This window comes from Zea mays, chromosome 3, assembly GCF_902167145.1.
Source record: "Zea mays cultivar B73 chromosome 3, Zm-B73-REFERENCE-NAM-5.0, whole genome shotgun sequence".
In the NCBI taxonomy this organism is placed as follows: domain Eukaryota; kingdom Viridiplantae; phylum Streptophyta; class Magnoliopsida; order Poales; family Poaceae; genus Zea; species Zea mays.
The window spans coordinates 170545185-170617273 of record NC_050098.1 but is presented as its reverse complement, the minus strand read 5'-3'; the positions used below and the strand labels follow the sequence as shown (position 1 = coordinate 170617273).

The window sequence follows — 72089 nt, the reverse complement described above, 5'->3', positions numbered from 1 at the left end:
TGCTGCTTATTTAAACATTTCTGTTTATATGACCATGACCTTCCTGTCTTCTGAGATCCTTTCATGTTCCGTTGATAAGTCACTATCTTTCGGTATTTTATATTTTCTTAGTCTTGGTATGTAGCAGTCGACTGTTGGATGTGACCATTACCCAGACAGTCCGGTGCATACCAGACAGTCTGATGCTACAGCCCCGAGAGCCCCTGGTTGAGGGCTCTCTGCGCAGACTGCCCGGTGTCACACTGGACAAGTACTATTCACTGTGCGGTGTGCCACCAGAGCGTTGGCTGACTGCCATCTTCGTGGATTTCTTCATTGTTTCCTTGATCTTCTTTCGTTCTTGAATCTTGGACTTCTACACATCTTTTAAGTCTTCTTTTGAGGTGTTGCATCCTCATTGCCTTAGTCCTATCCTTTTCACATCCTGTGAACTATAAACACAAACACTAGCAAAAACATTAGTCCACATGTTATGTTGATCATCAAACACCAAAATCACTTAGCCAAATGACCCGGGGTCCATTTCCTTACAATCTCCCCTTTTTTGGTGATTGATGACAACACAACCAAAGCAAGCAAATATATTAAACATTTTAATTAAAATATGCAGTCTACTTGCTAGGATGAATGAATGTCCTCACAATGTAAGATTATGGACTTAAGCCTACCCCTAACTCCATAATCCGCGTACTTCCTATTTTAGACCAAAGATACTTGTAGAACCAAAACCACTTGTAAGATCATGATTGTATTTTTTAAAAAAAATTGAACGATGTTTGATGTTTGATATATTTTGAGTTGCTTTGGTCCCTAAAACTTCTCCCCTTTGGAATCAAACACTGAAAAGGAAGACAATAAAAGCATATAGGAAGCAAATAAGACTTTCCCTCTAAAGAATTTACCACTTTTAGCTCTAAAATATTACTTCCCCTAAAAGAGTGTTCTCCCCCTTTGAAAGAATATTATCCTAGATATACTCCTCCTGTCAGAGATCCTCGATTTAGGAAAGCATATGAGACAAAGAGGTGCAAGATATGCTTGATTAGACTAACTCCCCCTATGCATAGGTAAAAGATATATTTTGACAACATATGAATTTATAGCAACACGAGAAGCATAAGATGTGAAATGTAGTCTAATCAAAGTCTGGAGAAGTCATGTAAATGATACTAGTTATGGAGTGAAACCACGTGTGGAATCAATTGAAATTCTTGTATATTTACAGTGGAAGCTTATTGTCTTTATCCCGGGACTCCATTTTCCTTCAATGAGACTACTACACATAATAGACTTGAAAACAAGTATTAGTCTAAAAAACTTAGATTATAGAGTAACCTCCCCCTGAAAGTGTGCATACAAGTTTTGAATACTTGTAGGAGACTTGCACTTTGATTTTGATATCAAGAGGGGCAAATTATATATAATCTGATCATTGACACATATAAGTCAAAATGACACCATTTGGAGAATACCACTAGTAGGATATAAACTTTGAAGCATTAGTGTCATTTACTTAGGAATGTTAAATAAGCTATGTGCCATGCTTAACTAAACATTTTAAATCATGTATGTTTGCTCAAGAATATGAATTGAAACAAGCATTCCTACCATATGATTGACCTAGTATGCTTGCAATTATAATCAAAGGTAAATACCACATGTAAAAACTAGGCATGTAAGGTAAAAACTAGATATAAGAAAATAGATACTCATATCTAAAAACAAAGAAATGCAATAAATCTAGTTACCTTAGTCATGGGTGGAGAATTTGGGTCCAAAGTATTTACTAACCCACATGGCAATATACTTGATCCAGTATGATGCATCACATGATATACATCCCAATTTTGCCAAGTCTCCACATTCCCCGAAGTTCTTCGGACTTCTCACTTCCCTCTTGGGACCCAAACCTTCTTGGTGCTTTTAATGGTTGAAATAATCTACTTTGGCACCCAGATGCGTTCGACCCCCTTTTATTTGTTGGCTTGCTTGTTAGCCTTGATCGCTATCACCTTTCCATTCTTTTTCTTCATGGTCAAATATGGTGTAAAAACATTTTTGTCCACCTTGTTGATGTAGGTGTTGAAGATATTTTTATTGGCTTGAGCTCTTGCTTTTGCTTATCCCCGGTTTTCGCCTTGCATTGGTAAGACTTGTGGTCTTCCTTGCGGCATAGCCTACAAATCACAGTTTCTCCCTCCACAGGCTTGTTCACTCCCGCAGTGGTGTTATCCTGAGGAGGTTGGATTTGTTTGGCTTTACCTTTCTTGTCATACAAGGCCTTGCCAAGGAAAGCCACCTCTTGCTTTAATTGCTCATTCGACTTTTGAGGCCCGAGATTTAATTCTACATTTTGAGCCTTGGTACAAACATAAGGTAAAGTTTTGAATTTGTACCAATTGAATGTACTACTCGTGATCAAAGATATAAGAAATAAGCATTGCATGCAACATTTCAATCCATGTTTCGAAAATCAAGAATATTTATCTCATTCCTAAGTTCACAAAATCATTTCTCATCTAGCGACTTTGCGAAGATATTGGCTAATTATTTATTGGAACTCACATGGTTTATAACGATATCTCCCTTTTGTGAATGATCTTTCAAAAAGTGACGTCAGATGTCTATCTATTTTGTGCGTCCGTGATCAATAGGGTTATTGGTCATTCGGATTGCACTATCATTATCACATAGAAGGGGAAGTTTGCTTATATTGTAGTCAAAGTCTTTTATGGTTTGCCTCTTCTAAAGTAATTGCACACAACAATGTCCTGCAACAATGTACTTGGGCTTGGTGGTGGATAGAGCAATTAAATTTTGTTTATTTGAAACCTATGAAACCAAGTATCTTCCCAAAAATTTGGTAAGTCTCAGAAGCGCTATTCCTATCTACCTTACATCCAACATAATCTGCACTGGAATATCCATTGAGATCAAATTTAGAACCTTTTGGATACCAAAACTCGAAATTAAATGTATGAAGTAAATATTTCAAAATTCTCTCAATGATCCTAAGATGACATTCTTTAGGATTGGCTTGAAATCTTGCACACATGCATACACTAAGCAGGTTTAGATGGGCATAAGTAAAGAACATATTATAGAACGATATACTTTTTGATCTACAGATTTACCTCCCATGTTGAGGTCAAGACGATCATTTGTCTCCATAGGCGTCTTGATGGGTTTTGCGTCCTTCATGCCAAACTTCTTGAAGATGTCTTGAGTGTACTTGGTTTGATTAATGAAGGTGCCTTCCTTAAGTTGTTTGATTTGAAATCCTAGGAAGAACTTCAACTACCCCATCATAGACACCTTAAATTTCTTGACCATTATCTTACAAAAATCTTCATAAGTTGAGCAGTTAGTAGAACCAAATCTAATGTCTTCAACATAAATCAGGCATATAAATAATTCATTCTCCACTCTCTTGGTGAAAAGTGTAGGATCGACTTTTATAACTTTAAATGAATTCTCAATAAGAAAATTTATAAGACATTCATATCATGCTCTAGTGATGGTTAACAGGCTTAAAACCCGCGGGTAGAGGCCGCACATGCGGGTTTAATGTCAAACTCGCACCCGTACCCGTTACTCGCGATGGGCACAATATGTTACTCATACCCGCTACCCGTGGGTACCACAAACCCGTGGGCATATAATTATACACATATATTTACATATATATATATATATATTCATCTATATATACATATATCTATACACATATAAATATACATATACAAAAATGTATACACACACACACATATATACTACTCTATTAAGATGATAACGAGGGCGTCCACACCTGCGACACCATGCCCCCGCCCCACCCCCGTCATGCCTGTCCCGCAATGCGTACCCTGCCCCCGACTGCACCCCGTCCTCAGGCCTCGGTGCCCCTCCCCTTCACCACCTCGTCCTCGGCGTAGGCACGCAGCCCCACCCCGCTGCCTCTTGGTGTCTCTGCAGCCGTCGGCGCACCCGCAGACCAGTCGCCTCCAGTCGCAGTGGCGCAGGCACCCCACCCCGTCGCGGAGGAAGAACAAGAAGGCATCATCGGCAACCCCAGGGCGCTCTAGCGGCTGGGGACCGCCTGTGAGAGGGCCAAAAGAACACTCTCCTCCACCGCCTAGACCACCGGGCACCGGCGCACGCGCAGGCGCGTCTTTGGCGCCGCCGCCAAGAATCAGATCGCCATGAATCCCATCAACACTGTCTTTGGTAAGTACAACAACATCAATCTTTCGTGATACATAATACGAACGCCACCTACTTGATCCCGCCCACATATTCCTCTCCAGATCTTCTATCCATCGCTGTCGCCCTGCCCAGATTCATGACCTCCTCGCTCATATCCGACCATGGATTGATTTCTCAAGCTATAGATCCTATCAGAAGGTTCTGGAGGCTTCCCGCAGGCACATCCTCCTTGCTCTTCAATGGGCTTGAGGAGGGGTGTTTCTAGACGTTCTTCAACTGAGGCTTGATCGCGACGAGGCGAGAGCCGTCGACGGCGACGATGACCCAACGGCCTTGCCCGAGAGTGCACTGTTCGACATCGTGTCCGCCACACAGACCATCATACCAGACTCCGAGGGTGTCATCACCATGCACCTTACCAAGGGCGAATGCCACCACCACCAATAGTCCAACAATAGACCGATTCATCCTTAGTTGGTTGTTAAGTTTAAAGTTCACCTTTGTAACTTATTGCTGCTCTGCTCGATTTCGCACATGTTCTCGTCTTGGATTGTACACTGACATTGTGCTCTGCTCACAAGAAAATCGATGAAAGTTGAAACCCTATTCCAGATTTCCAACTATACATTTAGTACGACTTGGGGCCACACACTGTAATTTGGCCAACAAGTTATTAGCCAATTACAAATTGCATTGCACATTCGTCATGTATTTCTTATCAAGTAGAGAAGTTTAAATTTGAGCTATGATCATAAGGAAGGCCTTTATTTGCATACACCAGCAAACCTCAATGTTGGTATGTCTTTACACTGGTCTTCTTATTTCAGGATCTCGCACAAGCTATTCATTTCCATCTCAAGATTCCTGGGCTTTGGATCTATGCAGCAACATGGGAATTCGATCAGAATCCAAATGACTTGGCACATTCTAATGAGTTAAAACTAGAGGTCCTGGATGACCTAAGAGAGATTTCTCTTATAATGAGGACTAGCTACTGGGATTGCATTGGTTTGCTAGGCTTCTGCTTAGCAACTTGAACAGTTTTAGTAATTCCAATATAAAGGATGCTATATCAAGTAAGTTGAATAGATCAATTTAGGTATAGGAATTAAATCACCACTCCACTATAAATATAAACCTCTAGCATGGTTGTTGACGAAATCTCAAACTTGCTTCTTATTTAGCAAAAGAAAATAAAAAGATAGCGAATGTAGTTGAATGCACTGTGGCTGGTTGTGTTGCAGGAATATTTTTCAATGTCAAGGCACTACTCATATCATATGTACGATATTTTAATTGTGATTTTGTGTACTCACATGCAAAGTGGATGTTAGTTGATAGGTTTATGCACTAGATTGTTACCTTATTATGTAAGATTTCTTAATGCTGTTCGTAATTAATGCTATTCGTTGGTAGGTTGAAGTCTTGTGCTCACATGGGCTGCTTCGTGATCCATATCTACATTTTTAGGTGTTGCATATTGGTGACATAGATCAAAATCTGCAAAGATGATACGTCTGAAATTGATGTCAAACCTGATGGTTCCCGGAGTTAAGGACAGAGCAGAACTAAAGGACCTTACACAGTGGCATCTACCAGATGGTACTCTCTCAGTGTCCAGTAGTGTTCACCATTTCGCTCGGGAAACACCGGTTTTAGGTGAAATTTCTCGTTCCTGCTACTGAGTGAGAGACAAATTTCGGTCTGGTTTTGACTGGATTTCGGTTCTAAATTCAAAAATAAAAGTCAAACTTTGGTCAAAAAACGAAAATCGCTACAGTGCAAACGAAATGGTGAACCCCGATGTCCACTGATACATCAGCCAAACCTAGAATGAGTATACGCAAGGCTGTAAGCTATTTCAGAGATGTTATCTGTATGTCCACTATTTTTTGGTTTGAACAATACTCCTCATTGGCAATATGGAGCTAATGAATTTGTAAAGCAACTCCCTGACTACGTAATCATGCACTATAAAGTAGTTGCATTTTGTACTGTCCATTACCATGTTTAATTTCTTTTACATTTTTCTTTGCTTCATTTTCTTATTTCTATGAATACAATCTTTGTTTGTTTTATCTGGAAACAAATTTTACTATGAAAACAACAAATAAAATAATGTTGTGTTATGCAAATGAAAAAGTTTCTTCTAGCTTTGCTAATTTATACTAAAACTTACTGAATTAGAGTAACAATTAACGACGACGATGACGACGAAGACTCCGATGATGGTGTTCTCCTTGCGCCGATGTTGTAAGGGGTACAGATTCTGAAGAGATCAGCAGCGATGATGGTGATGAAGGTGGAGCAATGATAGTGATGAAGATGGTGGTGACGATGACATACCTAGATCGGATGGCATTGAAGATGACCCAGAGTTCATTGTTGATGGTGGCAGCTTTGAAGGGGGTGAGGCTTGATGGATATTTTTGGTAACGATGAAGGGGAGGCGATGAGAGTTATATAGTGGAATCCTCTAGCATTGGCGACGAGGTAGTTGGACCTTGTAGGTTTGTTGGCGGTGCCCTGTTGTAGAACATAGAGCATGGCCCTATATAGTTCAATGTTTATATACTCACATCACATTATGACTGGAATTATTTTCTTGTGTTCTCTAGGAGGGTAGCACAACTCATGCTTGCTAGGGAATGTGGAACATAATGAAGTGTTGAGGCATTAGATGATGTAAGCAAAGGGGTTGGGTAAAGATTGTGGGTTCTTTTTGTCGAATACAGATCACCTATATATCGATTGATGGGTTAAAATTTGTTCATTTGTAACTGATAAAGTTGCTAAATTTATTCAAAGTGCAATGCTATTGTTGATTTTGGAGGGGGCTTTTGCTGAGTTCTTGATTCTTATCGTTTATGCATGATTCAATACTCTGCTTTATTTATGTCTCATCAGGTAAAAGCTTTAGCTTCAAGGTTTATGTACCATTTTATCGAATAATTTGTGTCGTCGCAATGCACGGGTTGTTGCTTGGCTTGGCCTTTTTCTTTTCCCATTCTTATTCTCAAGTGCTTTGTAAGCGAAGCAAGAGACACCAAGTGTGTGGTGGTCCTTGCGGGGTCTTAGTGACCCCTGAGATTAAGAAAGAAGGCTCACTCGGTCTAAGTGACTGTTTGAGAGAGGGAAAGGGTTGAAATAGAACCGGTCTTTGTGACCTCCTCAATGGGGACTAGGTTCTTTGGAACCGAACCTCGGTAAAACAAATCATCGTGTCACTTGATTTGATTCTTGTTTGATTTGTTTTTCCCTCTCTTCGGACTTGAATTTAATTCTAAACGCTAACCCCCGACCTTAGTGTGTGTTTAAAGTCATAAATTTCAGGTTTCTCCTATTCACCCCCTCTAGGCGACTTTCACTTCTTTTCTTGATTTTATTCATTTTCCCTTTGATTTGTGTCATCATGAGTTGAGGGTTCGGCTTGTGTAGAGGATGGTTGACCTTTTTCTTGTGTTGACTCCTTTGGATACACACCACCGAGTGACATGTTGTTTAATGTTATGTAAGGAGCCTCTTAATCATCTAAATCATCACGATCAACTTACTCTGCTTGAGAGCCATTAGTTTCATCAAACACAACATAACAAGATACTTCAACACATTTGATGGATTTTGTTGATGACTCTATAAGCTTTTGTGTTTGAGTCATAACCAACTAAGAAACCTTCTACGGCTTTAGGAGCAAAATTTGAATTTCTACCTCTCTTTACTAGAATGAAGCATTTGCTCTGAAAAAACTATAAACAAGAAACATATGGTTTTGTTACTGGTTAGGAGTTCATATGTGCTTTTATTGAGAAGTGAGTGAAGGTAGAGCCTGAAAGGGAAATAGGGTTTAACCTTTTTCTATAAATAATTTTGGTGGTTGAATGCCCAACACAAATATTGGACTAACTAGTTTGCTCTAGATTATATATTCTACAGGTGCATAAAGGTTCAACACAAACCAATAAAAGATTAAAGAAAGGGTTCAAAATCAAAGGAGCAAAGAAACCAAGAGTGCCCTGGTCTGGCGCACCGGACTGTCCGGTGTGCCATCGGATAGTGTCCGTGCACCAGGACCGTACAACGTCCAACTCTCAACTCTCGGGTTTCTCAGGGCGCGCTCCGCTATAATTCACCGAACTGTCCGGTGCACCAGCGGAGCAATGGCTACTTCACGCAACGGTTGCCTACAAAAGCTGAAGATTTAGATGAATAGTGCGCAACAGTGCGTGACAGAGCAGAGTCGCTCGTTAGAGGTGCACCGGACACTACACAGTGTCTGTCCGGTGCGGCACCGGACTGTCCGGTGCCACTAGAAGACAAAGCATCCAACGGTCAGAAGCTCCTAAACCCTAACGGTTGGGTGATGTGGCTGGCGCACCGGACAGTGTCCGGTGGCGCACCGGACTGTTCGGTGCGCCCATCGACAACAACCATCCCCAACGGCTATGTGGTGGTTGAGGGCTATAAATACCCCCCAACCACCACCACTCCAAGCATCCAAGTTTCCAGCACTTCACATTCAATACAAGAGCTAGTGAATTCACTCCTAGACACAATTCAAAAGAATCAAAGCCTCTCCAAGTCTCAAATTCACTCCAAACACCTAGTGACTAGAGAGAGAGAGAGAGTTTGTTCGTGTTCTTTGAGCTCTTGTTTCTTGGATCGCTTTCTTCTTCCTCATTCTTGTTCTCTAAGTGACTTGTAATCAAAGCAAGAGACACCAAGTGTGTGGTGGTCCTTCCGGGGTCTAAGTGACCCGTTTGATTGAGGAGAAAGCTCACTCGGTCTAGGTGACCGTTTGAGAGAGGGAAAGGGTTGAAAGAGACCCAGTCTTTGTGACCACCTCAACAGGGACTAGGTTCTTTAGAACCGAACCTCGGTAAAACAAATCACCGTGTTCATTCACTTTATTTCTTGGTTGATTTGTTTCCCCTCTCTCTCTCGGACTCGAATTCATTTCTAACGTTAATCCCGGCTTGTAGTGTGTGCTTAAGTTATAATTTTCAGATTCCGCCTATCCACCCCCTCTAGGCGACTTTAAATTGGTATCAGAGCCTGGTGCTTCATTTAGAGTCTAACCACTCGAAGTGATGTCGGGAGGATTCGTCAAGAGGGAGATGGAAACTGGCGAGAAGGCCACAAGCCACGGGAAGGCTCCATCAAGGGAGTTTGGCGCTAAAGGAAAGGAGGAATCCCCTCCTCGCGTCAAGTCGCATCGGAGTGGTGACAAGAAGATGAAGATGAAGAAAGTGGTCTACTACGAGACCGACTCTTCGTCGCCCTCCACATCCGGCTCCGACGAGGCATCCATCACTTCTAAGCGCCATGAGCGCAAGAAGTATAGTAAGATGCCACTTCGTTATTCCCGTATTTCTAAAGGCACTCCATTACTTTCCGTTCCATTAGGCAAGCCACCTTGTTTTGATGGTGAAGATTATTCTATGTGGAGTGATAAAATGAGGCATCACCTAACCTCACTCCACGCAAGCATATGAGACATTGTTGAGTTTGGAGCGCAGGTACCAAATGTGGGGGACGAAGATTATGATTCGGACGAGGTCGCCCAAATATGACACATTGACTCCCAAGCAACTACTATACTCCTCGCCTCCTTGTGTCGAGAGGAGTATAATAAGGTGCAAGGATTAAAGAGCGCCAAAGAAATTTGGGACGTCCTAAAGACCACGCACGAAGGAGATGAGGTGACCAAGATCACCAAGCGAGAGATGATCGAGGGGGAGCTCGGTCGATTCATCCTCAACTAAGGAGGGGAGCCACAAGCAATGTACAACCGGCTCAAGACCTTGGTCAATCAAGTGCGCAACCTCGGGAGTACCAAATGGGATGACCATGAAATGGTCAAGGTTATTCTAAGATCCCTTATTTTTCGCAATCCTACTCAAGTTCAATTAATACGTGGGAATCCTAGATATAAATTGATGACTCCCGAGGAAGTAATAGGAAAGTTTGTGAGCTTTGAACTAATGATCAAAGGCTCCAAACACATCGTCAACTTGGAGCAAGGCGGCACCTCCACACCCGAGGTGCAACTCATCGCATTCAAAGCGACGGAAGAAAAGAAAGAAGAGTCTACATCAAGTAGGCTCCCCATCGACGCCTCCAAGCTCGACAATGAGGAGATGGTTCTCATCATCAAGAGCTTCTGTCAAATCCTCAAGCAAAGGAGGGGGAAAGACTACAAACCCCGCTCCAAGAGGGTGTGTTACAAATGTGGTAAGCCCGGTCATTTCATTGCTAAATGTCCTATGTCTAGTGATAGTGACAGGGGCGACGACAAGAGGGGGAAGAAGAAGGAGAAGAAGAGGTACTACAAGAAGAAGGGCGGTGATGCCCACGTGTGTCGGGAATGGGACTCCGATCAGAGCTCCACCGACTCCTCCTCCGACGAGGATGCCGCCAACATCATCGTCAACAAGGGACTCCTCTTCCCCAACGTTGGCCACAAGTGCTTCATGGCAAAGGACGGCAAAAAGAAGAAGGTACAAACTAGAACCGCCCCAAGTATACTACATCATGTGATGAGGGTAGTTCTAGTGAAGATGAAGATGATCTACTTACCCTTTTTGCCAACCTTAACATGCAACAAAAGGAAAAATGAATGAATTGATAGGAGCTATTCATGAGAAGGATGAACTTTTGGATAGCCAAGAGAAATTCTTTATTAAAGAAAACAAAAATCATGTTAAAGTAAAAAATGCTTATGCCCAGGAAGTAGGAAAATGTGAAAACTTGACTAAGGAGCTTAGCATTTGCCATGACTCAATTAACAATCTTAGAAATGAAAATGCTAGTTTAAATGCTAAGATTGATAAATTGAATGAATGAATTTCTAGCCTTAGAACTGACAATGCTAGTTTAATTTCCAAGGCTAAAGATTTGAATGTCTGCAATGATTCTATTTCCTGTCTTAGAGATGAAAATGCCATGCTAAAATCTAAGATAGATGAATTAAATGTTTGCAAACCCTCTACATCTACTGGTGATCATGTTTCTATTTGTACTAGATGTAGAGATATTAATGTTAATGCTATAAATGATCACCTTGCTTTAATTAAACAACAAAATGATCATATAGCTCAATTAACTGCTAAAATTAATGAGCATGAAATTGAAAATGAAAAGTTTAAATTTGCTAGAAGCATGCTCTATAGTGGAAGACGCCCGGGCATTAAGGATGGCATTGGTTTCCAACAGGGAAACAATGTCAAGCTTAATGCCCCTAAGAAACTATCTAACTTTGTTAAGGGCAAAGCTCCCATGGTTCAGGATAATGAGGGTTACATTTTATATCCTGCTAATTATCCTGAGCACAAAATCAGGAGAATTCATGCTAAGAAATCTCATTTTGTTTCTCACCATGCATTTATGTATAAAAATGAGGCTTGTAGCTCTAGGCAATCAACCCATGTTAAATTGCCTAAAAAGAAAACTCCTACTGTATCAAATGATCATATAACATTTCATTCAAAACTTTAGATGCTTCTTATGTGCTCACTAGCAAATCAGGCAAAATAGTTGCCAAATATGTTGGGGGCAAACAAAAGGGGTCAAAGACTTGTGTTTGGGTACCCAAGGTGCTTGTTTCTAACGTGAAAGGACCCAAGAATGTTTGGGTACCTAAGAACAAGGCCTAAATTGTTTTGCAGGTTTATGCATCTAGGGGCACAAGTTGGATAATTGATAGCGGATGCACAAACCACATGACAAGGGAGAAAAGAATGTTCTCCTCCTACTAGAAAAACGATGATCCCCAAAGAGCTATCACATTCGGGGATGGAAATCAAGGTTTGGTCAAAGGACTTGGTAAAATTGCTATATCACCTGACCATTCTATTTCCAGTGTTTTTCTTGTAGATTCTTTAGATTACAATTTGCTTTCTGTATCTCAATTATGCAAAAATGGGTTACAACTGTCTTTTTACAGATATATGTGTTATTGTCTTTAGAAGAAGTGATGATTCAGTAGCATTTAAGGGAGTATTAGAGGGTCAGCTATACTTAGTTGATTTTAACAAAGCTGAACTCGATTCTTGCTTAATTGCTAAGACTAATATGGGTTGGCTCTGGCATCGCCGACTAGCCCATATTGGAATGAAGAATCTTCACAAGCTTCTAAAGGCAGAACACAATTTAGGACTAATAAATGTTCATTTTGAGAAAGACAGGGTTTGTAGCGCATGTCAAGCAGGAAAGCAAGTTGGTACCCAATATCCACACAAGAACATAATGACAACAGACATGCCACTGGAACTACTCCACATGGATCTATTCGGCCCGATAGCTTACATAAGCATCGGCGGGAGTAAGTACTGTCTAGTTATTATGGATGATTATTCTCGCTTCACTTGGGTATTCTTTTTGCAGGAAAAATCACAAACCCAAGAGATTTTGAAATGATTCTTGAGACGGGCTCAAAATGAGTTCGGATTAAGAATAAAAAAGATAAGAAGCGACAATGGGATGGAGTTCAAGAACTCACAAATCGAAGGTTTTCTTGAGGACGAGGGCATCAAGCATGAGTTCTCTTCTCCCTACACACCTCAACAAAATTGTGTAGTGGAGAAGAAGAATAGAACTCAATTATACATGGCGAGGACCATGCTTGATGAGTACAAGACTCCAGACCGGTTTTGGGCTAAGGCGATTAACACCGCCTGCTACTCCATCAACCGGCTCTACCTTCACCGAATCCTCAAGAAGACATCATATGAACTCCTCACCGGTAAAAAGCCTAATGTTTCATATTTTAGAGTCTTTGGTAGCAAATGTTTTATTCTTGTTTAAAGAGGTAGAAAATCTAAATTTGCTCCTAAGGCTGTAGAAGGCTTTTTACTTGGTTATGACTCAAACACAAGGGCATATAGAGTCTTCAACAAATTCACTAGATTAGTTGAGGTTTCTTGTGACATTGTGTTTGATGAGACTAATGGCTCCCAAGTGGAGCAAGTTGATCTTGATGAACTAGATGATGAAGAGGCTTCGTGCGTCGCGCTAAGAAACATGTCCATTGGGGATGTGTGTCCTAAGGAATCCGAAGAGCCTACACAAGCGCAAGATCATTCGTCATCTTCCATACAAGTATCTCCACCAACTCAAGATGAGGATCAGGCTCAAGATGATGAAGATCAAGAGGATGATCAAGGGGGAGATCAAGTCAATAAAGACAAGGAAGATGAACAAGAGATTCAGGGCCAAAGGCCACCACACCCAAGAGTCCACCAAGCAATTCAAAGAGATCACCCCGTGAACTCCATTCTTGGTGACATTCATAAGGGGGTAACTACTAGATCTCGAGTTGCACATTTCTGTGAACACTACTCTTTTATGTCCTCTATTGAGCCATACATGGTGGAGGATGCACTAAGAGATTCGGATTGGGTGCTGGCTATGCAAGAGGAGCTCAAAAACTTCACGAGAAATGAGGTATGGTATTTAGTTCCACGTCCTAATCAAAATGTTGTAGGTACCAAGTGGGTATTCCGCAACAAGCAAGATGAGCATGGTGTGGTGACAAGGAACAAAGCCCGACTTATGGCCAAAGGTTATTCACAAGTCGAAGGTTTGGACTTTGGTGAAACCTATGCACCCATAGCTAGGCTTGAGTCAATTCGTATATTACTTGCCTATGCTACTTACCATGGCTTTAAGCTTTATCAAATGGACGTGAAAAGTGCCTTCCTTAATGGACCAATCAAGGAAGATGTCTATGTTGAGCAACCTCCCGGCTTTAAAGATAGTGAGTACCCTAACCATGTGTATAAACTCTCAAAGGCGCTTTATGGGCTCAAGCAAGCCCCAAGAGCATGGTATGAATGCCTAAGAGATTTTCTTATCACTAATGGCTTCAAAGTCGGTAAAGCCGATCCTACACTCTTTACTAAAACTATTGCAAAAGATTTGTTTGTATGCCAAATTTATGTTGATGATATCATATTTGGGTCTACTAACAAATCCACTTGTGAAGAGTTTAATAGGATCATGATACAAAAATTCGAGATGTCAATGATGGGGGAGTTGAAGTATTTCCTAGGATTTCAAGTCAAGCAACTCCAAGATGGCACCTTCATCAGCCAAACAAAGTACATCCAAGACATAGTTAACAAGTTTGGAATGAAGGATGCCAAGCCCATCAAGACACCCATGGGAACAAATGGGCATCTCGACCTCGACATGGGAGGTAAGTCCATAGATCAAAAGGTATATCGGTCGATGATAGGTTCTTTACTCTATTTATGTGCATCACGACCGGATATTATGCTTTCCGTATGCATGTGTGCAAGGTTCCAAGCTGATCCTAAGGAAGTTCACCTTAGGGCCGTAAAGAGAATCATGAGATATTTAGTTTATACTCCTAAGTTTGGACTTTGGTACCCCAAGGGATGCACTTTTGATTTAATAGGATATTCCGATGCTGATTGGGCAGGGTGTAAAATTGATAGGAAGAGCACATCAGGGACTTGTCAGTTTTTGGGGAGATCCCTGGTGTCTTAGGCTTCAAAGAAACAAAACTCAGTAGCTCTTTCTACCGCCGAAGCCGAGTACATTGTCGCAGGCCATTGTTGTGCGCAATTACTTTGGATGAGGCAAACCCTAAGGGACTATGGCTACAAATTGAGCAAAGTCCCTCTCCTATGTGACAATGAGAGTGCAATCCATATGGCGGATAATCCCGTTGAACACAGCCGCACTAAGCACATAGACATTCGGTATCACTTTCTGAGGGATCACCAACAAAGGGGGGATATCGAGATAGCTTATGTTAGCACCAAAGAAAAATTAGCCGATATCTTTACCAAGCCTTTAGATGAGAAAACCTTTACCAAACTTAGGAATGAGCTAAATATACTTGATTCTCGGAATTTTGATTGAAACATTGCACACATAGCTCATTTATATACCTTTGATCATATCTCTTTCATGACTACGACTAATGTGTTTTCAAGTGTATTTCTATGCTAAGTCGTAGATTGAAAGGGAAATGGAGTCTTCGGCGAAGACAAGGCTTCCACTCCACTCTAACGGTATCATTTATCCTTTGCCGTCACTCCGCATCACTCTCAAATTGGTATAATCTTTCACTCATATTTACTTGTACCAATGGGGGAGAAAGTAATAAGGGCTCTCAATCTCTCCGTTTTTGGCGATTAATGCCAAAAGGGGAGAAATATTAAGCCCAAAGCAAAAGGACCGCACCACCAACTTCAAAAAACTTTCAAAATGATGATTTATTTGGTTGTCACAAAAGTTTGTTTTTTCCAATTGGTATCTTGTGATAAGCAATTTCTTCAATTGATATGATATCTTCATTTGGTAAATTTTCAAAACTAGTATCTAAGTATGTTTCCAATTGGTATCTATTAAAACCCTCTTGAAAGCTAAGAGGAGAATTTCATTCAGGGGTTGTTTTGTTTAGTCAAAGGAAAAGCATTTGAAATAGGGGGAGAAATTTCAAAACTTGAAAATGCTTCTTGCAATCTGATTCATATACCTTTGACTACTTGCAAAAGACTTTGAAAAGAATTTCCAAAAAGAATTTGCAAAAACAAAACAAGTGGTGCAAATGTGGTCCAAAATGTTAAATAAAAGAAAGCAATCCATACATATCTAGTGAAATTATATATTGGTTTAATTCTAAGTAACCTATGCACTTATCTTATGCAAACTAGTTCAATTCTGCACTTAAATATTTGCTTTGGTTTGTGTTGGCATCAATCACCAAAAAGGGGGAGATTGAAAGGGAACTAGGGTTTAACCTTTTCCTATAAATAATTTTGGTGGTTGAATGCCCAACACAAATATTGGACTAACTAGTTTGCTCTAGATTATATATTCTACACGTGCATAAAGGTTCAACACAAACCAATAAAAGATTAAAGAAAGGGTTCAAAATCAAAGGAACAAAGAAACCAAGAGTGCCCTGGTCTGGCACACCGGACTGTCCGATGTGCCACCGGACATGTCCGTGCACCAGGACCGTACAACGTCCAACTCTTAACTCTCGGGTTTCTCAGGGCGCGCTCCGCTATAATTCACCGGACTGTCCGGTGCACCAGCGGAGCAACGACTACTTCGCGCAACGGTCGCCTGCAAAAGCTGAAGATTCAGATGAACAGTGCGCAAGAGTGCGCGGCAGAGCAGAGCCGCCCATCAGAGGCGCACCGGACACTGCACAGTGTCTGTCCGGTGCCACTAGAAGACAAAGACTCCAACGGTCAGAAGCTCTAGAACCCTAACGGTTGGGTGACGTGGCTGGCGCACCGGACTGTGTCCGGTGCGCCCATCGACAGCAGCGATCCCCAATGGCTATGTGATGGTTGAGGGCTATAAATACCCCCAACCACCACCACTCCAAGCATCCAAGTTTCCAGCACTTCACATTCAATAGAAGAGCTACTGCATTCACTTCTAGACACAATTCAAAAGAATCAAAGCCTCTTCAAGTCTCAAATTCACTCCAAACACCTAGTGACTAGAGAGAGAGTTTGTTCGTGTTCTTTGAGCTCTTGTTTCTTGGATCGCTTTCTTCTTCCTCATTCTTGTACTCTAAGTGACTTGTAATCAAAGCAAGAGACACCAAGTGTGTGGTGGTCCTTGCGGGGTCTAAGTGACCCGTTTGATTAAGGAGAAAGCTCACTCGGTCTATGTGATCGTTTGAGAGAGGGAAAGGGTTGAAAGAGACCCGGTCTTTGTGACCACCTCAACGGGGACTAGGTTCTTTAGAACCAAACTTCGGTAAAACAAATCATCGTGTTCATTTGCTTTATTTCTTGGTTGATTTGTTTCCCCCCTCTCTCTCGGACTCGAATTCATTTCTAACGCTAACCCCGGGTTGTAGTGTGTGCTTAAGTTATAATTTTCAGATTCCGCCTATCCACCCCCTCTAGGCAACTTTCAGAGCCAATTTATGATATTTGCTCCAAATTTACTCTCAACTATGAAGAGCAACCATAAAATACGAATGACCCGAGGATCCTACCAGACCAAAAAGGAAAAGGAAATAAAAATTAGTCAACAAAAACACTCACCGAAATAATCACCCAAAACTGAGGCCTAGAAAGGTGAAATCGAGGGACACACCTACGGCGGCTTCTCGAAGAAGGAGATGAAACCCCGCGCTTGTCTCACATCTGTCCAACCATAAGAAAAATAAGACAAAGTGAACGAGTGATCTGACGGATCAAAAGAAACCAAGGACGGTGTGGCATGCACGAACACACGAACCTAGCTTGCACTCGAGGAGCTTGCCTCCCTCTGGTGTGAAGTCGCTGTCACTCCGAGCCCGCCCGCACGTCGGATCTGGATCCCGCGAGAGTGAGCAGGGCGACGTCGACACCAACGCTAGATAGGAGCGGCGGAGGTGAAAGGGAAATGTGCCCTTGGGCCATTTCTAAGTATTTTGGTGATTGAGTGCCAACACAAGTGCTTAAATGTGAATCTATACCCATGGATGGACAAAGTGCAAATCAAGAGTAAAGGTATGTTTCTAAGCCTTAGTACATTGTTTTGAAGACTAATGTATTGTGTCTAAGTGCTTGAAACAGGAGAAATCGAGTCAGAGAAAAGTTGGCTGTGTACAGCCAAAAGGCTGTTCGGTCTGGAGCACCGGACTGTCCGGTGGTGCACCGGACAGTGTCCGGTGCGCCAGACTGACTCAGGCGAACTGGCCGCTCTCGGGAATTTACCGGCGACGTACGGCTATAATTCACCGGACTGTCCGGTGTGCACCGGACTGTCCGGTGAGCCAACGGTCGGTCGGGCCAACGGTCGGCCGCGCGATCTGCGCGGGACACGTGGCCGAGCCAACGGCTAGAAGGGGGCACCGGACTGTCCGGTGTGCACCGGACATGTCCGGTGCGCCAACGGCTCTCTGGCGGCCAACGGTCGGCTGTGCCGTTTAAGGAAAGAAATCGGGCACCGGACAGTGTCCGGTGTGCACCGGACTGTCCGGTGCACCAGTCGACAGAAGGCAAGATCAGCCTTCCAGATTTGCTCTCAACGGCTCCTAGCTGCCTTGGGGCTATAAAAGGGACCCCTAGGCGCATGGAGGAGAAAACCAAGCATTCCTACAACATTCTTAAGCACCAAGACATCGATTTCGCGCATTTGGTTCATTGTGATAGCATCTAGAGCTCTTGTTGAGTTGTGAACTCATTGAGTGGTGTTGCGAGCTCTTGTTGCGACTTGTGTGCGTGCTGTTGCTCTGATTTTGAGTCTTGTGTGCGTTGCTAGTTCCTCCCTTACTCCGTATTTCTTTGTGAATCTCAAGTGTAAGGGCGAGAGGCTCCAAGTTGTGGAGATTCCTCGCAAACGGAATATTGAAAGGCAAAGCAAAACACCGTGGTATTCAAGTTGGTCTTTGGACCGCTTGAGAGGGGTTGATTGCAACCCTCGTCCGTTGGGACGCCACAACGTGGAGTAGGCAAGCGTTGGTCTTGGCCGAACCACGGGATAAACCACTGTGTCATCTCTGTGTTTGATCTCTTGTGGTATTGTGTTTTGTTGAGACTCCTCTCTAGCCACTTGGCGATTATTGTGCTAACACTTAACAAGTTTTTGTGGTTATAAGTTTAAGTTTCACAGGATCACCTATTCACCCCCCTCTAGGTGCTCTCAATTGGTATCAGAGCCGTTCTCTTCACAAAGGGACTAACCGCCCGAAGAGATGGATCCTAAAGGGAAGGGAATCGTGATCAACGACAAGGAGAAGGAGTTCTTCGTCAACGAGCCAAGGGATGACAAGTCCAACGACTCGGGCTCGGGCCACAGACGCAAAGATGGGAAGAAGAAGAAGACAAGACGCATCAAGGAGATCGTCTACTACGACAGCGATGAGTCTACTTCCTCCCAAAAGGACGACGACCACAACGAATATGAGAGAAAGAAACCGGTCAATTCGAACTTTTCTTTTGATTACTCTCGTATTCCTCAAAGTACTAATGCTCATTTATTATCTATTCCACTGGGTAAACCTCCTCATTTTGATGGAGAGGACTACGGATTTTGGAGTCACAAAATGCGTAGTCACTTGTTCTCTCTCCATCCTAGCATATGGGAGATTGTAGAAAGTGGAATGCACTTTGATAGTACGGATAGTCCCATGTTTATTAATGAACAGATTCATAAAAATGCACAAGCTACTACTGTGTTGCTAGCCTCTTTGTGCAGGGACGAGTACCATAAGGTGAGCGGCTTGGACAGTGCCAAGCAGATCTGGGACACCCTCAAGATCTCTCATGAGGGGAATGATGTCACCTTGCTCACCAAGATGGAGTTGGTGGAGGGCGAGCTTGGACGGTTCGCAATGATAAGGGGCGAGGAGCCAACTCAAACATACAACCGGCTCAAGACCCTTATCAACAAAATAAGGAGCTACGGAAGCACGCGATGGACGGATCACGACGTCGTCCGCCTAATGCTAAGGTCCTTTACTGTTCTTGATCCTCATTTGGTGAACAATATTCGTGAAAATCCTAGGTACACCAAGATGTCGCCCGAAGAAGTTCTGGGGAAGTTCGTAAGCGGGCGAATAATGATCAAGGAGGCAAGATATGTGGACGACGCGTTGAACGGTCCTATTCATGAGCCTCAACCCATTGCTCTCAAGGCAACGAGGAGCAAGGAGGCGCTACCGAGCAAGGTGGCGCAAGTTGAGGCGGCCGGACTAAATAATGAGGAGATGGCCCTCATCATTAAGCGCTTCAAGACGGCGCTTAAAGGTCGCAAGGGACAGCCAAGCAAGACCAAGACAAAGGAGAAGCGCTCGTGCTTCAAATGTGGTAAGATTGGTCATTTCATTGCTAACTGTCCCGATAATGAAAGTGACCAGGAAAAGGGGAACAAAAGGGAGAAGAAGAAGCATTACAAGAAGGCCAAGGGCGAGGCACATATCGGAAAGGAGTGGGATTCGGATTGCTCCTCCTCCGACTCCGACAATGAAGGACTCGCCGCCACCGCCTTCAACAAGTCATCCCTCTTCCCCAACGAGCGTCACACTTGCCTCATGGCAAGGGAGAAGAAAGTAAGCACTCATGATACTAGTACTTATGCTTCTTCAAGTGAGGATGAGTCTAGTGATGATGATGAGATAGATTACTCATGCTTATTCAAGGGATTAGATAGATCTAAAATTAGTAAGATTAATGAGTTGATTGATGCTTTGAATGACAAGAATAGATTACTAGAAAAACAAGAGGATCTTTTATATGAGGAGCATGATAAATTTGTTAGTGCACAAAATTCTCTTGCTCTAGAAATTAAAAGGAATGAAATGCTCTCTAGTGAATTATCTACTTGTCATGAATCCATCTCTAAATTAAAAAGTGTTAATGATGATTTGAATGCTAAGTTAGAAATAGCTAGTAAATCAACATCTTGTGTAGAAATTGTTGAAAATTGCAATAGGTGTAAAGATTTTGACATTGATGCTTGTAGTGAACACCTAGTTTCAATTTCCAAACTTAATGATGAATTGGCTAGTCTTAATGCTCAACTTAAGACTAGCAAGAGTAATTTTGATAAGCTAAAATTTGCAAGGGATGCCTACACAATTGGTAGACACCCCTCAATTAAGGATGGACTTGGCTACAAGAAGGAAGCCAAGAACTTGACAAGCCATAAGGCTCCCATCTCCGCCAAGGAGAAAGGGAAGGCCCCTATGGCTAGTAGTGTGCAAAAGAACCATGCCTTTATGTACCATGATAGGAGACAATCTAGAAATGCTTATAGGAGATGTAACGCATATGATGCTTTTGATTCTCATGACATGTTTGCTTCTAGTTCTTCTTATGTGCATGATAGAAATGTTCCTAGGAGAAATGTTGTTAATGTTCCTAGGAAAGTAATGAATGAACCCTCTACAATTTATCATGCTTTAAATGCTTCCTTTGCTATTTGTAGAAAGGATAGGAAAATAGTTGCTAGGAAGTTAGGGGCAAAATGCAAGGGAGACAAAACTTGCATTTGGGTCCCTAAGGATATTTGCACTAACCTTGTAGGACCCAACATAAGTTGGGTACCTAAGACCCAAGCCTAAATTTGCCTTGCAGGTTTATGCATCCGGGGGTTCAAGCTGGATTATCGACAGCGGATGCACAAACCATATGACGGGGGAGAAGAAGATGTTCACCTCCTACGTCAAGAATAAGGATTCCCAAGATTCAATTATATTCGGTGATGGGAATCAAGGCAAGGTAAAAGGATTAGGTAAAATTGCAATTTCTAATGAGCACTCTATCTCCAATGTGTTTTTAGTTGAGTCTCTTGGTTACAATTTGCTATCTGTTAGTCAACTATGCAATATGGGATATAATTGTCTTTTTACAAATGTAGATGTGTCTGTCTTTAGAAGAAGTGATGGTTCACTAGCCTTTAAGGGTGTATTAGACGGCAAGCTTTACTTAGTTGATTTTGCAAAAGAAGAGGTCGGTCTAGATGCATGCTTAATTGCTAAGACTAGCATGGGCTGGTTGTGGCATCGCCGCTTAGCACATGTGGGGATGAAGAACCTTCACAAGCTTCTAAAGGGAGAACACGTGATAGGTTTGACTAACGTACAATTCGAAAAAGATAGACCTTGTGCAGCTTGTCAGGCAGGTAAACAGGTGGGAGGAGCGCATCACAGCAAGAATGTGATGACCACATCAAGACCCCTCGAGCTGCTACATATGGACCTCTTCGGACCCGTCGCCTATCTGAGCATAGGAGGAAGTAAGTATGGTTTAGTTATTGTTGATGACTTTTCCCGCTTCACTTGGGTGTTCTTTTTGCAGGATAAGTCTGAAACCCAAGGGACCCTCAAGCGCTTCCTCAGGAGAGCTCAAAATGAGTTTGAGCTCAAGGTGAAGAAGATAAGGAGCGACAACGGGTCCGAGTTCAAGAACCTTCAAGTGGAGGAGTTCCTTGAGGAGGAAGGGATCAAGCACGAGTTCTCCGCTCCCTACACACCACAACAAAATGGTGTGGTAGAGAGGAAGAACAGGACGCTAATCGATATGGCGAGGACGATGCTTGGAGAATTCAAGACCCCGAGCGTTTTTGGTCGGAAGCCGTGAACACGGATTGCCACGCCATCAACAGGGTCTATCTTCATCGCCTCCTCAAGAAGACTTCGTATGAGCTACTAACCGGTAACAAACCCAATGTATCTTACTTTCGTGTATTTGGGAGCAGGTGCTACATTCTAGTGAAGAAGGGTAGAAATTCTAAAATTGCTCCCAAAGCTGTAGAAGGGTTTTTGTTAGGTTATGACTCAAATACAAAGGCGTATAGAGTCTTCAACAAATCATCGGGTTTGGTTGAAGTCTCTAGCGACGTTGTATTTGATGAGACTAATGGCTCTCCAAGAGAGCAAGTTGTTGATTGTGATGATGTAGATGAAGAAGATGTTCCGACGGCCGCTATACGAACCATGGCGATTGGAGAAGTGCGGCCACAGGAACAAGATGAACGAGATCAACCTTCTTCCTCAACAACGGTGCATCCCCCAACTCAAGACGATGAACAGGTTCATCAAAAGGAGGCGTGTGATCAAGGGGGAGCACAAGATAATCACGTGATGGAGGAAGAAGCGCAACCGGCACCTCCAACCCAAGTTCGAGCGGTGATTCAAAGGGATCATCCCGTCGACCAAATTTTGGGTGACATTAGCAAGGGAGTAACTACTCGATCTCGATTAGTTAATTTTTGTGAGCATTACTCCTTTGTCTCTTCTATTGAGCCTTTCAGGGTAGAGGAGGCCTTGCTAGATCCGGATTGGGTATTGGCCATGCAGGAGGAACTCAACAACTTCAAGCGCAATGAAGTTTGGACACTGGTGCCTTGTCCCAAGCAAAATGTTGTGGGAACCAAGTGGGTGTTCCGCAACAAACAAGACGAGCACGGGGTGGTGAAGAGGAACAAGGCTCGACTTGTGGCAAAAGGTTATGCCCAAGTCGCAGGTTTGGACTTTGAGGAGACGTTTGCTCCTGTGGCTAGGCTAGAATCAATTCGTATCTTGCTAGCATATGCCGCTCACCATTCTTTCAGGTTGTACCAAATGGATGTGAAGAGCGCTTTCCTCAATGGGCCAATCAAGGAGGAGGTGTACGTGGAGCAACCCCCTGGCTTCGAGGATGAACGGTACCCCGACCACGTGTGTAAGCTCTCTAAGGCGCTCTATGGACTTAAGCAAGCCCCAAGAGCATGGTATGAATGCCTTAGAGACTTCTTAATTGCTAATGCTTTCAAGGTTGGGAAAGCCGATCCAACTCTTTTTACTAAGACTTGCGACGGTGATCTTTTTGTGTGCCAAATTTATGTCGATGACATAATATTTGGTTCTACTAACCAAAAGTCTTGTGAAGAGTTTAGCAGGGTTATGATGCAGAAATTCGAGATGTCGATGATGGGCGAGTTGAACTACTTCCTTGGGTTTCAAGTGAAGCAACTCAAGGACGGCACCTTCATCTCCCAAACAAAGTACACGCAAGACTTGCTGAAGCGGTTTGGGATGAAGGACGCCAAGCCCGCAAAGACTCCGATGGGGACCGACGGACACACCGACCTCAACAAAGGAGGTAAGTCCGTTGATCAAAAAGCATACCGGTCAATGATAGGGTCTTTACTTTATTTATGTGCTAGTAGACCGGATATTATGCTTAGCGTATGCATGTGTGCTAGATTTCAATCCAATCCTAAGGAGTGTCACTTAGTGGCGGTGAAGCGAATTCTTAGATATTTGGTTGCTACGCCTTGCTTCGGGCTCTGGTATCCAAAGGGGTCTACCTTTGACTTGGTTGGATACTCAGATTCTGACTATGCTGGATGTAAGGTCGATAGGAAGAGTACATCAGGGACGTGCCAATTCTTAGGAAGGTCCCTGGTGTCGTGGAACTCTAAGAAACAAACCTCTGTTGCCCTATCCACCGCTGAGGCCGAGTATGTTGCCGCAGGGCAGTGTTGCGCGCAACTACTTTGGATGAGGCAAACCCTTCGGGACTTTGGCTACAATCTGAGCAAAGTCCCACTCCTATGTGACAATGAGAGTGCTATCCGCATGGCGGAAAATCCTGTTGAACACAGCCGCACAAAGCACATTGACATCCGGCATCACTTTTTGAGAGACCACCAGCAAAAGGGAGATATCGAAGTGTTTCATGTTAGCACCGAGAACCAGCTAGCCGATATCTTTACCAAGCCTCTAGATGAGAAGACCTTTTGCAGGCTGCGTAGTGAGCTAAATGTCTTAGATTCGCGGAACTTGGATTGAATTGTAGCATACATGTATTTATGCTTTTGATCATGTTCCTTTTTGCATTTTGTTGTTTAGTATGGTGCTCAAGTTGTACAAACACTCCCTGGACCTCACAAGTCTGTTGCAAAGTGATGCACAGTTTTAGGGGGAGATGTGTTACAACTTGACCCTTTGAGACTAACCATATGCTTGAGTTTGCTTGTTTTAGTCTCGAAGGAGAATTAAAAGGGAAAAGGTGGACTTGGACCATGCAAGACTTCCACTGCACTCCGATGAAAAGAGTAACTTTTCCAAGTTCATCTTTTAACTCTTATTGCCTATTTGCTCTTAATTGAAGATTTTGGTGAGGCAATGGGGTTAAAGGGCCAAGATTGATCCCGTTTTGGTGCTTGATGCCAAAGGGGGAGAAAATAAAGGCCAAAGTGATAAATGGATCAGCTACCACTTGAGAGATTTTGAAAATAGTAGAATAGAGTTTTTTTGTTTTGTCAAAACTCTTTTATTGTCTCTCTTGTCAAAAGTTGGCTTCTTGTGGGGAGAAATGTTGATTATGGGAAAAAGGGGGTATGGGAAAAAGGGGAGTTTTTGGAATCCTGAATCAAATACTCCTGAAATGACTCTCTTTATGACTTAACATGTGTGTTTGACTTAGAGATAGAAATTTGAGTTTTCATTTGCAAAAACAAACCAAGTGGTGGCAAAGGAGGATCCATATATGCCAAAATTGAATCAAAATAAATTTGAGTTTTATTTGAAGTGATATTGCACTTATTCTAGTTGCTTTATGTTGTGTTGGCATAAATCACCAAAAAGGGGGAGATTGAAAGGGAAATGTGCCCTTGGGCCATTTCTAAGTATTTTGGTGATTGAGTGCCAACACAAGTGCTTAAATGTGAATCTATACCCATGGATGGACAAAGTGCAAATCAAGAGTAAAGGTATGTTTCTAAGCCTTAGTACATTGTTTTGAAGACTAATGTATTGTGTCTAAGTGCTTGAAACAGGAGAAATCGGGTCAGAGAAAAGTTGGCTGTGTACAGCCAAAAGGTTGTTCGGTCTGGAGCACCGGACTGTCCGGTGGTGCACCGGACAGTGTCCGGTGCGCCAGACTGACTCGGGCGAACTGGCCGCTCTCGGGAATTTACCGGCGACGTACGGCTATAATTCACCGGACTGTCCGGTGTGCACCGGACATGTCCGGTGCGCCAACGGCTCTCTGGCGGCCAACGGTCGGCTGTGCCGTTTAAGGAAAGAAATCGGGCACCGGACAGTGTCCGGTGTGCACCGGACTGTCCGGTGCACCAGTCGACAGAAGGCAAGATCAGCCTTCCAGATTTGCTCTCAACGGCTCCTAGCTGCCTTGGGGCTATAAAAGGGACCCCTAGGCGCATGGAGGAGAAAACCAAGCATTCCTACAACATTCTTAAGCACCAAGACATCGATTTCGCGCATTTGGTTCATTGTGATAGCATCTAGAGCTCTTGTTGAGTTGTGAACTCATTGAGTGGTGTTGCGAGCTCTTGTTGCGACTTGTGTGCGTGTTGTTGCTCTGATTTTGAGTCTTGTGTGCGTTGCTAGTTCCTCCCTTACTCCGTATTTCTTTGTGAATCTCAAGTGTAAGGGCGAGAGGCTCCAAGTTGTGGAGATTCCTCGCAAACGGAATATTGAAAGGCAAAGCAAAACACCGTGGTATTCAAGTTGGTCTTTGGACCGCTTGAGAGGGGTTGATTGCAACCCTCGTCCGTTGGGACGCCACAACATGGAGTAGGCAAGCGTTGGTCTTGGCCGAACCACGGGATAAACCACTGTGTCATCTCTGTGTTTGATCTCTTGTGGTATTGTGTTTTGTTGAGACTCCTCTCTAGCCACTTGGCGATTATTGTGCTAACACTTAACAAGTTTTTGTGGTTATAAGTTTAAGTTTCACAGGATCACCTATTCACCCCCCCCCCCTCTAGGTGCTCTCAGGAGGCAACCTGGGGGAGGAGGGGAGCCAGAGACGAAAAGGTGGAAGAGAGAGGCGACAAAGGAGGAGGAGGTGATTGCATGTCGTTTGTGTTTGGGAGATAAAACTAACATTTGTTAGGAGAGAGGAACAGAGGACACCACACACAGAGGACGGGTTGAGGGTAGATTTCAAAGATGGGAGTATGCGTACGTTGGGTTGATTTTGAGAAAATAAAGAAGGATTTTGCAAAAAGATGACGCAAGACGTCCGTCTAAACTAATGTTTTATGCTTTACTAGTTAATTATCCGTGCGTTGCGATGGCACAAATTATTCAATAAAATGGTACATAAACCTTGAAGCTAAAGCTTTTACCTGATGAGACATAAATAAAGCGGAGTATTAAATCATGCATAAACGGTAAGAATCGAGAACTCAGCAAAAGCCCCCTCCAAAATCAACAATAGCATTGCACTTTGAATAAATTTAGCAACTTTATCAGTTACAAATGAACAAATTTTAACCCATCAATCGATATATATCTGATCTTTCTTCGACAAAAAGAACCCACAAGCTTTACCCAACCCCTTAACTTACATCATCTAACGCCTCAACACTTCATTATGTTCCACATTCCCTAGCAAGCATGAGTTGTGCTACCCTCCTAGAGAACACATGAAAATAATTCCAGTCATAATGTGATGTGAGTATATAAACATTGAACTATATAGGGCCATGCTCTATGTTCTACAACAGGGAACCGCCAACAAACCTACAAGGTCCAACTACCTCGTCGCCAATGCTAGAGGATTACATCGTATAACTCTCATCGCCCTCCCCTTCATCATTACCAAAAATATCCATCAAGCCCCACCCCCTTCAAAGATGCCACCATCATCAATGAACTCTGGGTCATCTTCAATGCCATCCGATCTAGGTATGTCATCGTCACCACCATCTTCATCACTATCATTGCTCCACCTTCATCACCATCATTGCCGCTGATCTCTTCAGAATCTGTACCCCTTACAAAATCGGCGCAAGGAGACCACCATCATCGGAGTCATCGTCGTCGTCATCGTCGTTAATTGTTACTCTAATTCAGTAAGTTTTAGTATAAATTAGCAAAGCTAGAAGAAACTTTTCATTTGCACAACACAACATTATTTTATTTGTTGTTTTTCATAGTAAAAATTGTTACCAGATAAAACAAACAAAGACTGTATTCATAGAAATAAGAAAATGAAGCAAAGAAAAATGTAAAAGAAATTAAACATGGTAATGGACAGTACAAGATGCAACTACTTTATAGTGCACGATTACGTAGTTAGGGAGTTGCTTTACAAATTCATTAGCTCCATATTGCCAATGAGCAGTACTGTTCAAACCAAAAAAATAGTGGACAGACAAATAACATCTCTGAAATAGCTTACAGCCTTGCGTATACACATTCTGGGTTTGGCTGATGTATAAGTGGACATCGGGGTTCACCATTTCGTTTGCACTGTAGCGAATTTCGTTTTTTGACCAAAGTTTGATTTTTATTTTTGAATTTAGAACCAAAATCCAGTCAAAACCAGACCGAAATTCGTCTCTCACTCAGTAGCAGGAACGAGAAATTTCATCTAAAACCGGTGTTTCTCGAGCGAAATGGTGAACACTACTGGACACTGAGAGAGTACCATCTGGTAGATGCCACTGTGTAAGGTTCTTTAGTTCAGCTCTGTCCTTAACTCTCCTGGAACCATCAGGTTTGACATCAATTTCAGACGTATCATCTCTGCAGCTTTTGATCTGTGTCACCAATATGCAACACCTGAAAATGTAGATATGGATCACGAAGAAGCCCATGCGAGCACAAGACTTCAACCTACCAACGAATAGCATTAATTACGAACAACATTAAGAAATCTTACATAATAAGGTAACAATCTAGTGCATAAACCTATCAACTAACATCCACTTTGCATGTGAGTACACAAAATCACAATTAAAATCTCGTACATATGATATGAGTAGTGCCTTGACATTGAAAAATATTCCTGCAACACAACCAGCCACAGTGCATTCAACTACATTCCCTATAATTTTTTATTTTCTTTTGCTAAATAAGAAGCAAGTTTGAGATTTCGTCAATAACCATGCTAGAGGTTTATATTTATAGTGGAGTGGTGATTTAATTCCTATACCTAAATTGATCTATTCAACTTACTTGATATAGCATCTTTTCTATTGGAATTACTAAACTGTTCAAGTTGCTAAGCTGAAGCCTAGCAAACCAATCCCAGTAGCTAGTCCTCGTTATGAGAGGAATCTCTCTTAGGTCATCCAGGACCTCTAGTTTTAACTCATTAGAATGTGCCAAGTCATTTGGATTCTGATCGAATTCCCATGTTGCTGCATAGATCCAAAGCCCAGGAATCTTGAGATGGAAATGAATAGCTTGTGCCAGATCCTGAAATAAGAAGACCAGTGTAAAGACATACCAACATTGAGGTTTGCTGGTGTATGCAAATAAAGGTCTTCCTTATGATCATAGCTCAAATTTAAACTTCTCTACTTGATAAGAAATACATGACGAATGTGCAATGCAATTTGTAATTGGCTAATAACTTGTTGGCCAAATTACAGTGTGTGGCCCCAAGTCGTACTAAATGTATAGTTGGAAATCTGGAATATGGTTTCAACTTTCATCAATTTTTTTTGTGAGTAGAGCACAATGTCAGTGTACAATCCAAGACGAGAACATGTGCGAAATCGAGCAGAGCAGCAATAAATTACAAAGGTGAACTTTAAACTTAACAACCAACTAAGGATGAATCGGTCTGTTGTTGGACTATTGGTGGTGGTGGCATTCACTCTTGGTGAGGTGCATGGTGATGACACCCTCGGAGTCCGGTATGATGGTTTGTGTGGCGGACACGATGTCGAACAGTGCGCTCTCGGGCAAGGCCGCTGGGTCATCGCCGCCGTCGACGGCTCCCGCCTCATCGCGATCAAGCCTCAGTTGAAGAGCGTCTAGAAACACCCCTCCTCAAGCCCATTGAAGAGCAGGGAGGATGTGGCCTGCGTGAAGCCTCCAAAACCTTCCGCACAGGATCTACAGCTTGAGAAATCAAGCCATGGCCGGATATGAGCGAGGAGGGCATGAATTTGGGTAGGGCCGCAGCGATGGATAGGAGATCTAGGGAGGAATATGTGGGCGGGATCAAGGAGGTGACGTTCGTATTATGTCTCGGGAAAGATTGATGCTGTTGTGCTTACCGAAGACAGTGTGTAAGGAAAATGGACCCCGGGCCATTTGGCTTAATAGATTTTGGTGTTTGATGATTAACACAACCTGTGAACTAATATATTTTCCAAGTGTTTGTGTGTTGTAGTCCACAGGATGCAAAGTGGATTGGACTGAGGCTCTGAGGATGCAACACCTCAAAGAAGACATTATAATACCCATATAAGACATTACAAAGTCATATTGAAGACAATTTATATATGCTAAGAGTCCAACACATCAAGAAGTAGAAGTGAGATACAAAGATGCAAAACAAAAGTGAACTTGACAAAGTTGAGAGGAAGGGCTGACTGAATTGGAAGTGTTTCATAAAATCAAATCTACTCAAACTGACATGGCTTCAACTCTGAGATGTAGATAATTTTATAAGCTTTCCAAAAAGTCCAAGATCATCAAAATCGGAGTTCGGAGCTAAAAGTTATGGCCACAATACGAAGTCGGAATTGCTGAAAAAACAAGAGCAGCATATGGGATGTCCGGTGCACACCGGACTGTCCGGTGTGCTAAATTTGCTCAAATTGGTATGGCTTCAACTCTGGGATGTAGAGAATTTCATAAGCTTTCCAAAAAGTACAAGATCATCGAAATCGGAGTTCGGAGCTAAAAGTTACGGCCAAAATACGACAATCGGACATGGGCTGTCCGGTGCACACCAGACTGTCCGGTGCGCCATGTCCGGTGCGCCATCTTCGGAAGCTCAAACGGCTACTTTTAACGGCTAGTACACGTGGCATGTCCGGTGCACCACCGGACAGTCCGGTGCACCTGTCCGGTGCGCCGCAGAAAGCTGCAGAACTGCTTTCCAACGGCTATATTTGAGTTGGGGCCTATATATACTTCACCCAACCGGCCATTTGGAGGTGTGGGAGCCCAGGCAACATACCAAGGCATATTGTAGACATTTCCAAGTGCTCAAACACCCAAGTGCTTAATAGAATCACTCGGTGATTAGCGTAGGTGCTTTGCGAAGTGCTTAGGTTAGTTAGACCGCTTTAGCGCTTGCTCTAGGTGAACCCTAGATTGTTGAGTGAGTTTAGATAAACCTCACAACCCCTCGGCTCTTGCGTGAGCCATTGTAATTGTACCGAGTGGGGTGAGAGTCTTGTGAGACCGTGACAACCGCGTTTGTGTCACGGCCGCCACCGTGTACCGAAGGGAACGAGGCCCGCGGCGTTTCGGCCGGAAGCTCGATAGTGGAGACGGCGGGGAGCGTCCGAGAGGAGCCAGAAGCGGAGCACCACTTGCGTGTGGAGAAGCCCCGTGGCTCTCTACGGAGTTACTCGACCGAGGTGCTTGGCCCTCGCGTGAGCTTCCCTTCGCGTAGGGGCACCAACGAGGATTAGTCGGGACCTTGCACGGTTCCGGATACCTCGGTAAAAATACCGGCGTCATCGACGAGAGTTTGCTTCTCTACTTTGCTCTTTAAGTTTCCGCATTTATATTAAGCATTTAAGTTTCAATCTTGTATTCATACATATCTAGTGTAGATTGAAACTTAGCCTTTGCGGTAGAGATAGCAATACTTAGACAAAACCTAGTTTGCACATTCTAGTTTGACTATTTGCATAGGTTTTGCTCTAGGGATTTAATTGTGGCCTAGTTTAGCGAAAGTTTTAGAAGTCCTAATTCACCCCCCCTCTTAGGCGTCACCCGTTTCCTACAAGTGGTATCAGAGGCTGGTTTGGCTCATTTGAAACGTTTTAGCTTCACCGCTAAAAGAGCCGACGCTTTTTAGAGGAAGGGATGGATACCCATAGGCCACCACACTTCGACGGCACTAACTTCCCATATTATAGTGCTAGAATGGCTTGCTACCTAGAGGCCGTTGATATAGGTGTTTGGAGAGTCACTCGTGATGGGATGAAACCCCTCAAGAATCCCGAGAAACCAACCACGAGTGAGGAAAAAGAAATTCACTTAAATGCTAGAGCCAAAAATTGCTTGTATGAATCTCTTAGCATGGATATTTTTAATCAAGTATTTACCTTGAAAACTACTAATGGGATTTGGCTAAAATTGCATGAGCTCCATGACGGCACATCCAATGTCCGTGAGCAAAAACATTGCCTAGTCTTAAATGAGTATAATTCTTTTGCTATGAAAGATGATGAGCTTGTTAGAGACATGTATTCTCGTTTGAATCTAATTATCAATGAGCTCAACTCTATTGGCATTAATAAGCTAGGTGATGCGGACATTGTGAGGAAGATTATCTCCCTACTACCACAACGAAGATATGGGAGCATCATCACTATCCTTCACAACATGGAGGACTTGGGTAACATGACCCCAACCATTGTAATTGGAAAAATCGCGGCTTTTGAGATGTCGCGAAAAATGTGTCGGGGAGAGGAGCCAACTTCCTCAAGGCCATATGCTTTTGCATGTGATGAAAGGAAGGGCAAAAAGAAGGCTCCCACTCCAAGTTCCTCAAGTGAAGAAGAGGAAGAAGAAGAAATTGATGATGATGAAGATAATCAACCATGCACATCATCCTTCGAGGACGAAGAAACAATCCGACGCGTCGGAAAGGTAATGGGGATGATCCGCAAGATTAATCTAATGGGTGTGCCCCTGCAGGTCGAAGATCTTCTCTTTAACATTGACAGGAAAAAGCAAAGGAAGAGAGGATGCTTCGCATGTGGGGAGAAGGGCCACTTCAGGGACAACTGTCCGACTATGGCCGAACCCAAAAAGGAGAGGAGCAAAGGCAAGGCGCTAACAAGTGTTAGAACTTGGGATGACTCTTCAAGTGAAGATGAACCTCCAAGGACGCGCAGCCACCGGTCCTCATCACGCTCATCACGGTCATCACACAAATGCCTTATGGCAAGAGGTAACAAAAGCATTCCATACTCTAGTGATGAAAGTGGTAGTGATGATGAAGGTGAGGGAAAGCCCTCTGTAGATGAGCTTGCGAATGCCGTTGAATTTTTTCAAGATGTTTGCACTAAACAAAAAGCTCAACTTAAAACCTTGAAAAATAAGTTGATTAGCTCCCAAAATGATTACAAAGGTTTGCTAGAAAAATTTGAAACTTTTGCAAACTTAAATAGTGAGCTGTCAACCAAAATTGAGCTATTAGAATCTAGTGCTCCATCCACTGCTACCGATGATGACCTTATTAAAAAGAATGAAAAACTCAAGGCTAAGTTAGCTAGCTCCCAAAATACTATTGAAAATTTGCTAGAGAAAATGGAAATTCTTAGCATACACAACAATGAGCTAACTAACTAAGCTAGAAAACATTGGTAGCACCCCAGAAGCATCTTTAGTTGAAATTCCTGAAATTATTAAAAAAGATGCTTCTACTTCTTGCTTTGATTTAATTGATGATTCTAACCCATGCAACCAAGTTCGTGTTGAGAATATTGTTGCAGAAACATGTTCGGATGAGGTTGCAAAGGAAAATGAACAATTAAGGCAAGAAGTGGCTCGCCTTGGCAAGGCTTTGTATGACAAGAAAGGCAAAGCCAAACAAATCCGACCTCCACAGGATAACACCACTGCGGGAGTGAACAAGCCTATGGAGGGAGAAATTGTGATTTGTCGGCTATGTCACATGGAAGGCCATAAGTCTTTCCAATGCAAGGCGATGACCGGGGACAAACAAAGGCAAAAGCTCAAGCAAAAGCCATCAAGCAAAATCTCCAACACCTACATCAAAAAGGTGGACAAAAAGGCTGCTACACCATATTTGATCAAAAAGAAAAAGAATGGAAAGGTGATAGCAATCAAGGCCAACAAGCAAGCCAACAAAGGAAAGGGGGCCAAATGCATCTGGGTGCCAAAGGAAATAATTACAACCATGAAAAGCACCAAGAAGGTTTGGATCCCGAAAGGGAAGTGAGTAGACCAAAGGAGGAACGGGAAATTTGGAGACTTGGCAAAGTTAGGATGTATATCATGGGATACATCACATTGGATCAAGTTTATTGCCAAGAGGGTTAGTAGATACTTTGGACCCAAATTTCCCCACCCATGACTAAGGTAACTAGATTTATTGTATTCCTTATTTTTAGATATGCGTATCTATTTTCTTGTATCTAGTTTTACCTCTCATGCCTAGTATTACAATTTGTACTTACTTTTTCTTAAACGCATGCATACTAGGTAAATCACATGGTAGGACTGCTTGTTTTCAATTCATACACTTAAGCAAACCTACATGGTTTAAAATGTGTATTTAAGCATGGCACATAGCTTCTTTATCACTCCATAGTAAATGATACATCAATTAATAATTTTAAATGCTACAGGTAAAACACTCATATTCTACAAGTTGTATCATTTAACTTATATGTGCCAAAGTTCGGATTATAGATAATTTTCCCCTCTTGATATCAAATCAAAGTGCATGTCTCCTACAAGTATTCAAAACTTGTATGCACAAATCCAGGGGGAGGTTACTCTATAATCTAAGTCTTTGAGACTAATACCTGTTTTCAAGTCTATTTCATGTAGTAGTCTCATTGTAAGGAAAATGAAGTCCCCGGAGAAAGACAACAAGCTTCCACTGCAAATCTACAAGAATTCTTATGTCTGCAAGCCTGCCATTGGTATTCAATTGGTCCGCAATTGACTTTCAATTGGTATCTTTGAGACTACACTTAGTAACATTTACATGTCTTCTCCATTATTTGATTAGACTATATTTCATATCTTATACTTCCCATGTTGCTATAAATGCATATATTGTTAACTCATATTTTGTTACCTATGCATAAGGGAAGTTAGTCTATTCAAATCATGACTTGCACCTCCATTTCTCACATGCTTTTTCCTAAGTAGAAGATCTCTGTCAGGGGGAGTATTTCTTTGTCTCTACAGGGGGAGAAAATTCTTTCTAAAGGAGAACACTCATTTAGGGGGAGTATCAATTTGGTGTTTCAATTGGTATTATTTTACAAATCCTTTTTGAGGGCAAGTCTTATTTGCTTCCTATATGCTTGTAATGTCTTCCTTTTCGGTGGTTGATGCCAAAGGGGGAGAAGTTGTAGGGACCAAAGCAATGAAAATGTTATCAAACACCAAACACCACCAAATTAAAATTTTGATCTTTCAAGTGGTTTTTGCATTTTGGTATAAAATAGGAAGTAAGTGAATTATGGAGTTAGGGGGAGGCTTAAGTCCATAATCTCACATTATGGGGACAAACATGCATCCTAGCAAGTAGATTGTATATTTATATTCAAATGTTTGTAATATTTGCTTGCTTTGGTTGTGTTGTCATCAATCACCAAAAAGGGGGAGATTGTAAGGAAAATGGACCCCGGGCCATTTGGCTTAATAGATTTTGGTGTTTGATGATTAACACAACCTGTGAACTAATATATTTTCCAAGTGTTTGTGTGTTGTAGTCCACAGGATGCAAAGTGGATTGGACTGAGGCTCTGAGGATGCAACACCTCAAAGAAGACATTATAATACCCATATAAGACATTACAAAGTCATATTGAAGACAATTTATATATGCTAAGAGTCCAACACATCAAGAAGTAGAAGTGAGATACAAAGATGCAAAACAAAAGTGAACTTGACAAAGTTGAGAGGAAGGGCTGACTGAATTGGAAGTGTTTCATAAAATCAAATCTACTCAAACTGACATGGCTTCAACTCTGAGATGTAGATAATTTTATAAGCTTTCCAAAAAGTCCAAGATCATCAAAATCGGAGTTCGGAGCTAAAAGTTATGGCCACAATACGAAGTCGGAATTGCTGAAAAAACAAGAGCAGCATATGGGATGTCCGGTGCACACCGGACTGTCCGGTGTGCTAAATTTGCTCAAATTGGTATGGCTTCAACTCTGGGATGTAGATAATTTCATAAGCTTTCCAAAAAGTACAAGATCATCGAAATCGGAGTTCGGAGCTAAAAGTTACGGCCAAAATACGACAATCGGACATGGGCTGTCCGGTGCACACCGGACTGTCCGGTGCGCCATGTCCGGTGTGCCATCTTCGGAAGCTCAAACGGCTACTTTTAACGGCTAGTACACGTGGCATGTCCGGTGCACCACCGGACAGTCCGGTGCACCTGTCCGGTGCGCCGCAGAAAGCTGCAGAACTGCTTTCCAACGGCTATATTTGAGTTGGGGCCTATATATACTTCACCCAACCGGCCATTTGGAGGTGTGGGAGCCCAGGCAACATACCAAGGCATATTGTAGACATTTCCAAGTGCTCAAACACCCAAGTGCTTAATAGAATCACTCGGTGATTAGCGTAGGTGCTTTGCGAAGTGCTTAGGTTAGTTAGACCGCTTTAGCGCTTGCTCTAGGTGAACCCTAGATTGTTGAGTGAGTTTAGATAAACCTCACAACCCCTCGGCTCTTGCGTGAGCCATTGTAATTGTACCGAGTGGGGTGAGAGTCTTGTGAGACCGTGACAACCGCGTTTGTGTCACGGCCGCCACCGTGTACCGAAGGGAACGAGGCCCGCGGCGTTTCGGCCGGAAGCTCGATAGTGGAGACGGCGGGGAGCGTCCGAGAGGAGCCAGAAGCGGAGCACCACTTGCGTGTGGAGAAGGCCCGTGGCTCTCTACGGAGTTACTCGACCGAGGTGCTTTGCCCTCGCGTGGGCTTCCCTTCGCGTAGGGGCACCAACGAGGATTAGTCGGGACCTTGCACGGTTCCGGATACCTCGGTAAAAATACCGGCGTCATCCACGAGAGTTTGCTTCTCTACTTTGCTCTTTAAGTTTCCGCATTTATATTAAGCATTTAAGTTTCAATCTTGTATTCATACATATCTAGTGTAGATTGAAACTTAGCCTTTGCGGTAGAGATAGCAATACTTAGACAAAACCTAGTTTGCACATTCTAGTTTGACTATTTGCATAGGTTTTGCTCTAGGGATTTAATTGTGGCCTAGTTTAGCGAAAGTTTTAGAAGTCCTAATTCACCTCCCCTCTTAGGCGTCACCCGTTTCCTACACAGTGTTGATGGGATTCATGGCGATCTGATTCTTGGCGGCGACACCGAAGACACGCCTGCGCGTGCGGCGGTGGTCTGGGCGGTGGAGGAGAGCGTTCTTTTGGCCCTCTCACAGGCGGTCCTCAACCACCAGAGCGCCCTGGGGTTGCCGATGATGCCCTTCTTGTTCTTCCTCCGCGACGGGGTGGGGCGCTTGCGCCAGTGCGGTTGGAGGCGGCTGGACTGCGGGTGCGCCGACGGCTGGAGAGACACCAAGAGGCAGCGGGGTGGGGCTGCGTGCCTGCGCCGAGGACGAGGTGGTGAAGGGGAGGGGGCGCCGAGGCCCGAGGACGGGGGCAGGGTATGCATTGCGGGACAGGCATGACGAGGGTGGGGCGGGGGCGTGGTGTCATAGGTGTGGACGCCCTCGTTATCATCTTAATAGAGTAGTATAGATAATAGTATAGACTTGTCATGCATTGTCCGACCCTTCGTCCACTTGCATGCAAGTCTGGCATGTCCATCACTTGCGCGCTCACATGTAAGCCTCTAGGCCCATGTGCTACTGTGCGTTTGTGTGAACAAATCATCGGTCCCATCGACAACTTCCTATATAGATCGTGAGTAAAATTATACATGTGGATTTGAACCATGATTATTGTCTCTAAACTCATATTTACACCCACCTATCCATCAGAATAAACATGTTTTAATGTTTTATACTCTATACTTAAGTATATAGAGATTTTTATGGAAAAATAAAACATAGTTGAACCATACCATATTCGGGGCCACGGGCCGCTCTGCAGAGTTGGTCAATTTAGACATGTATACCCATATATTAATGATACACCCGTGCAGGCACACAATGATATTCTATTTAAATAAGATCTACCTTAATGATATATAAATAACATAGCAAAACACCTAGCTAATATCTACTCTTTTAAATCATCAATTTTGTGTGTGCGTGTGAAACGTGTTGGTCTGTTTCTCTCTCGTTTCTCGCCTACCAATGAGCCATTACACCACAGATAGATCGTGAAAAACTATTTAAATCTAACACGACAGAAAGTCATACGCAACACAACACTCCCACATAGTACAACCTCGATAGCTAAAAAAAGACGAACGACCGAAAGAGCTATAAAAAAAAGAGTCGGACTCATGTTCAACTCATACATTTTCCAACTCACTCACGAAGGGAAAGAAATAATATATGGAACTTCACAGTATTGTTATAATAAAAGAACCTATTAAATCAAGTACAACAGCAGTGGCACCGAAACATGCTAGCAGTTTACGGGAAGTTTTGACAAAAGAGAGGAGACGTTCGCAAAGGTTCTAGTCCTTTGGCTTCTGATAACTCAAACCAGATGTTAGCCTATACAGTCCCAGGACCATAACCTTTTGGCAAAATCCTTTTATGTATTATATACGTCCACAAAGTAACAGTTTGTGAATATTGTCTGCTCTATAGTCAGAAATTGTGTCGGTAGAAAAAGAGAATACTCAGACATGAGCCTTTAAACTTCTAGAAACCCTAGATCTCGAAGCGTTTCTCCTTTGCTCAGTGAAAAACATGGAGATTACTAATAGGAACACCACAATTGATAATGCCCATACAGCAATTATCCACATCCTAGAAGACCTGGCCAGTCTCCTTGATCTATGTAGAGGTTGTACAGAAGCTGCAGTCCTCTTGACAGTCTTCAACCTTCCCTCGTCCATGGATTCGATGTTTCCTCTACTTATACTTCTTGACTTTTGTGCAACACTCACAATTTTGTTAGAAGCAGAAACTTGATCAGTTTTCTTAGATGTGCTGCTAATGGTGTCTAGCCGGGGGCAATTTCTGCGCTTATGGTGCAGGTATAGGGCTTTGTTCAAAGCTCTCCCGCATTCAATGCTGAGAAAATCCCTCTCCCGTGCATCTAGATCTTGTTTCGTGATCGTAGCAGGATCAGGTGGTTCAGGGAACTTGGCCCAGCATGTATTTACTACATCAGCGTTTCTCCAATCCGCCTTGTCAAAGCTCCAATTACCAACTCCAAATCTCAAACCATAATGGAAAACCCTGTATTTTGCCCTGGGCAGTGGAACATAACCTGGATATATCATTATGTCCCTCCTAATGATGTGTCGCAGGTTAATCTGCAGGTTAAAAGAAAGTCATACAGCAAGATAGATAATGAGTAGGGATCGGTGAAAATAGTAATTGAAATGACACAGGTAACTGCTAAGTGCACCAGGTAGCCACAACATTTTTCTAGAACACGAGTACAGCTAGTCATACTGCCTTCTCTAGAAAATATGAGCAAAGCATATGATGAATATTAAAAGCTAGAAGTGTTCATTACCATTAGTTACACACTTACACTTACAATGAAGAAAAAAAGAGTGATCCTTGAAACTTGGAAGAACAAAAAATGAAAAGAAGTGCATATACCTCAGCTGCTGCAAAAGAGTAGCCATACATCTCGCTAATCCAGCCAGAATTATATATATCGCCAGTAATGTTGGTTGCATAGTGAGCTTTGTCTGCACGAACCTCCTCTGATTTGTGAAGCCACAGTAGAGCAAAACGCCGAAGATCATCTATATGCATGATAATGACACCACCAACCTTATCACACGCGGAGGGATTGCGAGTGTGTATCTTTGCAAGTATGTTATCACAACCAATGAGGTACCTACAACATAGTGACCACATGCATCAAATAAACTATAGGAAAATCTAAAACATGGCCAAACATATGGTACTCTCATAGCACAGCGAAGTCTCACTCATAAGGAGTAGAAACAGGATGGCCACGTTTTGCACCATATTCCCATGGGGTGATGGGGCCTCTCATGATCATATCAGCATCTAGGATAACAAGGAACTCAGCATCAGTCTGCACATGATTGAGCCAATGGAGAACTGCTGCAGGTTTGTTTATTGCAGGGTACCTAGCAAAAGAACTATATGAGCGGGTTGTCTTGAACAATAGCTTTAGAGACTGTTAAACCAAGAGGTTATACCAGTCCCCTGTCAATGGATGTCGGCTCATAGATGGAACATAATGTGTGGGAGCAAGATCATGTCCTTTATAGTTCTTTAAGTCCTCATCCGTACAGCTCAATAAGCGCGTGATGTTACCAGGCTGTCCGCTTAAACGAAAACTGTGCATAAGTCCAACAGTTTGCCAGTCAAAATATGATGAACATTCGGTAGAGAAAAGGGTGTGTATTTTTGGATATTCATTGTTTGCCTTGGACAATGCAACATGTTGCATGGTCATTATGCTGTCAACCTGTTCACCCTTCCAGTATTTTGGTTTTGTAAGCTCTGAAAACCTCCTGCTTTTAAGAAAACTCAGGTATTTTGACCACTGTGGTTTAGGGCATCCAGCAGATGCATGATGCAACAAGAGTCCTTCATTCAAGGTGTTAATGCACTCTATGCTTAGAAATAAGCCACGTTTTATATTTGGGTCAGATTCCATCATCTCAACCTACAAAGTTTAGAGCATAAAAAAAATCTTCATCATAAGTAGATATAAATGAGCACACCCAATTACCCAAACAATGATTGGAAGATTGTTTACCTCTCTAGGAAAAGGAGGTGGATCGAACAAGCGGTTGCAATCATAAATTATTCCATCTTCATGGTGTTCTAATTTACTGAATGACCAGTTTCCAACTTTAAATGGCAAACCATAGTGCAAGATAAGTGGCTCAATGCCAGGTCTAGGAGTATAACCTGGGTAGATCATTATGTCATCATTTATCTTGTGCCGTAGACCTACCTGTTCATATGACCAGATAATGAAGCTAAAGGAAGAAATTTACAGTCCATAATGAGAATTTTTTACTTTAGCAAAGACACATAGCAAGGAGAGTGTAAGTCAGCTTACTTCTGCAGCACCAAATGAATACCCGTACATCTCACTGATCCAACCCATGCCATATATATCGCCAGTAATATTGGTTGACCAATGGGACTTATCTTGCCTCACTTCTTCAGTTTTTGAGAGCCACAGAGGTGCTAAAGCCCTTAAGTCATCAATATGCATGGCTAGAATTCCTCCAACTTTGTCACAAAATTCTGGATGTGCAGTGTGAAGCTGTGCTAGGATGTTATCACAGCCCTTCAAATATCTAGTTAAGAATAAATATAAATTGAAACCAGTTAGATGCTTGGTGTAAATCAGACATTATAATGACCTACTCAGATAGCGCCTGGCATCCAACAGGTAGTGTTTAAACATAGAATGCAGATGCAAATGTATATCTCAGGATAGAAATATGAATTGGCACACAGACTGTAGCCTTGTACTCGCCAGCGTACCTTGATGGAGATGGAGTAGATAATCCCTAGATCACTCGAATGCTCACAAAACTCAACACGAACACTAGGACACACTGAGTTTTTTTTTGGCGCTGCCAAACTACACCGCTGCAATAGGCTATTGATCTATTTGTATATACAATTACAAAGGCTCACAACCATAAATCACAGCACCCATCAACAATCAATTAGCTAAGAAAGGAAACTATCCAATCGACTATCAAGTAGCTAAGAAAGAAATTAATCAATCAGCTATCAATTAGCTAAGAAAGGAAACCTAATCAATCAACCGAGCTAGATTATGCAACAATCTCTCCCTAAGTCTGTCTAGGTTTATTTGATCTTGACAATGCCAATCTTGCCACAAATTCAAACGAACCTTACGCGCCAATTGACTTCGTCAGAATGTCCGCAAGCTGTTCTTCAGCACTCACATGATCCACATATATCTTTACTCACATGATCCACATATATCTTTCCGTTCTCCATAGTCCACTGTGCTTACTTCGATCATGAAGAACAGGGTTCTTGCTGAGTGCAATTGCAGACTGATTGTCCAAATTCAGCAGCGGCGTGTCATGTGGGGACGCATCTATGCGCGCCAACAGCGGGCCCACAACAGTCCGCATAAGGAAGGCACGACTAAGGAAAGTGGCTAGATTGATGGCTAAACTGATAGGCCTTAATGGTAGGAGGATTGGTTACCAAATAAGTAATTGCCTAATTAGCCGTTGCCTAGTTGGTCGGATTGGTTTCCAAATAAGTTAGTTACCTAATTAGTTGGGTCAGGCAGGTGGCCTATTTATAGTGGAACCGTGAGACATGAGGAATAAGAAAAGTATTATCTCTAATCTCCTATCTCCCTGCATTCTCTAAGCTTGCGGCTGAGGAACCCCTCGCCGGAGAAGACGGACAGCGTCTACGAACTACGTAGTCGCGGTCCAGCTGCTCGAGGGCTCAACGCCCTTGACACGGCGGCTGGACTTTGACGTTGATGATGACCCCTAGCAGCCACACGGGCCACACAACCTGGCATGCTCTAGCAGCGCCCGCCATATATTCTACTTCACAAGTTGAGAGGCCCACCATCTTTTGTTTCTAAGACTGCCAAGACACAAGCATGTCTCCCAGGAAGAAGAAAATACCGCTGATGCTTCTCTCATCGATGTCTCCCCTCAAGCCGTTGTTCGTGTACCCAGTCAACATGTAGCACGTCAACATGCTGTCGGTGCTGCAACGCTTGGGGTATACAAGGTCATAGTCAATTGTGCTGACGATGTAGCACAAGATGTGCTTGACGATGGCTAGACGCTTGCCATGGTCTCTCCATAAAGCAGCTCACAAAACCCACCGCAAATGTAATGTTTGGCCTGGTATGAACCATATAGCATAGGCTCCCACATCAAACTTCTATAAATCGTCGCATCGATCTTCGGTGTCGAGCTCTTCGTCGAGAGCTTCACTCGGACCTCCATTGGCGTGTGGCATGGGTTACAATTCCCATGCCGGTCTTCTCCAACAGCTTGTGGGCGTACGCTGCTTGCCCCAACGTGATGGAGTCATGCCCTTACTTGACCTCCAGCCCACAAATAGAAGGACAAGAGACCAAAGTGTCATCCAAAATAGACGACACATCTACTCCTTGAACACATCAACGCCCATTGGCCTTGCTCCAATGATAATTAGGTCGTCGACATAGACCTTGACCACCACACGCGACGTTGTGGCGCCCTTGGTGTTATATCCCATGCTCGCTGGCGCACATGCTGAACCGAGTTCGTGCAGGTTGTTGTACAGCTTCGCGTTCGACGCCCATGGCGTTTGGCGAAGTTTGTACAGTGCCTTCTTTAGCCACGGAACCCTCGCTTTGTGCCCTACAGCGACAAAACCTGACAGTTGTCGGACACAAACCTCCTCCTTGAGCTCGCCATTTAGGAACGCTTGACATCCATGTGATGCACAAGCCAGCCCTGTGTTGCAATAGCAAGCAGCATCAAAACAGATTTCATCTGTGCGACCGAAGCAAACACCACATCGTAGTCTATCCCTGGTTGTTGTATGTACCCTTTGGTGACAATTTGGGCCTTGTGCCTAACGGCGACGCCATGCTCATCGTGCTTTAGTTTGTACATCCACTTCAGACCAATTGGGCGATGGCCTGGAGGAAGGTCAATAAGAGCCCATGTCTTATTCTCCTCAATGGATGTCATATCCTCTATCATCGCCTTGCGCCAGCGGGCATCGCCTCGAGCCTCTTCAAACATGGTCGGATCATCATCATCGATGGTAAGGAGCAAGTCCTCATCCACTAAGAACTCCCCCAAGCCAGGAATTTTCACCAGCCTGAGCACATTGTCCAACGTTTTGAACCGAAGAGGTGTCTCACCGTTGTGGTCGGCATCGAGGTCTGGAGTAGTTAGGTGGTGACACAAACTCCACCTACAATGGTGATGAAGGTGTAACGACCGCTGCTGGAATTGTGGCGAGCGTTGGTGCAAATGTGCCGCTTGTTGTTGGCATCCTTGGAACACTGATGTTGTGCCACTCATGCGCCCTAGTGAGCCCAGTATAGGCACCACGCCGCTTGTACCCAACACAGATGCTATGTCTTCTGCGTCTTCCTATTCTGGTCTGACGATGTCCATGTCCCGGAGCGTCACTCGTAAAAAATCGACGTGGAACGGTTCTTCTCACGTTGTACTATACCCATCAACACTGCTCCAGCCCCACGCCTTTCCTTCTTCAAATACCACGCCGCATGGATGATCACGTGTCCTGTGTCAGGATTGTAGAACCTATACGTCTTGGACCCTAACTCATACCCGATGAACACAATCGGTGTACTCTGGTCATCTAGCTTTTGCTGGTGCTTTTCGGCCACCTTCACATGTGCCATGCACCCAAAAGTACAAAGGAAGTGAATCAGTGGCTTCATATTACACTAGGCTTCGTATAATGCCTTCCCTTCAACACTCCTCGTCAGTGACCGATTGTGTTTGAAGACGATTGTGGCAACTGCCTATCCCCACAAGGCCACAACTAGCCTGACATCCCCTTGTCCATCAACATGCTTTTGGCCATGCCAACCATCGTCTGATTGCGCCTCTCTACCACACCGTTTTGTTGGGACGTGTACAACATGGTGAGGTGACAATGGATGACGTGCTCGGCACATTAGTCGCCGAACGTGTGTTGTGAACTCACTACCATCGTCGGTGCGGAGAGTGCCCATCTTTCACCCAGTCTTCTCCTCGACTCATGCCCTGAGTTGGATGATGGTCACTGTAGCCTGGTCCTTTGATGCTAGCAGTACGAGCCACATGAAGTGACTCTTGTTGTTGACGAGGAGGAGGAACAACTTCCCGCTAGGCGTTTTCAAGGTGATCGGACCAAACGTCCGCATGCACCAGGTCGAGTAAATGAGGCGCACAATACTTGCTGGATGTAGGAAACGAGCATCGTCGTTGCTTCTCGGCCAAGCAACTCTCGCGGACCTAGTCAACATGGTCGATTGGCGGCAGTCTACACGCCAGGCCACCCTTCAATAATTCCCTGAGCCCCTAGAACCTGAGATGTCTGGACCTGGTATGCCATTGCCAGGCCACCTTTGAGCCCCGGGCAGCTAAACACACAGGCTGAGCGATGCCGAAGATGTAGAGGCGGCTCACTGAATGCCGCACTTTGACCAACAAATGTTAGCTTTGGTCCTAGATCCTGAGAACACTGTTCTCGATTAGGACCTTGCGATCATCCTCGTCAAGGTGACCCATGCTGACGATGTTTGTTGTCAGTCGGGGATGAAGTGGACGCCAACCAGCACCTGGTGCTCGTGGCTCTTGCACCTAAAGAGGATAGTGTCGCGCCCCTCGATGGTGACCATGGAGCCATCACCGAACCAAATGGTCTTGCGGACACCGGTGTCAAGCTTAAAGAAGGCCATGCGCTCCCTTGTCATGTGGTTTTCCGCGCTAGTGTCGAGGATCCAATGCATGCTCCCGCCACCGCCCTTGTCCTTGAGATGGACGAACAATCGGTTCTCATCGAGGTGGATCTCTAGCATCATGGTGGGGGGCACCTTTGGGGGGGGTGCTGGTGTTGCTGGCGGATACCAGAGCCATGAGTGCCACAAGCTCCGGGTCCTCGACAGACGCCCACCGCGTGTTGCCTCCACCCTCGATCTGGATGGTGGTTCAATCTCTAGCTCCTGGCAACGCGATATCCACCGGTAGTGATGGATTTAGGGAAGACGACGAGATCGGTGCCTCCTTGCTCACCTCTTCTTCAGCTTGGGCCATGATGGAGGCAATGCCCAACACCAGCACCCCTTCAGTGGACACTGCCCCATCCTGGGCAGCATGGGCCTGCTCATACCTCTTCTTCTTGCGACATTCGTGAGCTCAATGGCCCATTTTGCCACAATACTTACAATCATCGGCAGCAATCCGCTTCCCCTTTCTATTGTAGACGGTGTTCCATGGTGGCCTCAAGCTGCCAGTCTTTGTTGCGCCTGTCACCAGCCCACGACTCATGCCCAGTGACGTCCGATTGCCACCCAAGCTTCCATTGTCGTAGAGTTGGAGCCATGACACAACATGTGCCACCAACACATCAATGGTCGGGTTTAGGCGACCAGCTAAGGATCTGCCACCGCTGCTGCCACCGAGATCATATTGTTCTTCAATGTCCCTAGTTAGAAAACCACTATTCCAAACAAAGTTAAGTCCCAAGTAGATGGATAGGTACTCAATGCCCCTACAGAATATTGGAACCAATGGATAATTCAATGATTGGTTGGAGTGCCACCCTTTCCAATTAGTTAAAACTGCCTTGGTACAGAAAAGGATAATACAGAGTTAATAGCTGAACAAGTAAAAACATACCCATAATAAGCAGCAAAAGGCTTCCCTTTCTCTGCTCCGAGTTCCCAAGGAATAATGGGCCCTCGAATAATCTGATCTGCGTCCAAGATTACAACCCAATCAACATTGTCGGCCTCTGGACTATGCTTTAGCCAATGCACTACCCCTGCTGGCTTGTTGATGGCTGGGTACCTTCACACGAAATATGGCGGGATGCCCAATGAGGACATTTTCATTTGAAACAAGGAAGCTCAACTTGAAAAATAGCAAGCCCAACTACTCAACAAAGTGTGGCATTAATTTAGGATCTCTCATCACAATAAAAGTGTAAAACCACAACCGACTGCACACATGTTAAATTGTATCCAAAACCCCTGGCAAATAAAATACCACAACCACAGCACCTAAACCTACAAAGACCATTCATTTGATATGCTGGAGCTTGACAGTTCATTTGGCCATGGATGGACAATTCTATTCCTAACATATAATTTCTATTCACCAAACTGAATCGTTTTTTCCCCCACAGAAATGCTTCCAAATTTCTCGACCGAACGACAATTCCACCTAAAATGCACATTCCATTCCGAAGCAAGACAGCAATTTTCACGAGCAAAACGCCTCCTCTCCTCGTGAAATAGGTCATCGGAATAACCAACACTGTTTGGTTCTTACAATTTGCCGAAGAAAAAAAAACATAGAACAGACGTGGCAGGTGCAGCGACGAGGGGAGTGATAGTCCGTGTATGTGACGGCGAGGGTTACCAGTCGCCGGTGCGTGGGTGGCGGCTGAAGGAGGGGACCTGGAGGGTGTGGCCGATGCGGAGGCCGCGGTAGGACGGGAGCTGGTCCTCCGCGCAGCTGACGAGGCGGGTGACGCCGCCGGGCTGCCGGGCCTTGCGGAGGCTGTGGAGGAGCCCCACCGCCTGCCAGTCGAAGTAGTCGCCGCACTCCACCGAGAACAGAGTGTGCAACCGCCGCCCCTCCCCCACCGCCGCCGCTGCCGCTGCCCTGGCCGGATACAGAAGCAGGAGCGCTGCCACCACCGCGCCGGCGATCCCCGCCGCCATTGCTGGTGGGATGGCGGATCTCGCGCCCGAACGGAGAGCGGATCCCGCCGACCTTCGGTTTCTCCTGGACAACTTTTCGAGCTGGGTTCGTTGTCCGTTTGTGCGCCCTAGTGTCAGAGACTCACCGCACTCATACTACTCTAAATTTCTACTCTAAGAGAAATATTCTATCCCCGTCAGCAGTCATGTTTACTCTATACCACAATCCTCTGCAGTCATGTTTACTCTATATCTCAACTCTATACCAACTATCACATATTATATTATTTTTTTATTTCTCTTTCATTCCACCCAACTACCCAAGCAGTGCATAGGGTTTATGCCGTACTACTCTGCATATGCTGTTCCAGCACTACTACTGGAAAATAGCGTAGCTCAAAAGGTAGGCCACTGCAGCAGGTAGAGTAAACCCTATCTCTGTAGCGTAGCGTGCCGAGTCCTTCAGTGCGGACAGCCTCAGAGTGAGGACTTCAAGAAGTCGCGGCCTTCTCAGAATACGCCAACTGCAGTGGTTCGCGTAAACAATCTTCTAAGGCTGCCCGCAGTGGGGAGCTGGAAAGGCTGCGCTAAAATTTTACAGTGAAGTGGAGGGCTGCAGTGGATCACCCTATACGTTACTCTATTGTCTCTCTCCAACTCTGCGTAAACACCAACCTTTATAATCTCTCTCCTCTCCTCGTTGGCTGGCAGCTGGGTATGGATAGGAGAGAGGTGAAAAATAAATAATAGAATATGTGATAGTTGGTATAGGGTAGAAATTTAAGGTGAATATGAATGCGGAGAATTATAGGATAGAGTAGAGAATCTTGCTGATCAGGATGAAATATTCCTTTTAAGGTAGAAATTTAGGGTTCCATGAGTGCGGACAGCCTAAGGCGTGTGGCGTGTACAGCAGTAGTACTCTAAAAAGCTCGGAAAACGGAAAACAATGTAGCGAAACTCAAACTCGTTAAATCTTCTAAGCTCGCGTAAACAATCTTCTCAGAATATGCGCGCTCTGTTTACCAGTTCAGTTTCGTTGGTTCCTGAGGCAAGAATCGAAGAGCTGAAAAGAATTCAACTGCCGAAATTGCAGTTTGTCATAGCTATCTTGTTTAAGCGATCTTCAGAAGCAGTGTCCTCCTTTGGCATCGCGGACCATCAAAAAGGATCATGAATTCATGGCCGTAAACGCAGAACATCAACCTGTCAAGCTACGCAACCAATCTTGAGATTGGGCTAAACCTCGACGTATCTCCCCTATCAAGCTAACCAAACGATCTTCAGATCGACGTAGAGGATATTAATTTTTGCAGGAGACATTGGACAGGATGAGGTCTGGTTTTGATCGTCAGAGTTACTGATCAGCTGACAGAAAGAGTGCACAAAACAACAAGGACTTGTGCAAACCTGTCAGTTTCAGGTAATTCAGATATGTCATCATGTTTCCAATGTGCAAGCAGCTGATTTTCAGTATCATCACACTCCAATCAAGGTTCTGTCTGCAGTTCTGGCAATAATACCCTGCATTACAACTTGCCTGCCACTCATGGCTTCTATGTCATTCAACATCCATGGGGAGCACCGAGTACCTGTGTGGTCCAATTTAGGTTGAAAAACTAGTATGTAGGCTACAGCCTGTATCATTATCACCTTCACCTATTTTTTTTCAGGTTAGATCAACAAATAGCTTCACATCCTGCAGGCCCTGCAGGAGTCCTCTTTGCCTATACTCAAAGTTTCCAGTGAAACTCATAAGTCTCACATGTGTGCAATGCTGCATCAGAGTTAGAATTCACTGCAAAAGTTTAGTTGTGCAAGGCAAAGATTTGACAGTCTTCATATGTAATTTTGATCACCGTGAAGAGTATATATTGCAGTCATTGTGCCATGGCACAGTCTATAATACAGACAATTATCAAAAGTGGCGAGACTACAAATTAAATCCTTCCACCACAGGATCAAGTTAGGTTAAATATAGCCCTACAGGAGGCGCTATAGGGGAACATACCAATGAACATCATCCCTGCTGACATAAGGGCATGGTTGAAAGATAGGGCCAGATGAGGCATTTATGCAAACAGGCCTCCGTCTAGCAATGGGAACTCCACGGTTTCACTGCTAAACTCTACATCATCATCATACCAATTATTCTGCAGTCCAGGTATTAACATTGTATCATTGCACTGATATAAATCGATGCTGTTCAATCCTTTATTCCCGAAGGAGACACCTTGAAGTTGATAGCCGGACAGGTCTTCAGGTAGACAAGTAAAATCAGTGCCGCATAATATACTTGCCTCTTCTGAAGTAAACAAAATAGCTCCGTTCCTTTCCTGATCAAAGTCACAATCTTTAATGCTGGACAACCCCTCCACGCTGGAAAACTTCCGGTCACTGTTAGTTGAGGTCACAACACTGTCACTAAGTTGAGCAGAAACCGACTCAACTGTACATGTCAGTGCTGGTGATAAGGACTTCATACAGCCAAGAAGATCTGGTTTTACATCTGAGAAGTCTCTGACATCTTTCTCCACATTGTAACTCATCGAAATTACTGGCGGTGGGGCATACAGATGACCAGGGGCAATTGGGTGCTCCAAGTCCGGTTTAGGCAAGCAAGAATAGTCTCCTAGAAGGTCGCAGCGCTCATGGTTATGCTTTGGATACTGCATGAACTGCTTTGGTGGCACACTTCCACTCCAGGACTCACATTCCAAGATCATGGTTTCTGATAGCTTCCTGTCCTGATTCACTGGCATTCTTTCAAAAGAGAACACCCCACTTAAAGGTGAAGCAGTGGTGATATTGTGAGGGTCAACAGCATCACTTGCTGAAATTCCATTTTTATCTGGCACCTTCAAGGGCATTGAAGTCTTCGTGTCGTCCAGATGAGGATCGAGAATGTTGGTCTGAGCTTCGACCTTCTGAGAACTATGCTGACATCCATTGGAAAGGTTGCCTGGTTGCTCTTGGAAGGAACTTCGGAGGTTAAGATGATCCGATGGTCCCTTTTGATTGAAATCTTGCCTAGCAGCACCCATTATCCTTTCCTCGTTCTGCTTTTGCAACCTACTCAAGTAGAGGCGGTATTTCTGCACAGAAAAAAAAATCTATTACTAGGACAATCGAGACCTAAGTACAAGCATCAGACGAGAAAAAAGTAATATTAGAGAAACATTTGTAAATTCGAACGCATACAAGGATGTTAATTTCAAACTTTGTTTATCCTTCCATGAAATCTCAAATGTCTTCATATTTCAGTTTTTAAGTTAAGGATGAAGCACATGCAAATTGTTTGGAACAAAAAACTTTGTTGATGTTGTTGTAAGTTAAGGATTCAAGTAACTGTTGCTTAGAGAACATGTAAGGGATGTTTTTTTTTGTAAATGGGCATGGCATACACAAAACACTAATGCATTACTTGGACATGCTTTTTCTACATATTAATACAATGGCACACAGCTCTGCTGTGCATTCTGAGAAAAAAGTGCATGTTGCAAAGAAGTTTTCAAGACATGTGAATTATGGCAATCTTATGACCTGTTTGTTTCAGATTGCAAATGGTAACAACCTGCAAGTGCAATTCACAATCTGCAAGCTAAAACAGACGAGGCCTATGCCATGTCAAAGCTCATCAGCAATCAGCATAAGATCTGGTCTTCAAGAAAGGAAGACATAAAAGAATATTACTGTTTGAATATGATATCTACCATACCTGAAGATGACTGGCCACATTCTCTCTTGTCAGGCCAGGAACATTCATAAGATCCAGTATTTTCTTCGGCCCGACTTCTGCAAGCGAGCAATAGTTACAATTTAAAATTGAGATCATGCAATTTTAAAAAAAAAAATATATGAAGGGAGTTGCAAATTTATCAAACTTTAGAGAGTACTCACTGTCAAATCCAATTTGGTTGACAGCATTTACAAATTTCTGGTGAAGGTCAACAGACCAGACAACTCTAGCCTTCTTAACAGTAGCTCCATCACTTGAGTCCTGATCTGCATGGTCCTTATTCACGTCTTTTCTCTTCCTCATAGTATCAGAGTCAGCTCTCATAAATAGGTCCCTCTCGTCGAATCCCTCTACACCATTTCTAAACATTTGGAGATCATCATAGCTGTCATTACCTTCAATCTCTTTCACCTCATGCATTTTTTTCCTATACACATGTTGCCAAATGTTTCGGAGTTCCTTCATCCGAACAGGCTTGAGGAGGTAGTCACATGCACCATGCTGGACACCTTTCATCACCCTACTTGTCTCTCCGTCTATGGACATCACTGTGGAAACAGATTGGAGCAATTTGGTATTTTGATAATAGATATTAAAAAAAGGAACTTGCAGAAAGACATGTGTTGGTATTGAATACTGACTTATAACAGGTAGATCCATCTCAAGCCCAATGAGTTCGAGAAGCTTGAAACCATCCATGTCAGGCATGTTGACATCACTGATTACAATGTCAAACTTGTTTCTCCTCTCCCGGAGAATTTGGATAGCAACACTGGCTAAACCGCATGTGGTGACTGTAGGTAAAACAATTATTTTAATATAAGACATGATAATTATCGACCATAAATATAGATGCATCATGCATGCTTATAAAACATAATTTTCAGCTGATAGTAGTGATTATGTGCTGTCCAGACCGCTGTTAGGAGGATGTTCTTTTAAATTTTAAGCATGTACATAACCTCTTCCCTATCTTAATTGAAAGGCAGAGCTCCTGCCAATTTTTCAAAAAAAAAAAAAGAGTTTATCAAGGAACAGACCATTCAGTTGTGATAAAATCGCTAACATGTCAGCCAAATGGACTAACAATTCTGTCCAGATGAAAATAAAGATGTTTCAAAGACAAATAAATATGCTCGCTGGGTAACTCACTGAAAACTTCCCTGCTCCCAAAGCCAGCTATGGTGCGATAAAAAAATAGAAAATAAATAGACTCCACTCAAGGAACAGAATATATGTCTATACTATACTGCCTACGAAATTACGCACGAGCGGAACTAAGTGCTTAGCCATCGATCTAAAACGGAGAGGAAGAAATAGTAACTTCACTGTGAAAGCAAACTTAGAATGCCTATGCCCTTCCATGTTTCACCATATGAATTTTTTATCTGAAAAAGCTAATAGACTAGGCCTATCCGCCTATAGCTTTCACTGGTAAAGTGATACCATAGTTTGAAAAACTATATCAAAGGCAGAAATGCCTCCTGTCTGAGCGATCACGATCCGATCACTCATAGCATCTACAAGCAAAAGCAAACACAAGAAGATAAAAGAAGCCCAAAAGTGGAAAATTTGACTGACATATATTTGTTCAAGGAAACATCCCGAACAAGCTAAGAAATCAATCACCTTTACCATGACTAAACACACAATTAGATGAACAAGGGATTGGCAAAATGAGACCGCTTATCAGAACGTACTCATAAGCGCGAGATGTCACAACTCATCCGCTGTGTAATTTGGACGAACACTAGGCGTGGGCGAGTGAGCCTTCCGACTGCCAGAGCACATGAACTGCCATCCCACCCCAACTTATCCATGAAGCTGAAGAAGCAAAGAGGAAAGCAGAGATTCCAACCTTCGTATGAACACTTGCGGAGCATCTTCTCGAGGATCTTGAGCCAGGTGGGGTCGTCGTCGACGACGAGGACCCGCAGGCCGTAGGGGAACGCGGTGGCGTCGGTCAGGGCCATGGCGCCGCTAGCGCGCTAGCCCCTCCGCGCCTCGCGCTCGCAGGCGGGGGAGGGCGAAGGTGAAGTGGGGAGTGTGGGAGAGGCGGGGGAGCTTTAAAAAGCGGTTAAAAAGGCCGCAAGCGGGGAAGTGGAGGCGGAGGAGGCCGCCGATAAATATTGGTGCCCGTTAGTTAACTAACTTTATTCGCTTCCACTGTGGTACGCGTCGCCAAGGCTTTCGCAACCCAAATGGTGGCTTGCTTTGGAACAACTCGGCTAAGCGGCCAGTCTTGAGCTAGTGGAATATGAACTAGTAGAAGCGAGTGCCCGGCCCCGGTTTCATCCTTTTCCTTTCTGATTGGGAAATGGTATATGCACCAGCATTTCCTTGTTTACCGGGGTAAACTTTAAAATACAGCCCCCTACTTAAACTTGTCTTGCTATATCAACCTGGTCCATAAACTATCAAATTGTGTTCATTAAGGTCTTAATCATTGTTCGGGTTTCTATTAAATCCTAATGAGCCAAAATAGATATGACTGAACCACTTAATGAGGATGACGTAGCCAAAACACACCTCACACCCACCAATTCCCCTATCTCCTCCATCGCTCCTTCAAAGTCGGTAAGACTTAGAGATGTCCAAACGGGCCGCCCGGCCCGGCCCGGTCCGGGCCCGGTGAAGTCCGGCCCGTTTTGGGCCCGACCCGCCAGGCACGATTAGAAACCCGGGCCGGGCCGGCTAAGCACGCGGGCTTAATTTCTTGTCCGAGCCCGGCCCGCAAACGGGCTTAAACGGGCCGGGTCGACCCGTTTAGCACGAAAAAAGCGGGCCGAAAAGCACGTTTTAGTGTAAAAAAGCGGGCTTAACGGGCATAGAGCTAAACGGGCCGTGCCAGGCTAGCCCACCGCGCCTAATTTCCTGTCCGAGCCCAGCCCGCTTATTCGTGTCGGGCTGGCCCGGGCCCGCATATAACCGGGCCGTGCCGGGCTCGGACCGGGCCAAAACAGCGGGCTTCGTGCCGGGCTCGTGGGCCTCGTGCTTATTGGACATCTATAGTAAAACTATCCGCAGTGGGAACGCTCTACGCTACATCGGAATAGAGTTATGCCAAGTAAAAAACTGTTGCAGTCATTTACCCTATGATCCACGCTATTGTGTCATATAGGAGCGGTTCTAGACAAAACAATCATTACTGTTATCTCCATTAAATTATAGAATCATCAACTCATTTAAGTGCTAACAAACATATATTCTACAGAGATTACTAAAATTCATTGGTGTCACAGGACACCAAAAACTAGCCTGGATCCGTCCCTGGTGTCATAGAAGTGTTGAAACGCTAGATTTAGCGTGGTATGACATCAACGCTTTTTGTGCTTGCACGTTTGAACAAGCTCACAGGTAGAAGTGAAGTAAAAAATATTGATAAAAAAGATGGTGGTTTGTATAGAGTTAGAATATAGAGTAGTTGTGGATGCGGGGGTTTGGCTACTATATTTCAAAATGTTTATGACTAGGACAGAATATTCTTTTTGAGTAGAAATTTAGAGTAGAATGAGTGCAGATAGCCTAAACACTCTCTCGCAACGTAGTGCGTTGTCGGTCGACGTGAATAACCTACCAGATCAAGACATCTGTCGGGATGCAACAGCTACCCACGCACGTCGATTTTCCGCGGCCCTATGGTGCAGCTCACAACGTCTATCGCTCGTACGTCATCACTATACTGTGAGGCGAGGTTCGGCTTCACCACGGTGGCCGCCACCGCGACGACGATTGTGCATGGCGTCGTCGGTGCTGCCGCCACGACCGCAGCCACGACCAGCATGCCGGTTTGGTGGTCCAGGTTAAGCCTTTCTATCGGATGTAGGCCACTAGGTGCTAGTCCTCCTCGAGTCTCCACGTGTCGTGCCCACAACTGTGGGCATGACCGGACAGGTCGAGCACGTCGGCGACAAGGCTCATCACCATGTCTAGTATGACCAGTGGCACGATGGGCGCGAACATGACATGGTACACCAGCAGTGCGCCTAGGAAGGCGGGCAGGTCGTAGCGGTTCATCACCACTGAAGGGGAAATGTACTGTATGTCATTTCTAAATCAATTCTGGTGATTAATGACCAACACAACCTTGAGATCTAACTAGATTGCTAAGTGTGCACTTACAATTTCATATGAGTCAAATTGAGAAGTTCAACTCAACAACTAGCTCAAACAGAGGCCATAATAGGGCAAAACTTGGATGAGTTAAGATACGACTAGTTCACATACTTAGATAAGTTGTAAATGCCCTAAGGAATATTTTGAGTAATTGAGAGAGTTCAGAAAGTTAGATTATGGGTAAAGTGATTTCTAGGCTAAGTTTGAGCTAGAACAGGATTTATAAGTTGGAGATGAGCTACATGTATGAATCTATGACTTCGATCGGTTGGACATACTCTAAATAAGTTCGTCTAAGTCATAGAAAAGCTCACAAGAATAGCTAAAATAAATTGGAGAATAGTATCAATGAAGAGTCAGGTTTGAGGTGTACTGAGGTGCACCGGACCGGTCCGGTGGTGCTCCGGACCGAGTGCGCAGAGCGACTACAGAAGGTCTTCGGTGGCCTGGTGCAATGGATCAAAGTTCTAGAGAGCATCCAGAAGTGGAGTTCTGGCCTGGCGCACCGGTGGCACACTTGACCTATTTTACAGAGAGGTCTGGAAGTGGAGTACTCGAGCAAATGACACATCGGCCCAGTCCGGTAGTGCACCAGACCAGTTGGGTCTAACGGCTACCTCGGGCTTCAACGGTCGTTCTCAATGGCTAACTGGTGTGGCGAGACACGTGGCAGGTCTGGTGGTGCACTAGACTGAACCAGTGCCCATGGGAAGGCACGTCTAAAACAGATCACATTGATGGCAGTGTGTCCGTTGGAGGTTCGATGGTGCATCGGACCGGTGTCGTGCATTTGCAGAAAGCATATTTCCAGAATCTACTTAACAACTATTTGAGGGGATTTGGGCTATGAATACCCCCCTAAATAGCCTCTACTCAGCACCAAGCATTACAAGAGTTGTGCCTTCATCCCCAAGCACTTGTGCAACACCTCCAATCCATCCAAAGAGATCTGAGCACAACTTTTGCGTAGAGATAGTTGAAAGTCGCCTAGAGGGGGGGTGAATAGGGCGAAACTGAAATTCTCAAAAATAATCACAACTACAAGCCAGGTTAGCGTTAGAAATATAATTGAGTCCGCGAGAGAGGGTGCAAAACAAATCGCAAGCGAATAAAGAGGTGAGACACGCGGATTTGTTTTACCGAGGTTCGGTTTTCTCAAACCTACTCCCCGTTGAGGAGGCCACAAAGGCCGGGTCTCTTTCAACCCTTCCCTCTATCAAACGGTCCTTCGGACCGAGTGAGCTTCTCTTCTCAAATCACTTGGGAATCAAACTTCCCGCAAGGACTACCACACAATTGGTGTCTCTTGCCTCAATTACAAGTGAGTGTTTGATCACAAGAAAGAATCAAGAAAGAAGAAAGCAATCCAAGCGCAAGAGCTCAAAAGAACACAAGCAAATCACTCTCTCTAGTCACTATGGCGTTGTGTGGAATTTGGAGAGGATTTGATCTCTTTGGTGTGTCTAGAGTTGAATGCTAGAGCTCTTGTAGTAGTTGGGAAGTAGAGAACTTGGATGCAATGAATGGTGGGGTGGTTGGGGTATTTATAGCCCCAACCACCAAAAGTGGCCGTTGGGAGGCTGTCTGCTCGATGGCGCACCGGACAGTCCGGTGCACACCGGACAGTCCGGTGCCCCTGCCACGTCATCATTGCCGTTGGATTCTGACCGTTGGAGCTTCTGACTTGTGGGCCCGCCTGGGTGTCCGGTGCACACCGGACAGGTACTGTTTGCTGTCCGGTGTGCCAGTATGGGCGCGCCTGACTTCTGCGCGCGCAGAGCGCGCATTAAATGCGCGGCAGAGAGCCGTTGGCGCGGAGATAGCCGTTGCACTGGAGTCGCACCGGACAGTCCGGTGCACACCGGACAGTCCGGTGAATTATAGCGGACTATCCGTCGGAGTTTCCCAAAGCTGGCGAGTTCCTGAGACCGCTTTTCCATGGCGCACCGGACACTGTCCGGTGTACACCGGACAGTCCGGTGAATTATAGCGCGAGTGCCTCTGGAAATTCCCGAAGGTGGCGAGTTTGAGTCTGAGTCCCCCTGGTGCACCGGACATGTCCGGTGGCATACCGGACAGTCCGGTGCGCCAGACCAGGGGTGCCTTCGGTTGCCCCTTTGCTCCTTTGTTGAATCCAAAATTTGATCTTTTTATTGGCTAAGTGTGAACCTTTGACACCTGTATAACTTATACACTAGAGCAAACTAGTTAGTCCAAAGATTTGTGTTGGGCAATTCAACCACCAAAATTATTTAGGAACTAGGTGTAAGCCTAATTCCCTTTCAATCTCCCCCTTTTTGGTGATTGATGCCAACACAAACCAAAGCAAATATAGAAGTGCATAATTGAACTAGTTTGCATAATGTAAGTGTAAAGGTTGCTTGGAATTGAGCCAATGTAACTACTTACAAGATATGCATGGATTGTTTCTTTCTTATTTAACATTTTGGACCACGCTTGCACCACATGTTTTGTTTTTGCAAACTCTTTTGTAGATCTTTTTCAAAGTTCTTTTGCAAATGGTCAAAGGTAAATGAATAGGATTTGCAAAGCATTTTCGAGATTTGAAATTTTCTCCCCCTGTTTCAAATGCTTTTCCTTTGACTTAACAAAACTCCCCCTAAAGGAGATCCACCTCTTAGTGTTCAAGAGGGTTTTGATATACATTTTTGAAAAACTAATTTTCTCCTCCTTTTGAACACAATAGGATACCAATTGATAAATACTCTTGGAAAGCACTAAATTTTTGAAATTGGTGGTGGTGCGGTCCTTTTGCTTTGGGCTCATTTCTCCCCCTTTTTGGCATGAATCGCCAAAAACGGAATCATTAGAGCCCATTAAGTACTATCTTCCCCTTTGGTCATAAGTAAATGAGTTAAGATTATACCAAAGACGAAGTCCGGTCCTTTAGCTTTGGGCTCTTATTCTCTCCCAAAGACGAAGTCCTTTTCTTTGATGCTTATTTCTCCCCAAAGAATAGAGAGTTGCTTGAAGTGATGGCGAAGCATGAGTTACGGAGTGGAAGCCTTTGTCTTCGCCGAAGACTCCAATTCCCTTTCAATATACCTATGACTTGGTTTGAAATACTCTTGAAAACACATTAGTCATAGCATATACAAAAGAGATATGATCAAAGGTATACTTGTGTGCTATGTGTGCAAACTAGCAAAAGAAATTTCTAGAATCAAGAATATTGAGCTCATGCCTAAGTTTGGTAAAAGTTTGTTCATCAAGTGGCTTGGTAAAGATATCGGCTAATTGATCTTTAGTGTTAATATAAGAAATCTCGATATCTCCCTTTTGTTGGTGATCCCTAAGAAAATGATACCGAATGGCTATGTGCTTAGTGCGGCTATGCTCGACGGGATTGTCGGCCATTTTGATTGCACTCTCATTATCACATAGCAAAGGGACTTTGGTTAATTTGTAACCATAGTCCCGCAGGGTTTGCCTCATCCAAAGCAATTGCGCGCAACAATGACCTGCGGCAATGTACTCGGCTTCGGCGGTGGAAAGAGCAACCGAATTTTGCTTCTTTGAAGCCCAAGACACCAAGGATCTTCCCAAGAACTGGCAAGTCCCCGATGTGCTCTTCCTATTAATCTTACACCCTGCCCAATCAGCATCAGAATAACCAATTAAATCAAAAGTGGATCCCCGAGGGTACCAAAGCCCAAACTTAGGAGTATAAGCCAAATATCTCAAGATTCGTTTTACGGCCGTAAGGTGGGATTCCTTAGGGTCGGATTGGAATCTTGCACACATGCAAACGGAAAGCATAATGTCCGGTCGAGATGCACATAAATAAAGCAATGAACCAATCATCGACCGGTATACCTTTTGATCCACGGACTTACCTCCCGTGTCGAGGTCGAGATGCCCATTGGTTCCCATGGGTGTCTTGATGGGCTTGGCATCCTTCATCCCAAACTTGTTTAGAATGTCTTGAGTGTACTTCGTTTGGCTAATGAAGGTGCCCTCTTGGAGTTGCTTTACTTGAAATCCTAAGAAATACTTCACCTCCCCCATCATAGACATCTCGAATTTCTGTGTCATGATCCTACTAAATTCCTCACAAGTAGATTCGTTAGTAGACCCAAATATGATATCATCAACATAAATTTGGCATACAAACAAATCATTGTCAAGAGTTTTAGTGAAGAGTGTAGGATCGGCCTTGCCGACTTTGAAGCCATTAGCAATAAGGAAATCTCTAAGGCATTCATACCATGCTCTTGGGGCTTGCTTGAGCCCATAAAGCGCCTTAGAGAGCTTATAGACATGGTTAGGATACTCACTGTCTTCAAAGCCGGGAGGTTGCTCAACATAGACCTCTTCCTTGATTGGTCCGTTGAGGAAGGCACTTTTCACGTCCATTTGATAAAGCTTAAAGCCATGGTAAGTAGCATAGGCTAATAATATGCGAATTGACTCAAGCCTAGCTACGGGTGCATAAGTTTCACCGAAATCCAAACCTTCGACTTGGGAGTATCCTTTGGCCACAAGTCGAGCTTTGTTCCTTGTCACCACACCATGCTCATCTTGCTTGTTGCGGAAGACCCATTTGGTTCCTACAACATTTTGATTAGGACGTGGAACCAAATGCCATACCTCATTTCTAGTGAAGTTGTTGAGCTCCTCTTGCATCGCCACCACCCAATCCGAATCTTGGAGAGCTTCCTCTACCCTGTGTGGCTCAATAGAGGAAACAAAAGAGTAATGTTCACAAAAATGAGCAACCCGAGATCTAGTAGTTACCCCCTTATGAATGTCGTCGAGGATGGTGTCGACGGGGTGATCTCGTTGGATTGCTTGGTGGACTCTTGGGTGTGGCTGCCTTGGTTCTTCCTCATCCTCCTTTTCTTGATTATTTGCATCTCCCCCTTGATCATTGCCATCATCTTGAGGTGGCTCATCTTCTTGATTTTGCCCTTCATCAACTTGAGTCTCATCCTCATTTTGAGTTGGTGGAGATGCTTGCATGGTGGAGGATGGTTGATCTTGTGCACTTGGAGGCTCTTCGGATTCCTTAGGACACACATCCCCAATGGACATGTTCCTTAGTGCTATGCATGGAGCCTCTTCATTACCTATCTCATCAAGATCAACTTGCTCTACTTGAGAGCCGTTAGTTTCATCAAACACAATGTCACATGAGACTTCAACTAGTCCAGTGGACTTGTTAAAGACCCTATATGCCCTTGTGTTTGAGTCATAACCAAGCAAAAAGCCTTCTACAGTTTTAGGAGCAAATTTAGATTTTCTACCTCTTTTAACAAGAATAAAGCATTTGCTACCAAAAACTCTAAAGTACGAAATGTTGGGCTTTTTACCGGTTAGGAGTTCATATGATGTCTTCTTGAGGATTCGGTGAAGATATAACCGGTTGATGGCGTAGCAGGCGGTGTTGACCGCTTCGGCCCAAACCCGGTCCGGTGTCTTGTACTCATCAAGCATGGTTCTTGCCATGTCCAATAGAGTTCGATTCTTCCTCTCCACTACACCATTTTGTTGTGGCGTGTAGGGAGAGGAGAACTCATGCTTGATGCCCTCCTCCTCAAGGAAGCCTTCGATTTGAGAGTTCTTGAACTCCGTCCCGTTGTCGCTTCTTATTTTCTTGATCCTTAAGCCAAACTCATTTTGAGCCCGTCTCAAGAATCCTTTTAAGGTCTCTTGGGTTTGAGATTTTTCCTGTAAAAAGAATACCCAAGTGAAGCGAGAATGATCATCCACTATTACAAGACAATACTTACTCCCGCCGATGCTTATGTAAGCAATCGGGCCGAATAGATCCATATGTAGGAGCTCCAGTGGCCTGTCACTAGTCATGATGTTCTTGTGCGGATGATGAGTGCCAACTTGCTTCCCGGCTTGGCAGGCGCTACAAATCCTGTCTTTCTCAAAATGAACATTGGTTAGCCCTAAAATGTGTTCCCCCTTTAGAAGCTTATGAAGATTCTTCATTCCAACATGGGCTAGTCGGCGGTGCCAGAGCCAACCCAAGTTAGTCTTAGCAACCAAGCAAGTGTCGAGTTCAGCTCTATCAAAATCTACCAAGTATAGCTGACCCTCTAACACTCCCTTAAATGCTATTGAATCATCACTTCTTCTAAAGACAGTAACACCTACATCAGTAAATAGACAGTTGTAGCCCATTTGGCATAATTGAGAAACGGAAAGCAAATTGTAATCTAATGAATCAACAAGAAAAACATTGGAAATGGAATGGTCAGGTGATATAGCAATTTTACCCAGTCCTTTGACCAAACCTTGATTTCCATCCCCGAATGTGATCGCTCTTTGGAGATCTTGGTTTTTCTCATATGAGGAGAACATCTTCTTCTCCCCTGTCATGTGGTTTGTGCACCCGCTGTCGAGTATCCAACTTGAGCCCCCAGATGCATAAACCTACAAAACAATTTTAGTTCTTGACTTTAGGTACCCAAACGGTTTTGGGTCCTTTGGCATTAGACACAAGAACTTTGGGTACCCAAACACAAGTCTTAGAGCCCTTGTGTTTGCCCCCAACAAACTTGGCAACTACCTTGCCGGATTTGTTAGTAAGCACATATGAAGCATCAAAAGTTCTAAATGAAATAGCATGATCATTTGATGCATTAGGAGTTTTCTTCTTAGGCAACTTAGCATGGGTTGGTTGCCTAGAGCTAGATGTCTCACCCTTATACATAAAAGCATGATTAGGGCCAGAGTGAGACTTCCTAGAGTGAATTCTCCTAATTTTGCTCTCGGGATAACCGGCAGGGTACAAAATGTAACCCTCGTTATCCTGAGGCATGGGAGCCTTGCCCTTAACAAAATTTGACAATCTTTTAGGAGGGGCACTAAGTTTGACATTGTCTCCCCTTTGGTAGCCAATGCCATCCTTAATGCCAGGGCGTCTCCCATTATAAAGCATGCTACGAGCAAATTTAAATTTCTCATTTTCTAAGTTGTGCTCGGCAATTTTAGCATCTAGTTTTGCTATATGATCATTTTGTTGTTTAATTAAAGCCATATGATCATGAATAGCATCAATATCAATATTTCTACATCTAGTACAAATAGTGACATGCTCAATGGTAGATGTAGATGGTTTGCAAGAATTAAGTTCAACAATCTTAGCACGAAGTATATCATTTTTATCTCTAAGATCGGCAATTGTAACTTTGCAAACATCAAAATCTTTAGCCTTAGCAATCAAATTTTCATTCTCTAATCTAAGGCTAGCAAGAGAAATGTTTAATTCTTCAATCTTAGCAAGCAAATCATCATTATTATCTCTAGGATTGGGAATTAAAACATTACAAACATGAGAATCAACCTTAGCATTTAAACTAGCATTTTCATTTCTAAGGTTGTCAATCATCTCACGGCAAGTGCTTAGCTCACTAGACAATTTTTCACATTTTTCAACTTGTAGAGCGTAAGCATTTTTAACCTTAACATGTTTTTTATTTTCCTTGATTAGGAAGTCCTCTTGGGAGTCCAAGAGATCATCCTTCTCATGGATGGCACTAATTAGTTCATTTAATTTCTCCTTTTGTTCCATGTTAAGGTTGGCAAAAAGAGTACGCAAATTATCTTCCTCACAACTAGCATTATCATCACTGGAAGACTCATATTTAGTGGAGGAGTTGGATTTAACCTTCTTCTTTTTGCTGTCCTTTGCCATGAGGCACTTGTGGCCGACGTTTGGGAAGAGGAGTCCCTTGGTAACGGCGATGTTGGCGGCGTCCTTGTCGTCGGAGGAGTCGCTTGAGCTTTCGTCGGAGTCCCACTCCCGACAAACATGGGCATCACCGCCCTTCTTCTTGTAGTACCTCTTCTTCTCCTTTCGCCTCCCCTTCTTGTCGTTACCTCGGTCACTGTCACTAGATATAGGACATTTAGCAATAAAATGACCGGGCTTACCACACTTGTAGCAAACCTTCTTGGAGTGGGACTTGTAATCCTTCCCCCTCCTTTGCTTGAGGATTTGGCGGAAGCTCTTGATGACGAGCGCCATTTCCTCATTGTCGAGCTTGGAGGCGTCTATTGGTTGTCGACTTGGTGTAGACTCCTCCTTCTTCTCCTCCGTTGCCTTGAATGCAACGGGTTGAGCTTCGGATGTGGTGGCATCATCAAGCTCGTTGATCTTCCTCGAGCCTTCGATCATGCACTCAAAACTCACAAAATTCCCGATAACTTCCTCGGGGGTCATTTTAGTATATCTAGGATTACCACGGATCAATTGAACTTGAGTAGGGTTAAGGAAAATAAGAGATCTTAGAATAACCTTAACCATCTCGTGGTCATCCCACTTTACGCTCCCGAGGTTGCGCACTTGATTCACCAAGGTCTTGAGCCGGTTGTACATGTGTTGTGGCTCCTCCCCTTTGCGAAGCCGGAACCGACCGAGCTCCCCCTCGATCGTTTCCCGCTTGGTGATCTTAGTGAGCTCGTCTCCTTCGTGCGCGGTTTTGAGCACATCCCAAATCTCCTTGGCGCTCTTCAACCCTTGTACTTTGTTATACTCCTCTCTACTTAGAGAGGCGAGGAGTATTGTTGTTGCTTGAGAGTTGAAGTGCTCGATTTGGGCCACCTCATCCTCATCATAGTTCTCATCCCCTACCAACGGTACCTGTGCACCAAACTCAACAACATCCCATATACCTTTGTGGAGCGAGGTTAGATGAAATCACATTAAATCGCTCCACCTAGCGTAATCTTCACCATCAAAAGTTGGTGGTTTGCCTAATGGGACGGAAAGTAAAGGTGTATGTTTGGAAATGCGAGGGTAGTGTAGGGGGATCTTACTATACTTCTTGCGCTCTTGGCGCTTAGAAGTGACGGAGGGCGCATCGGAGGTCGATGTTGATGAAGTGTCGGTCTCGTAGTAGACCACTTTCCTCATCCTCTTGTGCTTGTCGCTTTTCCGATGCGGCTTGTGGGAAGAAGATTTTTCCTTCTTCTCTTTGTGGTGAGAAGAGGAAGACTTTTTCTCCTTCCGTTTGGAAGAGTCCTTCTTCTTCTCCTTCCTCTTGGTGCGGGACTCTTCCGATGAAGTGCTCCCGTGGCTTGTAGTGGGCTTTTCGCCGGTCTCCATCTCCTTCTTGGCGTGATTTCCCGACATCACTTCGAGCGGTTAGGCTCTAATGAAGCACCGGGCTCCGATACCAATTGAAAGTCGCCTAGAGGGGGGGTGAATAGGGCGAAACTGAAATTCTCAAAAATAATCACAACTACAAGCCAGGTTAGCGTTAGAAATATAATTGAGTCCGCGAGAGAGGGTGCAAAACAAATCGCAAGCGAATAAAGAGGTGAGACACGCGGATTTGTTTTACCGAGGTTCGGTTTTCTCAAACCTACTCCCCGTTGAGGAGGCCACAAAGGCCGGGTCTCTTTCAACCCTTCCCTCTCTCAAACGGTCCTTCGGACCGAGTGAGCTTCTCTTCTCAAATCACTTGGGAATCAAACTTCCCGCAAGGACTACCACACAATTGGTGTCTCTTGCCTCAATTACAAGTGAGTGTTTGATCACAAGAAAGAATCAAGAAAGAAGAAAGCAATCCAAGCGCAAGAGCTCAAAAGAACACAAGCAAATCACTCTCTCTAGTCACTATGGCGTTGTGTGGAATTTGGAGAGGATTTGATCTCTTTGGTGTGTCTAGAGTTGAATGCTAGAGCTCTTGTAGTAGTTGGGAAGTAGAGAACTTGGATGCAATGAATGGTGGGGTGGTTGGGGTATTTATAGCCCCAACCACCAAAAGTGGCCGTTGGGAGGCTGTCTGCTCGATGGCGCACCGGACAGTCCGGTGCACACCGGACAGTCCGGTGCCCCCTGCCACGTCATCATTGCCGTTGGATTCTGACCGTTGGAGCTTCTGACTTGTGGGCCCGCCTGGGTGTCCGGTGCACACCGGACAGGTACTGTTTGCTGTCCGGTGTGCCAGTATGGGCGCGCCTGACTTCTGCGCGTGCAGAGCGCGCATTAAATGCGCGGCAGAGAGCCGTTGGCGCGGAGATAGCCGTTGCACTGGAGTCGCACCGGACAGTCCGGTGCACACCGGACAGTCCGGTGAATTATAGCGGACTATCCGTCGGAGTTTCCCGAAGCTGGCGAGTTCCTGAGACCGCTTTTCCATGGCGCACCGGACACTGTCCGGTGTACACCGGACAGTCCGGTGAATTATAGCGCGAGTGCCTCTGGAAATTCCCGAAGGTGGCGAGTTTGAGTCTGAGTCCCCCTGGTGCACCGGACATGTCCGGTGGCATACCGGACAGTCCGGTGCGCCAGACCAGGGGTGCCTTCGGTTGCCCCTTTGCTCCTTTGTTGAATCCAAAATTTGATCTTTTTATTGGCTAAGTGTGAACCTTTGACACCTGTATAACTTATACACTAGAGCAAACTAGTTAGTCCAAAGATTTGTGTTGGGCAATTCAACCACCAAAATTATTTAGGAACTAGGTGTAAGCCTAATTCCCTTTCAATAGTCTTCTAGAGAGAAGAGAAGATAGTGTGCTCTTGAGATATGAGTTTGCGGTGTTGTGTTGTGCTTTTGGGTTGTGTTTTTGCACTTGATTCGTTGTGTTCTTAATTGTAATCACTAGCAAGAGGCTTTGATTATGTGTAGTGCCTTGCATCTCGGAAGCAGGAAATCTAAGGGCTCAAGTTGTTTGGTGGATCACTTGACAAGTTTGAGCGAGACCTAGTCCCGAGGGACACCTCAACGGGATGTAGGTACTTTGAAGCCGAACCTTAGTAAACAAATCATGTGCTTCTTGTCGTCGTTACTTCTATTGCAATTTGTCCCTCTATTTATCCTTCTAAGTTCTCTTGCCCCGATCTCATTCTAACTCACTTGTGTTCCTCTCTAATCTTATTTAGCACTTATAAAAGCAACAGGTGAAAGAGAACTCTTTTCCCTCGGTAGGATTCTCTCTCGTTCTAACTCTTAATTGGAATTAAGTTTTGTTTAAGTATTGAAATTTTAGGTGTTGTCTATTTAGCCACCCTTTAGGCGACTATCAACCACCATTTCCCCCTTGTGCCGCAGCACGTCGCAGTAGATGTCGATGATGTGTAGATGTGGAAGAAGGCCATAGGACCCAAGGTGACCACTGGTCAATGGTGAACATGGAGGAGTATAGGCTAGACACCAGGTTCCGGTGGTTCAACATCACTGAAAGTCGAGGGGGTGAATAGGCAAAACCTAAAATTTACAAACTTAAACACAAAACATCACCCCTAGGTTAGAGTTAGAACGATTATAATACCAATCGGAGTACATGAAAGAGTTCTTGCTTAGAGTTTCTCAATTGATTGTGGATTACTTTGGGAGCCAACTCAAAATGGTCACAAGCAAGAGAACAAGAGAGAGGGGAGGGGGAAAACCAAATTGTAATGTAATGATCAACACAAAGAACATGACAATTTGTTTTTCGAAGTTCCGCTCTAAAGAACGTACGTCCTCGTTGAGGTGTCCACAAAGGACAGGTCTATTTCAACCCTTTCCCTCTCTCACACGGTCATAGATACCAGATGAGTTTTCTTCATTATCTTAGGGACACCAAGTCCTGCAAGGACCTCCACACAAAGAATCCGAGTCTCTTACCTTGCTTTACAACAATAAGAATGGGGAGGAGTGAGAATGAAAACTCAAGTCAAGATCAAAAGACCTCACAATACTCAAATGTGTAAGTCGCTAAGGCTCTCAAACTCAGATCGATCTAATACGACATGAGATTGGCTTTGGAAGCTTGGAGATGTTGCACTTAATGTGTAGTAGGTTGGAGTGGTTCTTGTGCTTCAATGTGCTGGTTGGGGGTATTTATAGCCCCAAACAACCAAAAGAGTCGTTTGAGAAAAGCTACAATTTTTTTCTCTATTGAGTGGTGCATCGTATGCCCTACAGTGTCGATCTAGTGCACCATCGAACCATGTAAGACTAGTCTTGCATGTTGCCGCCGAAGCTTGTTAGTTGACCGTTGCTTGCTATCAGACGGTCCGGTATGCCACTGGTGCACCAGCCCAAAAATGTTTTACATGCTCCCTGCATACTCAGTCTAGATAGCCACCAGACCAGTCTGGTTCCACGGCCAATAGCCTAACTCTTTCCTCTTTGCCCAAAACTTCTTCAAACCTTTTTTACTAGCCTTGAGGATGTTCCTATGACTTAGATAAACATATGTAGTGACTTTTCAACTAGTCTAAGTCACGGATCTTCGACTTTTTATACTCTCCAACTCAAACTCATGTTTTTGCTCAAACTAGCTCCAAAAGTGTAAATTGTTGAAACTGAGCTATCCAACATACATAGATGTATCAATTAGGTTTCTACGGGTATTTAGAACTTATCCAAAGTATATAACTAAACATAGTTCATCTATTACAAGTTTTAGCCCTATTTGGTTGGTTTTGAGCTGTTTCTGACTTAGAATCTGATTTGTTGAACTTATGAACCTGTAAATCGAAGACTAGGCAAACTAGTTAGTCCATAAGATTGTGATGGTCATCAATCACCAAAATCAATTAGAGAAAATGATTAAGGCCATTTCCTTTTCAATCACACCCTTGGACACCCACATCATAGAAGCGACGTGGCGACAGATGCGCGATGAAGTCAAGGTTTGGCGACATCGTACAACCACCACAATGGACGGCAACATCTAGGGCTGTCCAGGGAGTTCGAGGGTGCATAGGGAGGCTCATAGTCGGGTTCTCTGAGGTAGAGATGGTGTGATTAAGGGGGCATTGCATGCGCACCAAGGGTGGGAAGGCTACTGGTGGCTTCGGTGAGGCAATGTAGCTATTCGATGGTCAAGGAGGTGTGGGAAGGGGTCATGGAGGTAGAGGAGGTAACCGTAGAGTTCGGGCAAGGGCCCAAGGCGATGATGGTGGACAAAGGCGGGTGGGCAATGAGCTCGCCACGAGGATAGCATTGGCACGTGGCGGCGATGCGTGAGGTTAGCAGAGAGCAAGATAAAGAGGAGCAACGAAGGCCCACATAGTGGAGTGGGATCAAGGACGTAAAAGTGAGCAGCGAGTGGAGATCCACCGCGTCAATGTAGATGAATGGGTGCGACAGCGCAACCGCCATGCCAGCTCTGCTTCGTTCTACCTATGTTGTGAATCGTTGACGTCAGGTCGCGGATGCATTTTGGTTAGGAAACAGGAAATGGCAGGGCCGAAAGACGAGACCGAGAGTAGCGTTCACCAAGTTGACTCGATAGTCTATTTACCCGTTAGGATGTAATATGAACTAGAACAATGATTAAGCCCTTAAGAGGCATACTTAAATGGACCAGATTGATACGAGACAAGTTTAAGAACTGGAACTACATTTTACTAAGATTTTTTATTTCCACCCAATAAAGTAGAGTGAATAATGCACATATTGTGGGTGATGGATATTCCCTGGGTCATCAGGACACAGACTCGCTTCATGGGCCGCGTGAAAGGCCCCTAATGGGACATCCATGGGATGCATCGTGGGCCTTGACAGGAGGTAACTGAAGTCGCCTTAAACTTCCACACATGAGCAATAAGGACAACTAAATGACGCATGACTCGGCCTACACATGCAAGGTGGGCGCGAGTTTTGTGAGGAGAACCAATGTGACACCGAAGGTTCCAGTGGGATTGTAGCAGGGAGTGAGAAATACTCGCATGAACGCTCCGATCTATACAAGGAAGATAACCTCAATTGGCTATATAAGGCTGAGGGAGAGCCCCTACGAAAAAGGTTAGACCCCGCTAGATTGCTAGTCCACCTTCATCTCCCATCTTTAGAAATCTCTTGTAAACCCTCAAATCCAGAGCAATACAACCTCCAAAAACTCACATGATGTAGGGTATTACGCCTCGCGGTGGCCCAAACCTGTATAATTCGTCGTTTTTTGTCGTGCCTCACATGAACCATCGAGTTATGATTGACGCTAGCGTCCTCTCAAAAGCACTACATGGTATGCCCCGTAGTGCGCCGTCGGTACCAAACACCGACAACTGGCGTGCTAGGTAGGGGGTGCGACATCGATTCCTGACAACTCCATGGATGTCATTTTCAACATCGTCTTCAATTTCATCGCAAGAGAGGTTTTCCATTTTAGATACCTCTCCTGCATCATCGACCAAAGGGGCGCCCTGCATCTTGTGTTGGACACAGGGAAGAGCGCCCTAGGATCTCGCACCACCGACCTCATGAAGAAAGGACCCTCGCCGAGACCTGAGACATCCTCGGTGACGGTCGTGGTCAAACCCTAGGTGATCATGGCTCAACCCTCGCTGACGTGTTCTCGTATCCATGGGCCCTAACTCAACCGCGCGCCCCGTCGGGCTGCCTCTATGACGACGAAGCGCGTGGTCCTCCCAACACCTTTGTCACGTTCGACCGTTGCGATGGTCCCAACACGACAGACCCCATTATCCACATCACCGATGCAGATGTGGACCTGGATCAACCGGAAAAAAGGTGGGACTAAGGTCCCAGTCGCTCCTAGGGTCGGAGGGGTGGCAATCGCGATCACCAGGCCCCAGGGAGCGGCTGTCACGCCCGCGACACCAATATTTCAGCTCTACTACCCTGATGTACTTTGCATCAACATGACGATGGAGGTCGACATAATCTTCGATGACGAGCCATTGGTAAAAGGGAAGGAGCCCTCGCAGCGAGAGGTGCGCCGCCGCCGGAATCGCCACCGCAACATCCAACGTCGCCATGTCACCGGGGAATGAGATCCAACCCGATCTGTTTCCAGGGATGGGATGTTTGAGGTGGGGAAGACTCCCGATGAGCAGGGTTTTCATTTACAAAGGAACTCTCAATGTCGGAACCACCGCCTCGCCCAGGAGCGTGAATGCGAGGCAGCCTAGCATAACGCATGGACCCCTCATGAGCATCAACTCCTCCCTTGCGACTTGCAACCCGAGTTCGCCCAGACCACGCAAACCCCAAGTCACGTAAGGGGTATGCTAGCAAATATGGTGAACGATCTACCTGAGGGTATGCTAGCAAATATGGTGAACGATCTACCTGACACTCCTGACAACAAGTGCTACCGGCGGATCCTCACTCAAGCGGCAAACCACCTCCTCCCGCCGGCTCACCCCGACAACGACATGCGCCACCATATCAGCAGTCACCATGATGTGTGGGCTAGCATCGATGTGTCATGTAAGTCACAACATTTGTATTCTATTCGTTATGTGGGTGTGAATGTGGAGTCAAAACAATCATAATATAAGCTCGACGACATGTATAATGTAGGGCGAGGTGTACGAGAAAAATAACAATACAGAGAAATTATTGCATCAGAGAAATTATTGCATTAGAGAAATTATTGCATTATATAAATAGATATTTCATGTCGAAGCACGCACGTTTGAGCAACAAACAGGTGCTATTATTCCGTCTGTAGTTCATGTTTCCTTTCCCCTCGAATCCTCTATTATGCGTCCATGTCCTGATGTCCATCATGCACCCCTAGCCCTGGTGCGGTATCTGGCAGTCTTGTCAGGCGAGACGAGAATTTTGCCCGACAAGAGAAACCTGTGCGGTCGGACCGTGGCTATACCCCCACCGGTACCGCCACGCGCGCCTCGAATCACACCTGCAATATTGGTGACCTGACCTGGGAAAGCCGCGCCCGCTCACATCGGACGAACAAGTACTCCGTACTAGCGTGTAGCGTCTACCCCGGCGCCGTTGCATTGCACACATCGTTCATGGCCAGCAGCAGGCAGCGGAAGAGGGGCGGCACGCATCGCCCGGTCGATGCCGCCCCGGCTGTCACTCTGGCACCGGCCGAGGAACCTTTTTGGTGGCGCGAGCGCGAGATAGATTAATTATTCCGCGCCGGCGCCCTACGTGGAGCCGTACCCGTCGGAGACAGCTGGTGGCGGTGGCTGTCGCGCGCGCTGAGGCGCGCAGGAATCCGGAACCTGCGTGGTCTCTCACAGGCGCGCGCGGCGCGGACACAGGACGCGACGTGGCCGTCGCCGTCGCCGTTCAGTTCCGCCGCCAGCCGTCCGGCCGGCCGGAGAGGCGAAGGGAGTGGTGGCACTCTCGCGCTGAGCTGACTAGCTGAGCACCGGCACGGTCGGCCGCTGGTGCGTATATACGTGCTCCTCCTACCAGTACCAGCGAACGAATCTCGCGCCCTTGCACCACGTAGCACGTACAGTACAAGCGGTAGCAGCTTGGAGCTTGCGTTGCGGGGGCCATACTACGGGAGGAGGCAGGCCGCGCGGCTTTTACGACGGCAGAGCCAGATGCCCGGCCGCGCGCCGCACAAAAAAGGCGGCCGGGCCGGGCCAGCCAATGCACAAGAGACAGGGCGGTGATGCCCCTCCGCACACGTGCCGCGCCGGCGCCGGCGAGCGAGAGGAGGGCGCTCGCTTCGCTTGCGGCTGGCACTGGCAGCAGGCCCGGTGGCCGGTGGGTGGGTGGGTGGGGGACCCGAGGCCGGGCCGGGCAGCACGAGCTATCAAGGACTGGAAAGCTAGCTAGCCCGGTGCCGGTGCGCGCCCAACGTGGAAAGCCCGCACCGGGCTCGTAAAATATGTGAGCGAGTGGGCATGGGAATGTTCTTTCCTTGGTTGGTTTCGTTCGCTTCGTCCGTCCCGGGCTCGCTCGTAGGTAGTACGTCGTAGCTGGGAGAGGAGGAGCGAATCAGAAGACCGCTTCGTACGTCCCCGGACCCGAAGTGGGGCTCGGGCTCGGGCGTCAATAATGCGATCAGATGGTTGTACGTACTTGGGCGTCGTCTGATGATGAGTGTGCTGCCGAAAAGCCTGAGGGCTTTTAAGCCCCCCCGCACGGCGGAGTGGGGTGGGGGTGGGGGCGAGGCCGGCCTATGGGCGCTGGAATTAGTGGGGCGGACGGTGAGGCCACGCAGCGCCGCGGCCCTACAACGCCTTGCCTTTGCTTCCTGGCCAATGGGCTCGCCTCCTGCCAGATTCGTCTCTATCTCGTCGTGTTCTCATCTCATGCTTGCACGGTGGGGGATTCAGACGATGGGCGGCTGATTAGTGCTGCTGCATGCCGCCGGTCATTTTCGGTGATTAAAATAACGCCCCGTTTGGATCACTGGAATTGAATTCCATTCTAATAATAGTAATTTAGGCATATATCAATTAAGCTAATTCACTTTTATACAAAATATATTTGCATACTATTATTAGCAAGATGTCCTAGATATTTATGTGCTACATTTTTATTATAGAGGAGTAGAACGAAGAGTGTCATGTAAGTTACAGATTAGAAACAAATTCTAATCATGCATAAAATCATTTTCTATCCTCCACCCTATGAATTCGAGATAACCTTATATCTGAACTTTGGAAAGTGGTGGAATACCAAATTCCAAACTAAATAAGTTACTTTATTGAGTGAATTCCAATTCCTTTAAAAT

General features: G+C 44.7%; 2 protein-coding genes across 3 annotated transcripts; both read right to left on the bottom strand.

The window, feature by feature from the left end:
- Positions 1–38014: 38014 nt before the first annotated feature.
- On the bottom strand, positions 38015–47101 carry LOC100384210 (uncharacterized). The gene is made up of 8 exons (NM_001322002.1): positions 46560–47101; positions 45816–45986; positions 40502–40745; positions 40193–40393; positions 39627–40099; positions 39390–39554; positions 39052–39295; positions 38015–38756 (listed from the first exon to the last, which is right to left on the bottom strand). The coding sequence occupies exons 1-8, from the start codon at positions 46862–46864 to the stop codon at positions 38115–38117; spliced, it is 2445 nt and encodes an 814-aa protein (NP_001308931.1). The 5' UTR covers positions 46865–47101; the 3' UTR covers positions 38015–38114.
- Positions 47102–48614: 1513 nt separating this feature from the next.
- On the bottom strand, positions 48615–52680 carry LOC100285939 (two-component response regulator ARR11). 2 transcript variants are annotated; one of them, NM_001158828.2, is made up of 5 exons: positions 52441–52680; positions 51224–51376; positions 50744–51130; positions 50562–50638; positions 48615–49938 (listed from the first exon to the last, which is right to left on the bottom strand). In NM_001158828.2, exons 1-5 carry the CDS (start codon positions 52553–52555, stop codon positions 48916–48918), a joined length of 1755 nt encoding a protein of 584 aa, NP_001152300.2. In that variant the 5' UTR covers positions 52556–52680; the 3' UTR covers positions 48615–48915. The 2 variants fall into 2 exon arrangements, with proteins under 2 accessions (NP_001152300.2, XP_020405391.1); XM_020549802.3 differs by having other exon boundaries at positions 48681–49938; positions 52283–52679.
- Between the last annotated feature and the right edge of the window lie 19409 nt (positions 52681–72089).

Coding starts and splice junctions, on each gene's coding strand:
- LOC100384210 (NM_001322002.1), bottom strand. CDS start 46,864: ATGGCGGCGGGGATCGCCGGCGCGGTGGTGGCAGCGCTCCTGCTTCTG. Junction 40,394..40,501: donor ATTCATTTGGTGCTGCAGAA/GTAAGCTGACTT, acceptor TCATATGAACAG/GTAGGTCTACGGCACAAGAT. Junction 40,100..40,192: donor CACCTCCTTTTCCTAGAGAG/GTAAACAATCTT, acceptor TAAACTTTGTAG/GTTGAGATGATGGAATCTGA.
- LOC100285939 (NM_001158828.2), bottom strand. CDS start 52,555: ATGGCCCTGACCGACGCCACCGCGTTCCCCTACGGCCTGCGGGTCCTC. Junction 51,377..52,440: donor CCGCAAGTGTTCATACGAAG/GTTGGAATCTCT, acceptor TTTTACCTACAG/TCACCACATGCGGTTTAGCC. Junction 50,639..50,743: donor CAACCAAATTGGATTTGACA/GTGAGTACTCTC, acceptor GCTCGCTTGCAG/AAGTCGGGCCGAAGAAAATA.